General features: G+C 41.3%; 2 protein-coding genes across 3 annotated transcripts in view; one reads left to right on the top strand and one right to left on the bottom strand.

Moving 5' to 3' along the window:
• The first annotated feature begins 1,704 nt into the window (after positions 1 to 1,704).
• Positions 1,705 to 29,756, top strand: ALDH9A1 (aldehyde dehydrogenase 9 family member A1). Its single transcript, XM_007191079.3, has 11 exons — positions 1,705 to 1,947; positions 3,751 to 3,896; positions 11,818 to 11,947; positions 12,708 to 12,842; positions 14,139 to 14,335; positions 15,007 to 15,147; positions 20,103 to 20,291; positions 20,524 to 20,611; positions 24,164 to 24,305; positions 27,281 to 27,393; positions 29,007 to 29,756. The coding sequence occupies exons 1-11, from the start codon at positions 1,767 to 1,769 to the stop codon at positions 29,099 to 29,101; spliced, it is 1,557 nt and encodes a 518-aa protein (XP_007191141.1). The 5' UTR covers positions 1,705 to 1,766; the 3' UTR covers positions 29,102 to 29,756.
• A 17,109-nt stretch (positions 29,757 to 46,865) lies between these two features.
• The window catches only part of MGST3 (microsomal glutathione S-transferase 3), a 20,076-nt gene continuing 5,993 nt past the window's right edge, over positions 46,866 to 60,948 (bottom strand). Inside the window, exons 1-6 of one of the 2 annotated variants that reach the window (XM_007191078.3) lie at positions 54,144 to 54,229; positions 52,235 to 52,358; positions 51,040 to 51,113; positions 50,128 to 50,185; positions 47,818 to 47,890; positions 46,866 to 47,106 (exon numbers count right to left, since the gene is read on the bottom strand). In XM_007191078.3, coding sequence (XP_007191140.1) covers positions 46,970 to 47,106; positions 47,818 to 47,890; positions 50,128 to 50,185; positions 51,040 to 51,113; positions 52,235 to 52,351 — 459 coding nt within the window. In that variant the 5' untranslated portion in view covers positions 52,352 to 52,358; positions 54,144 to 54,229 and the 3' untranslated portion in view covers positions 46,866 to 46,969. Of the gene's footprint in view, positions 47,107 to 47,817; positions 47,891 to 50,127; positions 50,186 to 51,039; positions 51,114 to 52,234; positions 52,359 to 54,143; positions 54,230 to 60,948 lie in introns of those variants that run through there. The other variant, XM_007191077.3, reaches the window with a different exon arrangement.

Here is a 60,948-nt window from a genome sequence, read left to right as displayed (position 1 = left end):
CCTCCCTAATATTGTGCTAGTAGGTAAAGGAAAGAACATTGAGCAAGCCTGCAGCCCCTAGAAGAGTAACAAGCCTGCAGGAAATAATGGAATGTGCATATTGGTAATTAATTTCTGTTCATGAAAGTCTCTGCTGCAGATGCATGGGAGTTCAGTATGAAGAATGAACAAGACTGCTTTTGTGTAAGATCCCTTAGCTGCTGGGACCTTGGGAGTGCCTTTCTTCCACAGGCCTTTTCATGAGGATTTTGCTCTTTATAACCTGTTATTAGGTTTCCGTTTGTGCTGCTGTCATTAATAGAATTTACACAGACCTTTCGGAATTTAAAAAGAAGTTTCAGATCAGCTCGGTGCTTTGTGACCACCTAGAGGTGTGGGATAGGGAGGGTGGGAGGGAGACGCAAGAGGGAGGGGATATGGGGATGTATGTATATGTATAGCTGATTCACTTTGTTATACAGCAGAAACTAACAACATTGTAAAGCAATTATACTCCAATAAAGATGTTTAAAAAAAAAGCAGTTTCACATCAAAATATGTTTGTTTTTTTTTTAATGTTTTATTTATTTATTTATTTATTTATTTATTTATTTATTTATTTATTTATTTTTGGCTGTGTTGGGTCTTCGGTTCGTGCGAGGGCTTTCTCCAGTTGCGGCAAGCGGGGGCCACTCTTCATCGCGGTGCGGGGACCGCTCTTCATCGCGGTGCGCGGGCCTTTCTCTATCGCGGCCCCTCCCGTTGCGGGGCACAGGCTCCAGACGCGCAGGCTCAGCAATTGTGGCTCACGGGCCCAGCTGCTCCGTGGCATGTGGGATCTTCCCAGACCAGGGCTCGAACCCGTGTTCCCTGCACTAGCAGGCAGATTCTCAACCACTGCGCCACCAGGGAAGCCCCAAAATATGGTTTTTTTACTTGTCTTAATTTATTCAGAATTATTTACTGCATTTGTTTTTGAATTTTTGAATTTTATTTATTTTTTATACAGCAGGTTCTTATTAGTTATCTATTTTATACATGTTAGTGTATATATGTCAATCCCAGTCTCCCAATTCATCCCACCACCACCCCCGCTCCCAGCACTTTCCAAAATATCATATGTTTTCTTGACAGCCCTCCCGTTGGTCTTTACAATAACATTTAAAATTTTTTTAAATTTAATTTTTATTTTATATTGGAGTATAGTTGATTTACAATGTTGTGTTAGTGTCAGGTGTACAACAAAGGCAATCACTTTTTTAAAGTATTATTATACAAATAAAGAAATGGTGGCTTAAGAGTGAAGTAATCCCCAAAGTAAAATTACTAGCACTCCAATCCTCCGCTTTCTTCAGACGGAAAAATCGAGAGTAAGATCCTGGGATGATTACATGCAGTGATGTACCTGATAACTCGTTTCAAATATTGATCTGGAAGAAGAAAGCGAAAATGAGAGAGACGGAGGGAGGGAGGGAGAGAGAGAGAGAGAGAGAGCGTGCATGCGTATGCGTGTGCGTGTGTGTAAGTCTCTGGTGTGTCGCCCAACCTTTCAGCTAAGCGAGGGCCAGACCTGGACCGCGGACGAGCCTAGCGTGGGCCCCCAAATGTCTCGCAAACTCCGCCCCGGAAGGCCCGGCTCCTTGCCTGGAGGCCCCTTAACTCTAGTCCAGCGGCGCCACGCCCCTCGGCCCGCAGCTAGCTCTGCCTCCCCGCGGCCCCGCCCCTCCGCGGCCCCCGCCCCTCGCCCCCTCCCCTTAACCTAGGGCAAGACACCGCGCCAGTCCTCCATGTTCCTGCGAGTGGGTCTGGCCGGGCTGTCTCCGCTTCGCCACACTCTCCGGCCTGCTCTGGTCGCCGCCATGAGCACTGGCACCTTCGTAGTGTCTCAGCCGCTCAATTACCGCGGCGGGGCCCGCGTGGATCCGGTAGACGCCTCCGGCACCGAGAAGGCGTTCGAGCCAGCAACCGGTAACGGGACGGAGACCGGGGGGCAGGGCCGGGGCGGCGGGGCGGGGAACGCGGCGGGGACCGGGGTAGGGGCGAGGGTCGGGCGCGGATTGCCTCTCCCCCGCCCCAGGGGTGAACCTAGTCTACCTCCCTGAACCTTCATGTAGTGCATTCAGCAGACGTTTACTGAGCACAGGTAAGTGACAGTGTAGAGTATAAAGTTGTATGTGTAGGCAGCTAACGGTGCTGTGCAAACTCGAAAGCATGTGGACCGGACACGAAGGGGGTCGTAGGAAACTGGACAGGCTGGTGAGTTGCTCCATGGGGTCATGGGTAGTTTTACAACGGCCTGAACAGAGTCCACAAAGCCCCGGTGGGTGAGGTGGGGTCTTCGTTAATTATTAACTTTTAAGGTTAGGACTGCAGTAATGTCTTCAACCGTGCACGTAGTAGAGGAATTCTAGAAGGACGGGGTGAAAAGAAACACTTGTGCCAAAATGGAGGAGCGCGCACAGAGGTTTCTAATTAGCGTGAATGAGGACTTTGTTGCCATCCCCTAGTGTTAAAATATTTCCGAACATGAACCAGAACTGGGAAAGGGAAAAAAAAAAAATCCTGCTTTTATCCTATGTTTAATGTGTGCCCAGCACTGTGCCAGGCCCTCAGTTTGCCCTGGGAGCTCCATAGATCACAAAGCAAACGAGGAAGAGGTTTTTTGTTTTGGTTTTGCTTTGTGTTTGTTTTGCTGGGTGTTATGGAATATTTGTGAGGAGAAAAATGTAAATGTTTGTGCAAACCAAGTGGTATGTAGCCAGAGGGATAAAACTGGATTTCAAGAGACCGGAGAATTTGTATTTGACCAATTAAACCAAACCACAGAGCAGAGACTTGTCAGAGCAGGAAGGGGCCCACAGACACCATCAGGCTCTTCTTTAGGTAGGAGGAAACATCCTCTTGACCCCCACCCCCATATTGATACAAAAGAAAGAAAAATTGCTCTTTATTTTAATTGCCTACAGTGTGTGCGATCCTTAAGCACTGCCTTTACCAGTTGGCTATTCGAATTTGTAACAAATAGCAGGTTTGTGAAATCTCTGGAAAAAGCAGAGTCCCAGGTGTTCTTGTGGGAGGGGAAAAGCAACTGCTGACTTGACATCTTAGAGAATTCTTTTTAGTAGAGTCAGTCACAACCCTTGGGATTTGGGTCTCGAAAAACTGATCATTTCATATTTTGCCCAGGATAGGGACTAAGACTGAAATAAGAAAATGAGGGACTGTTTGTCTTTTCCCCATATTTGAGAAAAAAATTTTCTTGCTTTTAGGAATATCTTTTCTTGATATTCTGTTTATTAACCATATTCATCAAGTATCAGTATTATATGACTTGTATAGAACATAAACCAGTGATTTAAAATCAGAGTTCATAATCCAGGAGACGGAGTACTTTGATTTTGTAAGACCTCTGGGATTCTCAAACATTGTTAAGGAGCATTGTGAAATAATTGATTGGAGGTTAATGTTAGTAAACCCAAATGTAAAATAGAGGAGGGCAGGGGTTCTTACCCTGAAGTTCATGGTGTGCTAGGCAAGGGACATGTTCTCTCTATAATTCTGTGATATGGTTCAGTACATTTTTCTGGACAGAAGTCTGCAATTTTTATTAGATTCTTAAAAAGTTCAGCTGCTGGTATAAGGGTGGTCACTAAATCAAAACATACTTAAAAACAAGAAGAGGATCAATAAAAGGAAAATTGGATACACAATACTTTATTTAAAATATGTGGCAACCAATTGAGATAACACTGACTTTCCCTGTATTTATAGGGCGAGTGATAGCTACTTTCACTTGTTCAGGAGAAAAGGAAGTAAATTTAGCTGTTCAAGATGCAAAGGCTGCCTTTAAAATATGGAGTCAAAAATCTGGCATGGAACGTTGCCGAATCCTTTTGGAGGCTGCCAGGATAATAAGGGTATGTTTTAATTTAATGTCTTCCAGAAAAGTCCTCTTGCACTGTTCTGTGAGTTCTTTATGATGATTTGCAGTTAGACCTTGATGCGCTATTAGGTGAGACCTTTTTGATGAAGTAGGAAGACATTTCCATATGCTCACCTTGGTATGTACAACAAGCTTTCCATCAGTGATTTCCTTCTGGCTCCTGGCTCCTTGTGACATCTCCCTCGGCAGTTTTCTTTTCCTTCTTTGTTGGAGTGATAATGTATCCTTTGTAGCTTGTCTCCTTTTCATTTTACTATGTATACTTGTTTTCTTTTTACTTTTTCCTCTGATGACTCTTAAGTTCACTTTTCTTTTTCAGGTTTATTTTCTACCTTAGTTGCCTGGAAGATTTCATAGATTCATCGATGCTCCCCTCTTAAGACATAAAGTTTAGCTTTTTACAGTCTTAAAGAGCAAAAGTACTAGATTGTCATTACAGAATATTAGAAAATTCAGAGGATATACACCAAAATATAAGTCAAGGATATCTCTCAGTGTAGGCTGTGATGATTTTTTTTCCTCATCAGTGTGTTATGTCAGAAACGGAGGGTCTGAGAGTTACCCTACTTGCAAGGTTATATGTGTATTCTGACAAGAGACATGAAGCTTTCTGGATTAGGGAGAGGGTTTATTACAGCACCCAGATGCTGTACCCAGAGCAATACTTCAGCACTAGTTTTCTGAGTCCCAGTCCCCATGGGGTGATGCAGTGAGAGGCAGATGTTAACCCTGTTGCATGCAGTGGTTGCACTGCAGGAGAGGATCCCTAAAATTATGAGACTCAGCTTATATGGGGGCTGCACATCTGCCCATTCTCTTCTCTGGAGAGAGGTTACTCATTAAGCACATCTCCAGGATTAAGGGGGAAGGTGTCATTAGGTTTATTACCCTGGAATATAAGCAGATGTCTCCAGGAACAGGAAGTAGAGAGCTTTATATCTCTACATCGCTCCAGTGACCTCTATCTTTTGGGAGACCCTGCCTCTGCCTTCTAAGGCCTTTGTTTTTCAATCAGCTTGCCAGTGTCCTTTGCTCAGAAAGCCTGGACCATGCAGTAGTGTCAAAATATTCCTGGAGAATTTTCTCCCAACAAGGTATTTTCTGCTATTAAAATTTATTTTTTATTTGATAGATTAAAAGTGGTAACTCAAAGCTGATAATTTATTATTCTGATTTGTCTCTCACGTTTTCTTGCACGTAAGCATTTGGGTTGTTATATCTTCTTAAGAACTGGCTCCTTTATCATTATAAAATTACTTTTTAAATCCTGAATAATACCTAATTTTGTTTTTGCTCTGAAATGGACTATCTGATACTAATTTTCTTTTCCTTTAAACTCCCCATTCCATTTTCTTTAATATCTTATGTAATATTTTTACATATTACAGTCAAAAATATATTACTATATTTCTCTAAAGCTCTTCTCTGATGATCATACCCTGGATCTGCCTTTACCCAAAATTATTCCATAACTAAACAAATCCCACCCTCTGACCACAGCCTACAGTTATAGCTCTCAGTTGTTCCTCTTAGTGATTTTTCTAGTTAATCATGATCTGCAGTTCTTTGCCCCTTCCATTTTTAAACTATGCACAATTATCTTTTATAAGATAAAAATATTTGATATTTTCCCACATTTTTATCATTTCTAGTGCTCTTCATTCCTTTGGGTAGGCCCAAATTTCCATCTGTTATCATATTTTTTTTCTGCTTGAAGAAATTTCTTTAGCATTTTTTATAGTGTAGGTTTGCTGGAGATGTTCTTTCAGGTTTTGTATGTCTGAAAGTCTTTATTTTGCTTTCATTTTTAAAGGAATTCTAGGTAGATAATTCTAGGTTGACAGTTTTTTCTTTCAGTACTTTAAAGATGTTGCACCATTGTCATCTGGCTTGTGTTGTTTCAGAAGAGAAGTCTGCTGTCATTCTTATTTTTGTCCCTCTGCTTTAATGTTTTTTCCCCCTTTGGCTGCTTTTAAGATTTTTCTTCTTATCACTAGTTTTAAGCAATTTCATTATATCTTCCTTTTTTTTTAAACTTTATTTTATTTTTTTATGCAGCAGGTTCTTATTAGTTATCTATTTTATACATATTAGTGTATATATGTCAATCCCAGTCTCCCAGTTCATTCCACCCACCCCGCTTTCCCCCCTTGGTGTCTGTATGTTTGTTCTCTACATCTGTGTCTCTATTTCTGCCTTGCAAACTGGTTCATCTGTACCATTTTTCTAGATTCCACATATATGTGTTAATATATGATATTTATTTTTCTCTTTCTGACTTACTTCATTCTGTATGACAGTCTACGTCCATCCACACCTCTACAGTGACCCAATTTCATTCCTTTTTATGGCTGAGTAATATCCCACTGTATATATGTACTACATCTTCTTTATCCATTCATCTGTCGATGGGCATTTAGGTTGCTTCCATGACCTGGCTATTGTAAACAGTGCTGCGACGAACATTGGGGTGCATCATTATGGCTTTTGATGCAGTTTTCTTTATATTTCTTTTGTTTGGAGTTTATTGATCTTGAATCTGTGCACTTACAGTTTAGTTAAATTTGAAAAAATATTGGCTATTATTTCTTCAGATTTTTTTTTCTGCCCCCTTTTATATCTCCTCTTCTTCAGAGCCTCCAATTACACATATGTCGGGCTGCATGAAACTATTCTACAGCTCACTGATGCTCTGTTCATTTTTTCCCCAGTTTTTTTCCTCTGTGTGTTTTATTTTGGGTAACTTCCATTGTTATGCCTAAAGTTCATCTATCTTTTCTTCTGTAGTGTCTAATCTGCTATTAATCCCATCCAGTGTATTTTTCATCTCTAGAAGTTCAACATGAGTCTTTTTTGTTGTTGTTCCACGTTGCTCCCTAACATGCTCATGTTTTCCTCTGCCTTCTTGAGCACATGGAATATAGTTATAATAACATTTAATATCCCTGTCTACTAATTCTGTCATCTCTCAATTCTGGTTCTGTTTCTGTTGATTGGTTTATTTCCTCCTGGTTAGGTGTTATATAACATTCCTACATTTTGCATGTCTGGTAATTTATTACCAGTAGACATTGTGAATTGTATGTTGTTGGATGCCGAATATTCTTGTACTTTAAAAAATATTAATGAACTTTGTTCTGGGACACAGTGAAGTTACTTGGAATCAATTTGATCCTTGCAAGGCTTGCTTCTATGCTTTGTTAGGTATGACCAGAGCAGCTAATTTTACCCCACTACTGAATACCCTCTTGAATACCTAGCTTGATGCTCTGTGTATTAGTGAGGTTTTTCTCACTGTGGCTTTTGGGAACATGAACTATTCCTGGCCCTGTGTGAGTTTTGGGGATTTTTTTCACCTTCTTGGTTAGTTTTTTTCCTGGCCTTGGGTAGTGTCCTCACAACTGACCAGTTCTCAGATGAAGACTTAAGGGGGATCTCTGGGGTTCTCCTGTGCAGCTCTCTTCTGTCCCATACTCAGCCTGCAGACTGTAGCCATCACATACTCCCTGAACTCCCAACCTGTTTCCTCAACTCAGAGTATCTGTTGGGCCCCACCTAAGTTCCTCCTCCCTGCTCTGTGATGAACTGTTTCCAGGCAGTAGGCAAGAATACGTGTAGGGCTCACCTCATTTGTTTCTCTCTCAGGGATCACTGTCTTGAGCTGTCTGTCCAGTGTCTGAAAATTGTTGTTTCACGTATTTTACCTGGTCTTTTTAGTTGCTTAAGGTGGAGGCTAAATCTGGTCCCTGTAACTCCACCTTAGCTGGAAGCCCATTGCCTCCTAGTGAAGTGAATGGTTTTTGGTATATTTATTGGTCTTATGTTTCCTTTTTCACTTTGAATCTTTTGATGCTTTTTATCAGATTATAAAGATCTTAATGGTAGGCCCCAATCATTTCTTAGTTGGAGTGTTCTTATGAAAGTAGCTATTGTTTGGCTTTAAAAGGAGAGAGAAAATGTATTTTAGAACTATGATAACACATTTACATATAAAAAGATTATGTATGTAGATTATGCACTTGCCTTCAGCGACTGCTTTGCTCAGCTCTGCCTCTTAAAGCAAGCAGGGGCTCAGGCTTGTCAGGGTTTAGTGGGCATGTCTTTGCTCAGGTGGTTCTCTTATAAAAGCTAAACACTGAGCTTGCTGTGGGGTTTGAAGTGAAGGAGAGAGGCGAATCTCCTGCCCTTTGCTTCTTCTCTTTCATCCCAGAGGAGCCCTGGTCAGGTCACATGTGAAGCAGGGTGGTGGAGAGCATGACAGGGGTATATAGGAAGTACATATTTCCCAAGAAATACTTACAGCAGTACATTGTCATGGTGGATAGTTTTGTTTTGTGATGGCTCTTGTACTAGTAGGGGCAGGAAACTTATATTGTTTTCCCCTTCTTCCTCTGCTCTCCTTATTCTGGGAGGGAAAGCGAATACCGTTTCCCTGAAAGCAATATTAAGTTTCAGTAGAGATCCACTTGGACTCTTTGATAGTTTTCGTCAGGGACTTTTTTTGATGATCCTTGAAGGTATGTTAAAAGATCTCATAATGGCTTTTTATTTTACTTTTTTTATTTTTGGCTGTGTTGAGTCTTCATTGCTGTGCGCGGGCTTTCTCTAGTTGTGGCGAGTGGGGGCTACTCTTTGTTGCAGTGCATGGGCTTCTCATTGAGGTGGCTTCTCTTGTTTTGGAGCATGGACTCTAGGTGCACGGGCTTCAGTAGCTGTGGCACGTGGGCTCGGTAGTTGTCACTCATGGGCTTAGTTGCTCTGCGGCATGTGGGATCTTCCCGGACCAGGGCTCGGACCCGTGTCCCCTGCATTGGCAGGCAGATTCTTAACCACTGAACCACCAGGGAAGTCCCTCATAATGGCTTTTTAGAAATAACCTTTTTTGTGAGGGTAGAGAATGCTGGAATAAGACAAGAAAAATCTCAAAAGGCCAGCCAATAAATTGAATTTTCTCTTTGAGTTCAAACCTTGAAACAGTCCTCAAAGCTAATTGCCTGTCCATTGTTTACCAAAAAAAATATAATAATAATAATAAAACTTCCTTTCTTAGTAAATATTCCAAGGCTTTTCAGTGATTAGCACACATTACTTCCTGTCTGTCCACTCTTGTATTAATTTGGAAGACAACAGCATTTCACTTTTGCCAGTTTAATATTTCTTCATGTGTTTGAAGTGTAATATACTGATTCATCAGTGTATTCATGCTGATTAGTGAACCAGTACCTACTTCCTCTTTAGGGACTAGTTGCCCTCTTGCATTCTAGAAATGTAGTTTAAGTCACTTATGGTTGATGGTGCCTTTTGAAAATGTGTTTCACGTTGATCATACTCAACAGATCCAAGAAGGGGAATAACTTACACCTAGTTAAAGAACTGTTACATCAGAACTGATGCTTGTTGTCCTCCTAGGTACCCTCTTTCTAGTATCAGTAACTGGGAAGCAAGTTAATTGTTAAAAAGTCGTTTTGGTGAGTATAGAATCAGAGAAAGAGAAGGTAAATTGCTGGTTTAAAAGGCAATTTCATTTAGACTGTGTTGAATGTAAACAAATTATCCTTTCTGAAGCAACATGTCTATTCAGTAATTGCAGAATTTATTTAGAAGTTACTAACTTCCTTTTTTATGTTTTTTGTTTTTTGATTTTGTTTTTTTTTTTGTTTTTTGGCCGTGAGGCATGTGGGATCTTAGCTCCCTGACCAGGGATCAAACCCACACCCCCTGCATTGGAAGGCAAAAGCTTAACCACTGGACCACCAGGGAAGTCCCACTAAGTGAGATTCCTTGAAGTGAGCTCCCTGAAGGCAGAGACTGGATCTATCCTTTTTTTCTTAGGCAGTCATTCCATTTGTTACTGTCTCCACTTCACTTAGTTGTTGTTCTGGGGTTTTATCCTGTTCCTTCATCTGGAACATATTTCTCTGCCATCTCATTTTGTCTAACTTTCTGTGTTTGTGGTCTCTGTTCTGCGGGCTTCAGGGTTGTAGTTACTCTTGCTTCTGGTGTTGTCCCCTCGTGTAGGAGGCTGGTCTAGAGGCTTGTGCAGGCTTCCTGGTGGGAGGGACTGGAGCCTGCCCACTGGTGGGTGGATCTGGGCTTTGTCCCTCTAGTGGGCAGGGCCATGTCAAGGGGTGTGTTTTGAGGTCGTTGTGGGCTCAGAAAGACTTTAGGTAGCCTGTCTGCTGATGTGTGGGGCTGTGTGCCCACCCTGTTGGTTGTTTTGCCTGAGGCATCCCAGCACTGGAGTCTATAGGCTGTTGGGTGGGGCCAGGTCTTGGTGTCAAAATGGCGGCCTCCAGGAGAGTTCATGCCAATGAGCACTCCCCAGTACCTCTGCCACTAGTGTCCTTGTCCCCACAGTGAGCCACAGCCACCCTCCGCCTCCCCAGGAGACCCTCCAAGACCGGCAGGTAGGTCTGGCCCAGGCTCCTGTGAAGTGTCGGCTTTTTCCCTGGGTCCTGGTGTGCATGAGACCTTGCGTGTGCCCTCCAAGAATGGAGTTTCTATTTCTCCCAGTCCTGTGGAGTTCCTGCAATCAAGCTCTGCTGGTATTCAAAGCCAAGTGCTCTGGGAGCTCCTCCTCCCGATGCCAGACCTCCAGGCTGAGGAGCCTGACATGGGGCTCAGAACTCTCCTCTGGGAGAACCTCTGCAATATAATTATCTTCCAGTTTGTGGGTCTCCCACCTGGCGGGTGTGGGATTTGATTAGATTGCGAATGCCCCCCTCCTACCATCTTATTGTGGCTTCTTCTTTGTCTTTGGATGTAGGATATCTTTTTTGGTAGGTTCCAGTCTTTTTTGTCCATGGTTATTTAGTAGTTAGTTGTGATTTTGGTGTTTTCATGAGAGGAGGTAAGCTCAAGTCCTTCTACTCTGCCATCTTGTCTGGAATTCGACAAATATGGAATGAATGAATCAAAGCACTTTATACCTCTGGTCTTTGTAGAAACAGAACATGTCCAAATATCATTATCATACTGTCCTTTCATGTATTTCATACTGATTTTCATATTCCTCCTTCCATCTTTTCTGAGATTTGTACTCAATCTTGATAGAGTTTGTGTTAATTAGATGCTTGTGTTAATTTCTGTTGCCATTTCATTTTGCTTCTGGTAAGCCTTACTGATTATCAGTTTTAGTAAGAGAATGCATCTTCTTGTCAATTATTTGATTCATCTTTTATGTATGTTTAGATTTTGACCACAATGTTTATTTTAAATTGGATCCATAATAGCAAATGTCTATTTCTTACATATTCAATTTTTTGATCTCCTTTAGGGGCATTATTTAGCTTTTCTTTTTAGGTCTAATTTCCCAAACTTTTTCCTTCATCCCTGGACTGTCTTACCTCTAAGTTGTATAAACTACATCTGGAAACAGTATTAGAAAAGAGAATTGATGAGTACTAAGCATTAGAAAATAATTGTCTTGTGATTATCTTATGATTGTATGTAACATGCTGCATTTCTTTGGGTGAATTAAAGCCATGTGTATATAACCTTTTAAATGTCGATTGTGTGTTTGGCTATTTTGTACAGTTTTCCTAAGGACTGTTTGCTCTTACTCTATACATGCAAACACATGTACACATATCTATACATATTTATAGAGATGTACATATATAATATTTATTTCTCAAAACATTCCTTTTCTAATTGATCTTGAAATGAGGTGTTGGTCTTGTATCTGTGACAGTTACTTGATGGGAGAACAGGGTACTGTTTAGCAATAAGTTTTATTTCTCTTCCAAATGTCACACTGCCATTCCTTCTGTTTTCATTGAAAGTGAAAGCTGTTTCTATTTTTAAAAGTTGGGCAATGTATTCTGGTTTGATTGTTGAATGTGTTGAGGTGTATGGTAATTTGTCTTAAATCTGGTCTTCTATTTCACCCAAAGGATCGGAAGGATGAAATCGCCACTGTGGAGACCATCAACAACGGCAAGTCCATCTTTGAGGCCCGCTGGGACATTGACACTTCCTGGCAGTGCCTGGAGTACTATGCAGGCTTAGCGGGATCCATGGCCGGTAAGCCCTCACCTGGCCTTCTGTGACCAGCTGACAAGGAGGCAGGAGAGCAGAGCCTGGGGGCGTAGGGTACAGATTTTGGAATTAAGACAGGCCTGGGTTAAAATCCTGGGCTTATCACTCTCTACTTTGGTGACATTGAGAACTACTTTATCTTTCTTTATTTAAACTGGAGATGGTAATCTCTATCTTCTTGGTTATTATAAGGATTAAATGAGATGATGTATGTAAAGCACCTAGCCTCATACCTGAGCTGTAGAACAGGTTGTGGAAAAACCAGTTCTTGCAAGAGTCAGTAAGTACATCATATTTATTAGTTTTACCTACTTAGCAAAAAAATTTTCTTTGTCTAGGAAGTGTACATCAGTTTACATGTCGGCTGGTTTAGCAGGGCCCAGGAGGGCTGTGGGGAGCCAGAAGTCTGAGGTTTCAGGGTCCTCAGACTCTTCAGCTGCTGAGTCTTTCCCCATTTCTGTTTCATTTCATCTAAGTTATGTAGTGGATGCTTGGTTAATTTTTAGAGGGTTATATTGAGTTGAACGAACATGGTTTTGAAGGATAGAAAAGACTATTTATGTGAAGAGAACATGCAGAAGCAGTGTAAGAATGACTAGAATGAACAAAAGAACAGAGGTGGGGTGAGCCCAGTGGCTGGGGCCTGGGAGGGGGCTGGTCTGACAAGTCCAGAGTGAGTCCAGGTGCTGGTGGAGTCTTGGGACAAGTGGTACTGCACTCTCCTTTACCCTCTTTTTCCCCTTAGGCGAACACATCCAGCTCCCCGGCGGATCCTTTGGTTACACCAGAAGGGAACCACTAGGGGTGTGTGTCGGAATAGGAGCGTGGAACTACCCCTTTCAGATAGCCTGCTGGAAGTCGGCTCCAGCTCTGGCTTGTGGTAAGAATGAATTATTCCTCTACCTGTGAGCCTCCCTTTCTCCCAGGACACGGTTTCACCCCTGCCCTGCCCCTTACGGAGCTTTGAGGTTATACACACAGATCATGTCTACATTATTCCCATTTTTTGTTTAATTTATTTTTGTTTATGGGAAGGAAGAAAGTTAATTTTGGTCTTGGAGGTCTTTTTTTTTTTAAACTGTCAAATGAATTAGATTTGTGCTACTTGTAAGTTCTCTTCCTTTATGGACAAGAATTCTGGGCATGAATTTCTGTGTAGGGGATAGCACTTAGGAGTTTTGACTTCATTTAGGAAGCAGAAGATAAACTTCCTCCTTCATTTGTGTCTTAAGAGAAGTGATAAACAAGGCTTCCATCGGAGAAGCTTTGGCTGATTAACAAAAAGTTTTCTCACGCTATTTAAAGAGAAGAATCTGTCGGAAAAGAAGACATTGTACCTTAGAAAAACTGTCAGGTTAAAAAAGCTTTACTGTTAGGACACTGTATTGAAATGCAGCTTTTTTCTTTTTGCTGCTTCACGTTCTTTTTGCACATTTCTCTGTGACAGAGGAGAAATAGAATTAAGTTACTAGCTTTGGGTACTTGTATCAAATTAATTAACCTTTCTGGTCTTCAGTTTCAACTCTTATAAAATGGGTCTGATCATACCTACTTCTTACCACTGTTGCAAATGTTAAATGAGATTAATATATGCAAAAAGGCCTAGATATGCAAGTATAAGGTATTATTGGCTGAGACACTGCAAGTGTGTGGCTTGGGGTCTGTTTAATGAGAGAAACCAAAGGGGGAAGAGCAAGATATATTTACTTATTAATAACATTTTTGACCTAGAATTTTATGGGGAACAGGAAACAATTGGAGGGGCTTCCCTGGTGGTGCAGTGGTTAAGAATCCAGCTGCCAATGCAGGGGGAACACGGGTTTGAGCTCTGGTCCGGGAAGATCCCACAGGCCACAGAGCAACGAAGACCGTGTGCCACAGCTACTGAACCTGTGGGCCTAGAGCCCGTGCTCCGCGACAAGAGAAGCCACCGCAGTGAGAAGCCCGCGCACCGCAACGAAGAGTAGCCCCCACTCACCGCAACTAGAGAAAGCCCGCATGCAGCAATGAAGACCCAACACAGCCAAAAATAAATTAATTAATTAATTAATTAACTAATTAATTAACTTTTTAAAAAAGGAAACAATTGGAGTTGTTCTTGATGTGTCTTCTTGTCCTGTCTTCAAGGGATCCTCAGTCTTAAAAGTCTTCCTGTGTTTGTGTCTCGGTAATGCAGGTAATGCCATGGTCTTTAAACCTTCTCCCTTCACACCTGTGTCCACACTGCTGCTGGCTGAAGTCTATACTGAGGCCGGCGTGCCTCCTGGGCTCTTCAACGTGGTGCAAGGAGGGGCTGCCACAGGCCAGTTTCTGTGTCAGCATCGCGATGTGGCCAAAGTCTCCTTCACTGGAAGTGTGCCCACTGGCTCAAAGGTGAAGACAAGACCAGTATAGGAGGACATAAATGGCATGTAGATCCGGCTGTGTCAAGCCTCCCCAGAATATATGTTGGAGGCTTATCCTCTGATTTTACCCAGCTTGTATTGGCAGGGAGGCTGTAGGTATTATTGGGCAGAGGTCTGAAGTGTGCTTTAAAAGTGTGAAGGATAATTAGAACAGCCCACTGGTGTTAGGCTCATTGGGGATGGGAGTCATCTTCTCCTGCCTGTGTCTGAGAGGGCAGGCCCTGAGCTGCCACTTGTATTGTTTGGTGACTTACCTCATCTATAGCAGCCACCTCGGAAGAAAGGGTATTTTCTCAGTTTATTTCAGATTCATTGTGTTGACCTTAGTTTGTGCTCTGAACTCTGTCCGCCTTGAACATAGTAACAGTAATACAAAAGAGTTTCTGCCCATGACAGTCAGGGGAATTGACAGTATTTTTTAAATGAACTCCCTATTCAGACTATCAAGTGCAATTCTGTGGATTCTCTTCAGTGTTCTGGAAAATAATATTTCAAGTAGACAGAGGGCAAAGTATACTGAGAACAAGGCTGCAGGTCATGCATAGTTCAAGATGACTTTGGAGGGTCAGGATCTTGTTAACGTAGCATGTAATCTCATTGGTGGTAGACTTCTGAATGCTTTTGTTCTTGTTCTGTAAGATCATGGAGATGTCAGCTAAAGGAATTAAACCTGTTACCTTGGAACTTGGAGGCAAGTCTCCACTGATCATCTTCTCAGATTGTGATATGAAGAATGCTGTGAAGGGGGCACTGATGGCCAACTTCCTCACGCAAGGCGAGGTGTGTACCTGACCCAGGAAGAGGTTTAACGGGAATCTCCACCCCTTCATCTCACAGCGTGTTTTAAAGCTTGTTATTTTGAAATAGTTTCAGACTTACAGAAAAGTTGCACAAATAGTACAAAGAATTCCAGTCTATCTTTGAACCAGGTCCCTCAGTGTTAACATTTTATCACATTTACCATTCTGTTGGTATGTCTATACCTAAATATGCATATTATTACTGTTTTTTTTTCTGATCTGTTTGAAAGTTGCAGACAGAAGATCCCTAACCTCTACAGTCCTATGTGTATTTCCTAAAAACAAGTGCATTCTCTTAAATAAGCACAAAATACTTAGTAAAATATATAACTTGTTATTAATGTAGCACTATTACTCAATCTATAGCCCTTATTCAGATTTCTCCATTTGTTTGACTAATGTCCTTTTAGAAACAATTTTTTTTTTGCTGGTCCAAGATCTAATCCAGGAAGGTGTATTGCATTTACTTGTTGTGTCTCTTTAATCTTACTTAATCTGGAACAGTTGTAAAGTCATTCTTATCTTTCAGGACCTTGCCATTTTTGAAGAATACAGGCCATTTATTTTGTGGAATGTCCCTCATTTTGGGTCTGTCTAGATTTTGTTTGTTTTTTTTTTTTAATTGGATTCAGGTTATGCATTTTTGGCAAAACACCACAAAAATGATGTTTTATATTTCACAGTGGTGTTGCTGACTTTGATCACTTGCTTAAGGTGGGTCTTTACAGTAAAGTTACTGTTTTTTCCTTTGTGGTTAATAAGTATATTGTAGGAGATAAAGTGAGACTATCTTGTTCCTTATCAAACTTGAACCTACTAGTGTTAGCACCCTTTGTTGATGTTTGCTGGAAACATTTTTTTCTGGTGGTCACCAAGTGGTGTATTTCCAATTCTGTTACTCCTTCTACCTTTATATAGTTCACTGTCTATTACAAGAAAGAACTTTTTCCCTTTTCCTTAGTTTGTTTTTCATTCATTATATCAGCATGGACCCATGGCTTCTTATCTCATTCTACAAGTTATAACCCATTGCTAGTATTATTTACTTTGATGCTCAAATAATTGCAGATTCATGTAGTGGGAGCCTCTTTCTGTGACTTTTTGATATGTTCTCATTATTCTTTGAGCACTTCTTTACTTCCTGGCACAGCAAGGTGTTCTAGACACATCTTGTGCTTTCTCTGGTGGAGCTCTGTAATGAGCCATTTCTCTAAGGAGGCTTGGTTCCATTTAGTGGTAAATGGTATTTAGAAACCAAGATCTGGGTGCCAGGTGTACTCGTTACTACTGGAGTATCATTGCTCCTATGTCTTCTCAGAGGCCAGAGCCAGGAAATGTATATTTGGCATATGTGTATGTATGCACACACACATGTATTTATGTATCCATCTATATTAATAACTACAAGTTTATACAGATATTTCCAATCATTCCAACGCTGCAAGGTTTATTTTAGCCTCCTCCCTTTCATATTTATAATTTCCTTCTCTGACAGTGATGAGACATTTAGCTTCCATTACTCACAATGTATGTAGTTACTCCATCCTAGAATATGTTTATAATAGTTTCAGATTTGTGAAAGTACACTACTGTGAAAAATAAACCTTCTAACTAGAGTGCAACATTTTTTTTTTTTTACAGCCCTTTTTGTCTTTAGCCTGGGGTACAGTTAAAATTCTGTGTTCAGAAGTTAATGAGTCAGTTCTTCCTTCACCACCCCCTTCAGTATGGTTATGATATTCATTTTAAATAATGAGTTTGTTCGTTTCTGTTTGTATTTCATTTGGGGTTTATTTTCACCCATCCTTGCTTCAGGCGAAATACTAACATGGTTCTAAATGTCAGAATTTTACCAAAAAAGCAAACAGAAATGGCATTCCTCCTATCCCTTCCACCCACTCCCGTTCCCTCCTTCTTCCAACCCATCCCTATCCAGCCAAATCTGTTTCTCATTTTTCCTTCCTATTTCTTTTTACACAAATGACCAGGTACTTGTATATTTCTTATTTTCTCTTCTTTCCTCAACACAAAAGATAGCTAGTAGTAACTAGTAACTAATAGTAACTAATTAGTAGTAACTAGTAACTAGTAACTAATAATAGTTAATAGTAACTCTAAGATATTAGAGTTACTGTTTTGCTTTTTGCTTTTTTCACCTGGAAATCACTTCATTTCATAGAAATCTTCTTTCTTCTTTATAGCTGTGTAGTATAATTCCTTATATAGCTGTTAGTTTATTCAACTACTCTCTTTTGGATGAGCATTTAGTTTCCAGTATTTTGTGATTACAAACAGTTCTGCAGTGAATAACCTCGTGCACGTGTGTGTTCATATTGTTGGAGATACATTTTCAGAGTAAATTCCTAGAAGTGGTAAATGTATATGTAATTTTTTGTGCCTATTTTTTTGTGGTAAAATATATATAATATAAAATTGACCATGTTAATCATTTCTGAGTGTACAGTCCAGTGGCATTAAGTACATTCACATTGTTGTGCAGCCATCACCACCATCCACCTCTAGAACTCTTTTCATCTTACAAGACTGAAACTCTACACATTAAACAATAACTTCATAAATCCTTTTCTTCCCAGTCCCTGGTAACCACTATTCTACTTTCTATCTATATGGATTTGACTATTCTAGGTATCTCATATAAGTGGAATCAAACAGTATTAGTCCTTTTGTGTCTGGCTTATTTCACTTAACTTAAGGTCTTTAAGGTTCATCTATGTTGTAGCATGTGTCAGATTTTTCTTCCTTATCAAGATTGCGTAGTATCCCGTTGTATATGTATGCCACATTTTCTTTATCCATTCATCTACTGGTGGACATTTAGGTTATTGCTACCTTTGGCTATTGTGACTAGTACTGCTATGAACATTGATGTACAAATATCTATTCAAGTCCCCGCTTTCACTTCTTTTGGGTACGTACCCAGAAGTGGAATTTCTAGATCATATAGTAATTCTGTGTTTAATTTTTCAAGAAATTGCCGTACTGTTTTCTACAGCAGCTGCACCATTTTATGTTCTCACCAACAATGCACAAAGGCTCTAATTTCTCCACATCCTTGCCAGTACTTGTTATTTTCTGGTTTTTTTGGTCGCAGCCATCAGAGTAGATGTGAAGTAGTATCTCACTGTAGGTTTTTATTTGTATTTCCCTTATCATTAGTGATGTTGAGTGCATATATAATTTTATAAGATAATGCCATATTCCCCTCCAAATGGGTTGGACCAACTTGCATTCCTACCAACAATATATGTGTGCCTATTTCCTCACGAGGTAAGAGGTGATATTTCATTGTAGTTTTAATTTCAATTCTCTAATTATGAATGAGATTGAACATCTTTTTAGGCTTAAGGACCATTTATATGTGTGTGTGTGAATTGTGCATAACTTTTATCCAATTTTATATTGAACATCTAGTCATTTCCTTCAATTCTTTTTGTAGAGATTTTTTTTTCTTATTCACACATAGTAAAGTTCACTTTTTTTCTTTTTGGCCATGCTACAACGCTTGCAGAATCTTAGTTCCCCAACCAGGGATCAAACCTGGGCCCTTGGCAGTGAAAGTGCCAAGTCCTAACCACTGGGCTGCCAGGGAATTCCCAAGTTCACTTTTTTTGATGTGTTATACTATTTTGATTTTCCCTCAGTTTTTATAAGTTATTTAAATATTGGTGATAGTACCCTTTATCTGTGATGTACGTTGTAAATGCTTTCTTCCAGTTTGTTGTCTTGACTTTGTTTAGGATGTTTTTGCCATGCAAAAGATTATTAATTTTATGTAGTCAAATTTATCATTCTTTTCTTTCATTGCATCTAGATTTTGAGTACTAGTTAGAAAACCTTTTCCTGCACCTAAGTTATAGAAGAATTCACCTATACTTTCTCTCAGTAATTGTTTTTTTATTCTATATTTAGATTCCTTATACATTTGGGGGTTACTGCTGTGTACAGTATGAGATTGTATCTTATTTTCCACATGGCTAACCAGTGGAACCATTTGTTACTAATTCATCTTTACTCTAGTGGTTTTAGATTCCACCTTTATCATAAACTAAATTTCCTTGAGTACTTGGATCTATTTTTGGACTTTCTTTTCTATTCTACTGTTCTGATAGCATTTGAGTAGTATTTATGTTCATGTCTGTGGGAGGGTCTAAATAGTCATTACTTGTGTATGTGTTTTTTTTTTAAATTTTGGTTGCTACATGCGGGCTTTCTCTAGTTGCAGCGAGCAGGGACTATTCATAGCGCTGTGTGGGCTTCTCATTGTGGTGGCTTCTCTTGTTGCGGAGCACGGGCTCTAGGCGCACACGGCCTTCAGTAGTTGTGGCTCGCAGGCTCTAGAGTGCAGGCTCACTAGTTGTGGCGCACGGGCTTAGTTGCTCTGTGGCACGTGGGATCTTCCCGGACCAGGGATCGAACCCATGTCCCCTGCATTGGCAGGAGGATTCTTAACCACTGCACCACCAGGGAAGTCCCATTGTGTTTTTAGAGACAAACATTGACTCTGCACCGCCCTAGGTTTTTATTAGACTCAAGACCTCAGTTCTTGTTCTATTTTTACTCTTCAGTCCCTTCCACTCTTACCTCCTGCTCTCAAAATATACAGCCAAATTGAGCATCTGAGATGAGGAAATAGGAGAAGTCCTATGGGTCATATGGATCTATTAATTGTTTTAAGGAAATTTAAACAAAAACAAAGGCATAACTTTTATCTCAAAGGGCAGAGAGTTTGTGTGTGGGGTAGTATGTCCACAATTACATGTGTGATACAATTCAGTATGGTGATAATTTTTAGGAATGGAACTAACCTTTAAAGAAAGTATACTGTCTCTTTTAAATTTAAAGCTGTTGGACTTTTTTTCCTTTTCCTTTTTTCCCCCTCATCTACATATAAATTTTTATGTGTCTGTCCTTTAGGTTTGTTGTAATGGTACAAGGGTATTTGTGCAAAAGGAAATTCTTGATCAATTTACAGAGGAAGTGGTGAAACAGACCCAAAGGATAAAAATTGGAGATCCCCTCCTGGAAGATACAAGGATGGGTCCCCTGATCAACCGACCACATCTGGAGCGAGTTCTTGGGTTTGTTAAAGTGGCAAAGGAGCAGGTGAGAAACAAGTGGAGGTGAGATGAGAGGAGGGGGAGGGGTAGTTACTCCTAGGTTACTTGCTCTATGCTTCTTTCCTATGGTCATATCCATTTGGGAGCTGTATTCTGCATTGTACTTGCCGTGGAGTGACTAAGTATGCATTTGTTCAGGACACAAGTGGCATTTCAGGAATGCATACTGGGGTTTTATGTTTAACATAAAATATGCATTCTTTTTTCTTTTTTGGCAGGGTGCTAAAGTATTATGTGGTGGAGACCTCTACGTACCTGAAGATCCCAAATTAAAGGATGGGTATTACATGAGACCTTGTGTGTTAGGTATGTCCTCTTCTTGTTTGCTTTTAAACAGTTTGAATTAAATGTCAGATAGACGAGAATATTTATAAAGCTGTGTATATGGTGTAAAGCAAGGGTTGGCAACTGTGTGTCCCTGCTACTCAGATTTAAGGAGTAGTTCTCCCTTACCTTGGAAGCCTCATGTGTGCCCCTCCTCTTCTTGGACAATGATATCAGTTACCTGGGACTTAACTGGGTGTACAGCTGTTGTTCTAGAATCAAGGCACTCCAAAGAAATTAAAGGGCATGTTTGTTAAAAATTCAGTGATGAATTTCTTTTCTCAAGAAAGTTGGTAAAGAATGTGCTTTTCTTTGAACTTTAGATCATCAATATAATAAAACCAATTTGTTGGACAATATATTAATATTTTCAAAAATTATATGATATAATAATTTTAGCACTTCCTTTCAATCTGAAAAATCTCCTGGTTTGGACAGTCAAGTATGTGGTCATCCTACTGTCCCCACACCCATCTCCTTCCCTTCTACTGGGGGTGACACTGTTCTAGATGTTGTTGTTGTCATTTACTTTTCTCTGTCATTTTATATTGTATGTTAGTATCTCCTATAAAAATATTGCTAGTTTCCTTGACTTTAAAAAACTATATATAGATGGAATTATGTTGTATAATTCCTTTCACCTTATCCTGAAGATAGATTCAGCTGATTTTTGTCCCTGAGGTTGATAGTGGTGTCACTTTTCAACACTTGATATTTGGTGCAGTTTAACCTTTTAGCTCTTGCTAAAAAGCTAAAGATCCGCTGAGGCTTAAGGGCTGTGAATTTAGCATCCATGCTATGGATTAGCTTGTAGCTATTAAGGAAGAGGGAAAACTTACTATAGGTTTTTACGTAGAAAATACAGGTTAAGCAGTAGTGTATATGGTATTATCCCAAATCTATTAAAAATCAAATATGTGCATGGGAAAAAGAAGGAACAGAGAATATGCATCATAGTATTTTTTTTTAAAGGAATCAGGTTTCTGTTTTGTTTTTTTTTTAATAAATTTATTTTATTTATTTATTTTTGGCTGTGTTGTGTCTTCGTTGCTGCACATGGGCTTTCTCTAGTTGTGGTGAGCGGGGGCTACTCTTCGTTGTGGTGAGTGGGCTTCTCATTGCAGTGGCTTCTCTTGTGGAGCATGGGCTTTAGGTGCACAGGCTTCAGTAGTTGTGGCACGGAGGCTCAGTAGTTGTGGCTCACGGGCTCTAGAGCACAGGCTCAGTAGTTGTGGCGCATGGGCTTAGTTGCTCCGCGGCCTGTGGGATCTTCCCAGACCAGGGCTCGAACCCGTGTCCCCTGCATTGGCAGGCAGATTCTTAACCACTGTGCCACCAGGGAAGTCCGCATCATAATATTGATAGTGGATTTCTCTAGATGCTGGGATTAAAGGTGATTTTTTATTATACTTTGTGCATTTCTGAATATTACAGATTTTCTACAGAGAACATGTATTTTACAATTAGGAAAAAAAATATTTTTAAACAAACTGTGAACCTATGCAAAGGACAGGGAGCTAACTACCTTAACTTCATTCTAGTGATTCTGAAAGCCTTGTTTGTCATCTACAGCATCAATATCACTTGGAAAACTTGTTAAAAATGCAGATTTCTGGTCCCTGCCCTAGACCCCCAAATGTCACTTTCAGGGCCCAGGACCTTGAGATGTGCACATTAATAAGTCCTCAGTTCATTTTTACGCATGTTAAAGTTTGAGAATGACTCCAGAGCCTCAATCTTTAGATTCATTTACTTGAGATTTGGGGCTAGAGTATAATGAGTGTTATATGTGGGGCAGGAACCTTTTCTTTTCTCATAACATCAACTGCCGCTTTATCCCCTCATCTCTTTTGACTCTCCAGTATAGAATGTGTTGCACACAGAGCCATACTGTGTTATCAACCTGTGTAAGACAAACTGTATTCTGGGACTGTTGGGTAATGAATTGTCTTGAGTAATTTAATATTCTGGCTAACAATTTCCGTAAAAATTGTATGTGGCTTAGTAATTTTCAAAGATTTAGATTATAATAAACTATCCTTAAACACAACCTAAAATTATTTAATATACCTTTGAAGATAGTTTAGGTGTCCCCAGAGTACAATGTAACGTACAGACGACCAGAGTGCTGTTCTTACTTTGTATGCACAAGCTCTGATTCATCTCTTATGAGATTTTAGAGTCCTCCTCTTTGTAGATATGTGAGAAGTTGGTTTTTAGCTTTGGCTAGTGCAAAGCTGGTGTTTAAAGTAGGGTTCTCAAGCTGTATTTCTGCCTCCACATTGTTTACATGTATCACACAACCTTACAAACAACATATCTCACTCCATGCGTGGTTGCCAGCATTGAGGTGAGCTGTTCTTCAGCCAGAGTGCGGATAAAAGCACCACTGTCTTGAGGATCAGTGGGGTTCAGTATTTCACATCTAAATATATGAGCTTCTTTAGACATATATGCATATTTTAAAATGTCATGTGTGAATTTAATCTTTTTAGGGAATTAACCACTTAAAAACTTAAGTACATTTTCATATAAAATGAACACTCCTTCAGTTATTTCTAAGTTATTATTTTTTTTGCATTGTATTTTCTTTTTTAAAAATATTATTTCTCATTCTAATCATATCAGAGTCATTAAGAAAATGTGAAAAAATATAAAATGTGTTAGTCATGTGTACATTTTAACAGAAATTGAGAGGATATATACAGTTTGTATCTTTTTCAGTGAGTGTTAATCATGAGCATTTACTTATTAAATTTTCTTCAAAAACATAACTTTTTTTTTTTTTTAGTAATCATTTTAATTCATTTGGAGTGCATCCTATATACACACACACACACTCCGTTTTTTTTGTTTTTTTGTTTTTTTGTTTTTTTATTTTGGCTGCACTGAGTCTTTGTTGCCGTGCATGGGCTTCTTTAGTTGTGGCACATGGGCTTCTGTAGTTGTGGCATGCGGCTCCAGGGCACGCAGGCTCACTAGTTGGGGCGCGTGAGCTCTCTAGTTGTGGCGCGTGGGCTTAGTTGCCCTGCGGCATGTGGGATCTTAGTTCCCCAACTAGGGATCGAACCCACATCCTCTGCACTGGAAGGCAGATTCTTAACACTGGACCACCAGGGAAGTCTCCAAAACATTACTTTTTGAGGCTTCATAGAAATTCATCATTGGGTTGTGTACCATTCACATGATCATCCCATCTGTTTTGGATGTCTAGTTTGTTGCTTCTAGTTTTGACTGTCACAGGAATGTTGTGATGGAAGTCCTTGTATGTACATCCTTGTCCACCTCCTTAGCTATTTCCTTGTGATGAATTCAAAAAAGTAGATTTAGAATGAATACAGAGGCCATGGCTCCTTAATACGTAGTGTTAAATCGTCATGCAGAAAGGATGCTCGGATTTATATTCACACTGAAAATGTCACATTGAAATTTCTCTAAAGCTGTGTATTCACTGTTTACTGTGAACAGGAAATTTTAACGTGCCAGAAATAATCATTCCTTCGCTGATGTTTGGTTTTTTAATAATGTTTGCAGCTAATTGTAGAGATGACATGACCTGTGTGAAAGAAGAGATCTTTGGACCGGTTATGTCCATTTTATCATTTGACACTGAAGCTGAGGTTCTGGAAAGAGCCAATGATACCACTTTCGGACTAGCGGCTGGTGTCTTCACCAGGTAGGTGGGGAAGGACACCCCAAATGGCTTTGAAGAAATGGGGCTGCAGTGTCTTCTTAGATATGTAATTGATCTTATTCCCTCACTGGAGTTTGCCCTCACTGCATTTTCATCAGCACTTTCTATTTGCTTCAGCTAAAGTCAAAAGATGGCAAAGTAGCATTTCACAGTTAGCCCTGAATGGCCAGAGAACCCTAGTGTTGAGTTTAAATTAGCTATTAGCTTTATTGATGAAAATTCTATCCTTTTTTCATTCATACATTGAATAAATATTTAAGTTTCTGATCTACGTAAAGCATCATGTTAGGTGCCTATTAAAAACATGTATGTCAAGGAATTTAGAAATCCATAAGCATATAAATACTGGGCAGTATTCTTCAAAGCCATGATTTTTAGCTTTATAGTAGTCCCTAAATTAGAATGCATTGTAACACACGTGGGCCTTTTTTCCATTGTTGTGTATTTAGGGTGCTATTTCCAATTTTAACTATTGTAAGTTATGTTGGGATTAATATCTTTGTACATAAACTTTAACCACTATAAGAAAAACAAAAAGTGATTTCGGAGAAAAATTTCTTAGAAAATGCTTGCAGATTGCTTGTTTATATACAAACTCTGATTAGTCTTTGGCAGTAGTAGGCAGTTTTCTAAGACTGTTTACACTTGGGATTATGCTATTTCTTTAGTGATACACAAGGTTATTATTTTTTGTAGTTTTGTGGTCAGGAACGTGGGATGGAAGACCCAAGTCTCCCTTGAAGACCTGATGTAATAGCTTCTTTTTGAGTTCTGAAGAAAAAAGTGAGGAGCTACTTTTTTTTTTTTTTTAATTAACTTTATATTTTAGAGCACTTTTAGGTTCACTGCAAAACTGAGTGGAAGTACAGAGATTTCCCAACTACCCCAGCCCCACACATGCATAGTCTCCCCCATGATCCACATCCCCCACCAGAGTGGAACAGTTGTTAGAATTGATGAAGCTACATGAACACATCTTTATCACCCAAAGACTATAGTCCACGTTAGGGTTCACTCTTGGCGTGCATTCTGTGGGTTTGGACAAATGTATAATAACTTGTACTCACTGTTGTAGTATCATACAGAGTAGTTTCACAGCCCTAAAAGTCCTCTCTGAGGAGCTGCTTTTTTGTTTGCTTGTTTTGTTTTGTTTTTTTGGGCTGCGCCTCACAGCTTATGGGATCTTAGTTCCCCGACCAGGGATTGAACCCAGGCCCTTGACAGTGAAAGCACAGAGTCTTAACCACTGGACCGCCAGGGAATTCTCAGGAGCTGCTTTTTTTTTTTTTTTGATATATATATATGTATATTTTAAAATATTTACTTATTTATTTATTTATTTGGTTGTGCCGGGTCTTAGTTGTGCATGTGGGCTCCTTAGTTGTGGCAGGCGGGCTCTTTAGTTGTGGCATGTGAACTCTGAGTTGCAGTATGCGTGTGGGATCTAGTTTCCTGACCAGGGATCGAACCCGGGCCCCCTGCATTGGGAGCGTGGAGTCTTAACCACTGCACCACCAGGGAAGTCCCAGGAGCTGCTTTTTTTGATTTGAGGATTGAGTGGGATAAGTCTCTCCTCTTGCTTTGCTTCGCCACCAAAATACAGACAAAGGCCAGTTACAAAGGGGGGTAACTCCTTTTTTTTTTTTTTTTTTAAAAAGCTTTGTTGGGATAATTCATGTACCAAACAATTCACCTATTTAAATTGTACAATTCAGTAGTTTTTAGTATATTTACAGATTGTACAACTGTCATTATAATCTAATTTTAGAACATTTTCTTCATTTTAAGAACAATAACAGTTACTCTGCATTTTCCCCTCCCCACAGTTCCTGGCAACCACTGATCTACTTTGTCTTTATAGATTTACGTATTTTGAATATTTTACATAGATGAAATCATACAGTATGTGACCTTTCACGACTGGCTTCTTTCACTTAGTTCATCTACTGGCTTCTTCTCAAAGTTCATTTATTGTTATAGTATGTATCACTACTTTATTCCTTTCTACTACTGAGTAATATTCTGTTGTATGGATATATCACATTTTGTTTATTCATTGACCCATTGATAGACATTTGGGCTGTTTCTACTTTTTGGCTATTATGAATAATGCTCCTATGAGCATTAATATATGAGTCTTTGTGTGGATATTTGTATATTTCATTTCTGGTATATACCCAGGAGTGGAATTGCTGGATCCTATGGTGACTCTGTGTTTAACTATTTGGGGAACTGCTAAACTGTTTTCCAAAGTGGCAGTATCATTTTACATTCCCATCAGCAATGTATAAGGGTTCCAGTTTCTCCACATCCTAGCCAGCAATTGTTATTGTCGGTTCTCTTGATTTTAGCCATCCTAGCAGTTGTGCAGTGGTGTCTTGTATCAGTTTTGATTTGCATTTCTGTGAGTTGTCTTTTTACTTTCCTGATAGTCTCATTTGCAGCACAAAATTTTAAAATTTTGTCAGTGTAATTATTCTATTTTTTCTTTATCTGTTACTTTTGCTGTCATGTCTAAGAAGACTGTATCTAACCGAAGGTAATGAAGATTTATTCCTGTTTGCTTCAAAGAGTTCTGTGGTTTTCACTCTGACATTTTAGGTCAGTGACCCATTTGAGTTAATTTTTGTGTGTAGTGTAAGAAAGGGATCTTCCTTCATTCTTTTGCGTATGTATATCCAGTTGTTTTAGCACTATTTGTTGAAAAGACTATTTTCCCCCATTGAATTGTTTTGGCACCCTTGTTGCTGCTACTTATTTTGTACATGCATTTGGATGAGACTATAAAATTCAAATCCTTATCTATTTTGCATGGATGGTATAAGATTGTAAAACACATTTTGAAGAAACAAGAATTTGGCAATGTTTTGAGACCCTTAGAAGTGACAGTCTAACTTTTCCTGTTAAGGTTGTAGCAAAAGAAACTATGAATAACCAATGCATTTTTTCCTTCATAGGGATATCCAGCGTGCCCACAGAGTGGTGGCTGAGCTTCAGGCTGGAATGTGCTTCATTAACAACTATAATGTCAGCCCAGTGGAGTTGCCCTTTGGTGGATATAAGAAGTCAGGTGAGGATCTGGGAACTGTGAAAGCAAACCCCCGTCTCTAGAGACACTGGTCATAATTCAGTCCTTATGGAACAGGTTCCTAAACCTGTGTGTATATCAGAATCACCTGGAAAAGTATATGAATTCCTGGTCCTCCCCAGGCCCACTGTATGCGTCTCTGGGAATGGAAGCTGAGCATCTTTATTTTTTCCAAAAGCTCTCCAGAAGTCTTTGATGTGTAGACTGGATTGTGAACAGCTGACATACATCTTAGAAAGGTTTATCTCATGGGTAGGATTACTTTTTCCTCACAGTCTGTGATTGCCATTAAGTGTAAAACTACCCCTAAGCGTTCTAACCATGGCAAGTTTGTAAATCTAGTCTGTTAGGAGATTTGAGGCATCAGAAACATAGCCATTACTTTGAGGTTCTTTCTTTGGAGTTTGTTGCTAATTTCACCAACTCTGTATGAAAATTGGTTTGGACTTTGTAGGTGCACCATTCTAAGAGTCTGACCCCTAGTCTCCTGGCAGATATTTATGGCCATCACAGTGTTGGCAAACATATAAACATGGATGAATGATGATGAGATGGTGGGTGTTAATTTGACAGTTTTATGTGGTATTGCGTTTGGTATCATTCTGGCATTCTCTAGTCATACTTCACTAGTCATTCTTGTCCCTGTGGGTACCTGGAGGAGCTGTAACACAGACGTAAATGCAGGGTAGGAACCAAGGCTCTGTTTTATTAATTAATAACCCTCAGTTTGTTTAGAATCTGCAGCTTTGGCCTCAGTGGGGCCTCTGAGGCCAGCTTTCCCTTCCCTAAACCTGAATCTTTGGATCAGTGCCCATAGATATGCCTACATGAGATGAGAGGGACAGAAAGCTGGCCTAACATGCCCAATGGGCTCCGTGCTGAGAGGATTTGGAAAGGAACAAAAGGCAGAGTGAGGCCTTAGCAGGGCCATTGTGTATGTCCCATTTGGAATGATGCCCCCTGGAGATGTGCATTTTTGGAGACTGGGCCTTGCTCTTAGGATGCAGAGCCTGCCTCAGTCTGGGGTAAGGGACACAAGGAAGGCTGTCCTTTTAGCACGTAACCTCATCTACTAGTGATTGGCAGTGTCTTGGCTTTGAGTAACCTGAGAGCCAAAAGGGTCCACTCCCCACATGAGTGGACAGAGTGTAAATAGTAGGTGCTCTTACAGATTTAGTATAAGAGAAGGTTAATAAGCCTATTATGTAGAGTTAAGTTTTAAGTTAGCACTGACTTTCAAAGGCATCAGGTTGATTGATAATTGTAGAGAATGCTCTAATGCTTGATAAGAAAGTCTGAACATTTTTAGACCTTAGTCTAGAAGAGTAGATACTAGAAGTTAATAGAAGAGTAGATACTAGAAGTTAAGAGTCATACTGGTAAGAAATGAAACCTAAATATTTCCCCACCCCCAAAGGCTAGTGTGTCCCTTTTCCCGCGTCTAGCTCCACAGCTAATACATGCAGTTGAGGACTTGATCCCAGAATTTCTTGGCCCTGCGCTCTTCCCCAGCCCTGGGAGCAGTGCCTGTTTCTGCAGGTCGCTGTGGCTGGATTACCGCAATGGCTCACCCTCACCCTTTCTCTTCCTTTCAGGGTTTGGCAGAGAGAATGGCCGTGTGACAATTGAATATTATTCACAACTAAAGACTGTGTGCGTGGAGATGGGTGACGTGGAGTCTGCTTTTTGAAAAAGTGCAGTGAAGCCAGTGAACACGGCCAGGCCTGGGAATAACGAGAACCAGCTCTCTTGACCGCGGCCGTGCAGCCACCTACCAGTTTAGATCCAGAATGTTGGCCATTCAGGATAAGAGAATGGTTCAGTGTTACTCTCCATCGCTCAATCAATTTCCTAAGTGAAAATGTGCTTAAGTGCCTTTTAGATGCTAATCAAGAAAGCTGTGATTTTCCTTAAAGCAAATTTCTCTGAAATCTTTTGAGAGCCACTAGCACACTACTGGAGAACAGGGGGAGGGACCAGGATTGTTCTTCCACAGAGCCGACCCACTGACAGGTTCATTCTCTAGCTTGCTTTAAAGAACCCGTGCCTTTAGAGGTTCCTGGGGGAATCAGCAGAGATTTCTGCTCCTTGACATTTTTAAAGACATGGCCCCTTGTCATTCCATTCAGAAGGCTGGCAGTCGGGAGAGAGGGCTTGGCTAATAGACGGGTCAGTTTGATGTGAATGCTGACTGGCCAGAGCCAGCGCTGCGAGGATGGGGGAAACCGGCTCCAGTCCTTGAGTTACAGCTTGCTCTCTTATGACAGAAGAGTTTCCATTTAAACGTAGAGATTATTTGTAATCCACTGCAGTATACTGAAACTAAATAAATCACACCGTCAGTCCTTTCAGTGTCATGTTTTGAAGCTATACACATCTCAGGGTTATAGGAGGACACAGGATAGGGCTAAAGTTAAACATTTAAGGCAGAGGATTTGACCTTCTTTGCAGTGAGTACACATGGGCAGGCTTCTGTTGCTATAATGAACTTTCAGTGGCCCATTCAGACTTCTGGGCTCCATGTTCTTCCCAGCCCAGATAAACAGGGCCTGTCCTTAAAGGGCTGTCAGATCATGGTGACTTCTCAGACTGTTGCAGTGATCCTCATCTTGCCCTCTTATCTCCCTTTCAGGGGAATAATTTAGATTTAATAGTGGTATTAGGGTTCTCCAGAGAAACAGAACCAATAGAATAGAACAGATACGTATAAGAGAAGATTTCTTATAGGAATTGGCTTACGTGATTATGGCGGCTGCGAACGCCCACAATCTGCTCTTCACAAGCTGGAGATCCAGGAAAGCTGGTGGTATAATTCAGTCCACGTCCCGAGGCCTGAGAACCAGGAGTGCTGCTGTCTGAGGGCAGAAGATGGATGTCTCAGCTCAAGCAGAGAGAGTGAATTTGCCCTTCTTCTGCCTTTTTGTTCTATTTGGGCCCTGAATGGATTGGATGATTCCCACCACATGGGGAGGGCCATCTGCGTTACTCAGTTCACCAGTTCAAATGCTGATCTCTTCTGGAAACACCCTCATAGACATACCCAGGCATCCCATCGCCCAGTCAGGCTGACATGTAAAATTAATCATCACAGTAGCTAAGAGGTAAGGGATGATTCTTGTTACTGGGCCTGCATCTGATTATCTATTATGATGGGTAAAAACTGTAGTTAGAGGATGAGAACAATTGAATCAGCCTCTCTTGGTGGATATTCGCACAGCGGGCACATATATGATACCGAGCAAGGCCAACAATGATCTCACCCTGGGTCTTCAGGGGTCCTTGTGTGACTTCCACAGTAGGAGCCGCCTGGGAGAAGACAAGGTTCTGGCAGTTCCTCTGAAGAGAAAACAGCCAGGGAAAGGGAACCAACATTTGAATACTCCCTGCGATCCATCTGCTACTTCCCTTCTCATTGAATACTCACACTAAACATGAGGAAGTTGTTAGCCCCAATTTTCAGATGAAGAAGCTGAGAATTGGAGAAATCTGGACCACAGCCAAGTCAGTAAGTTGAAGAGTAGAGTTCCAATCCAGCTATGTGGGACTTTAACTCTTATGCTTTCTGCTCTCCTTCCCCGATTCCTAGACCTTAACTCATTGTATTCATTTCGTATGACTGCTGTAACAAATTACCACAAATGTGGGGACTTCAAAACAACACATTTATTATCTCGTAGTTCTGGAGGTCAGAAGTCCAAAATGGTTTCACTGGGCAAAAACCAGGGTGTTGGCAGGGCATGCTCCCTCTGTAGGCTCTAGGAGAGAATCTTTGCCCTCCTTTTCCAGTCTCTAGAGCTGCATTCTGTGGCTCATGGCTCCTCCTCTTTGTTTAGCAGCAACAGCTTAGCATCAAGTCTCTCTGCTTCCATTGCCTTCTTCCTCTGTGTAGTCAGATCTCCCTCTGCTTCCCTCTTATGTGGACACTTATGATAGCATTGAGGGCCCACCAGATGGTCCATAATAATCTCTTATCTCAAGATCCTTAACTTAATCATATCTGCAAAGTCTCCTTTTGCCATATAAATATTCACAGGTCCCGAAACTTAAGATGTGACATAGCTGGTGGGGAGCGTTATGCAGCCTACCGCACCCAGCATGGTCCAGAGTGTGTTCCAGGATGTCACCAGCTATCGTACTTCACAAATTTACCTGAACAAAGATTCTTGTTTGTTAATGAAGCATCTTAGGAGAGTAATAATATGTACAAAAGGCACTTAAGGAAACATGATTTAACCAAGAGGCCAGGCCTTCCTTTGATTTGGGAGAAGTTGTATCATCTAGTTAAATTCTCCTGGAGTCTCCTTTTTCTCTACTAGTATTTTTTTTTTTTTTTTTTTGGCTCCGCCAGGTCTTTAGTTGCAGCATGCAGGATCTTCGTTGGGGTGTGCAGGATCTTTAGTTGCGGCGTGCAAACTCTTAGTTGTGGCATGAAGGCTCTTAGTTGTGGCACGTGGAATCTAGATCCCTGACCAGGGATCGAACCCTGGCCCCCTGCATTGGGAGTGTGGAGTCTTACCCACTGGACCACCCAGGAAGTCCCTCTACTAGTATTTTGATTAACTTTTGAAAGTTAAGCAGAAGGTACCCTTCTTTTTCCTTCTCCCATCTAATATTATCTCCCAGAGGTAACTACTGTTAACATTTGGGTGCATATCTTTCCTAGGATTTTCTTAAAGGTAATAACTGCCAACTAACCCTGTATCCTGATGAGGCCACGTGTAAATTTATTCAACTCATGTCCTTTTATATGCATTTTAAGATTTATTTGGTTGACAGCTTCCTGTGCTACAGCGTCATTTAACTGCTTCTGATAGAAATGGTTTTGGAATTGTATTAATGAGAGAAAGAAGAAAACCAAGACCCATGTTGGCTTACTCCTTTGCAGTAGCTGAGTCCTGATCTCTGGCTTGGCTTTTCTGTGACTCCAAACAGAGGCAGTCTCTCACTTCGGCAGGTTTTTTTCAGACAAAAGGTGGCCACTGGGTCCCTTCTTTCCTCCTGCTGCTCTTTATTTGTTACACCTTCTATCCTCTTGCTGCCTAAGGCAAGAATCTGGCAGAAGGAAGGTGGGCTACAGTTTACTGACACCCTCCCCAGAAGTCATCCACGAGGAGCTTCCGGAGAAGGGGGGCAACCCTGAGTTCCTTGCCTGCTTCTTACAATGGCAGAGTCTCCACCCTAGCTTCTCTGAAGTGCCTAGTTCTGAGTTTGGCTTTCCTCAGAAGTAACAATGATTCCCTGGTTTTTCTTATACCTAAAGACCTATCTTTGTATTTCTTTTTACAGTGTGAGGGGGAATAAAATCAGCAAAGGGGAAAGAGGAGACCAAGCCTTAGCAGTTAAATGATGCTGTGAAAAACTATCAGAAAGTCAGATCAGCAGTGAGCAATCTCTTCAGAGTAAATCAGCATTCCTCATGCTCTTGCTTAAGGCCCTACTGCGGCTTTTAGTTCAGTTAGAACACAGTCCAGACTCCTCACCGTCACCACCACTGCCCTTCTCTGATCCCCCCTCTGTCACTCTCCCTGTTCACCTGAGCGTTATTCTGCCAGGCCTGTTCTTGCCTCAGCAGCCTCTTCCCCAGAGAGCATGTTTCTCCAGATCTTCGCCTGTAGGCTCCTGAAAGCCAAAAACTAAACATTCACCTCCTGAAGTCTGCAGTTGCTGCACACATCCTTATCCCACTACACTGTTTTATTTACTTCAAAGCATTTATCACTGTTTGAGATCACAAGCTTATTATTTCTCCGATTAGAATGGAAACTGTAAAAGCCAGAACTGTCATGCCACTGGGCTCAGAAAGTACCTAATGTTTGCGTAAGTGAACGGATTAGAAGGGCTGGGGTAGAGCCTTGGTACTCAAGTGTGGCCCAGGGGCAGCAGCCTGTGCTTGTTTGACCTGTGGAATCTCAGTTCTCACCTCAGGCCTCTGAATCAGAATCTGCATTTTAACAAGATCCCCAGGAGGTTCTTAGGCACAATAGTTTGCCAAACACTGGTTTTAGAGCAGCGGTTCTCAATTTTGGCCACATGTTTGAAATACCCAGAGAGAGCTTAAAAAATACTGGGATTGTAATTTAATTGATTCAGGGTGTGGGCTGCTCATCTGGATTCTTAAAAGGTCCCTGCTGGGGTGAATTTAGGGGACAGACAAGGTTGAGAACCACTGCTTTACTGCTGTGCTATCCAAGTACAGTAGCCACTAGCTACATTTAGCTATTTAAATACAATTAAAACTAAATTAAAAACTCAGGTTTTTAGTTGCTCTCGTCACATTTCAAGTACTCGATGCCACACATGGGTTTTGGTAACTATAGTGGACAGTGCAGTTGAATAATACTTCCATCATGTCAGAAAGTTCTATTGGACAGTGCTGCTTAAGAGAGGGAACTGAGAGAGCTGTTTTCGACTGAGTTAGGAGAGCATCTTTGGAGGCAAGTGATATAGGGATGAAAGGAAAGTGGGGCAAACTCTGGGGGTGTCCTTGGAACATAAGAAGATAACCTAGTTGCTGACTTTTGATGGATGAAGTTTCACCAGCAGGTGGCTCTCCTGCTTCCTACCACATCTCATGCTGGAACCTGAGCTGGCCCTTGGCCACTGGAGCACTGCGCTAGGTTTGATCCTCAAGAACCTTATACAATAAGGACAGGTGGAGGTCAAGATGGCGGAATAGAAGGACGTGGAACTCACCTCCTCCCACAAATACATCAAAAATATATCTACATGCGGAACAGTTCTCACAGAATACCTGCTGAACTCTAGCAGAAGATCTCATACAACCAAAGCTGTAAGAAAGATCACCGGGTAGGACAAAAGAAAAAAAAAAAAAGTAATTAGGACAGCACCTGTGCCCCTGGGAGGGAGCTGTGAAAGAGGAAAAGTTCCCTCACTCTGGGAAGCCCCTTCAGTGGCTGGGAGATCAGCCGGGACAGAAAGGGAGCTTCAGAGGCTTGGAGGGCAGTGCAGTAGCTGCATCGTGGTAGGCAGAAAAAAGAGAGACCTACACAGACAGTCCTGGCCACGGGCAAACTAAATAATGCAGAAGAATGAATAAGTGATCTGGAAGATAAAATAATTGAAATCACCCAGTCAGAACAGCAGACAGACAAATGAAAAAAAATGAAAGCAGTATATGAAACCTATGGGATAATATAAAGTGAGCCAATCTATACATAATACGGATCCCAGAAGGAGAAAAAGGGGATCAAAAATGTACTTGAAGAAATTTTGGTGGAAAACTTCCCAAACCTAAAGAAGAAAACAGATATCCAGGTATAGGAAGCACAGAAGGTCCCAAACAAGATGAACCCAAACTGACCTACACCAAGACATCTAATAATTAAAATGGCAAAAGTTAAAGCAGGCATCCTGAAGACAGCAAGAGAAAAACAGGGAATCTCCATAAGGCTATCAGCTGGTTTCTCTACAGAAACATTGCAGGCCAGAAGGGAGTGGCAAGATACATTCAAAGTCCTGAAAGGGAAATATCTGCAACCTAGGATACTCCACCCAGGGAGAGTATCATTTACAATAGAAGGAGTGTTGAGCTGCACCCCGCAGGCCTACAAGCCTTGTACTTGCCCATCCTTGAGACCAAAGAAAGATCCTGGAGTCAGTGATAGAGACCTCAGTGGTTTAATGGGTGGTGAATCTTTCATGTCTGAAGCGAGATCCTGGAACGACACCCCACCATGTGTGGCAGACAGTGGGTAGGACATGGCAGCAGTCTTTGTTCCTGGGGCGAGGGCGAGGCTACCAGTTATAGGGGGAATTGAGGTCAGGTTGGCTCATCAGTTACCAGGGAAACTAGCAGAGGGGCACGCCCCTCACTACCCCATGAATAAGTTATCATGGAGATATTCTGATCTGAAGATTAGAACAATCACTAGCTGGGTTGGGGGCAAGTATGTAGGAAGGTCAGTCATGTGAGTAGGGTGTAGGTGAAGCAGGCACTGGTTGAGCAGGGGATGTGCAGAGAGCAGCCATCTTGGTGGCCTGATTATACACTCCACCCCTACATACCTTGCACGACCCTCACCATCTTGGTCTGCCCCTCTTCTGTGATATCCCTGGGGTCAGGTATGTAGGGGGGGGGCACTGCAAAGAGATGCCACAAATACAGATGGCAGCAGCCAAAGAGCATCAAGAGTAAGATACCTAGTAGGCTAAGAACAGTCATTTGCCAGAATGTGGGCAAATTTTGGAGCCAAGCGCTTACTGGGGTAATGCAGAGGGAGTCAATAGCAGCAGTGCCCTGTCTGGTTATAAGGAAGGTAAGGCCAACCCTGTTTTTCACAAATCCCGAGCAACCCCTATGAGGAGGAGAAGGCCCCGGCTCTAAAAAATACATTCTGGTGGAGTTAGCAGTTACCCCATGTTTTGTTAGGGGTGGACGCATTAGGTCTTTCCAAACAAAAAACAGTTAATCACACTAGTTGGACTTGTGTGTCCAGAAGCCAGCCTATTCCACTCCACACAGCATAGCCTGGGGCGGGGGGGGGGCTCATGGGCAGTCAAAGTGTATGATGTGTTACATGGTAATGTTTACCGACAGGGTCCTTCTGACGTACTGGCATGTGGGACAGGAAGATGGGAAGGGTCTTCCCCCACCCCTCCCCCCACCCCGCCACTGTCAGTTGTCTCCACATGGTCACATTAGCCAGGTCGATTTTTCATGGAAATCCAGAGGAAGACAACAACGGCATCTTGCTGTTGCCATTAACCCAGCAATTAGACTCTTTTCTCAGTGAGGTTATTGTTGCTACTCAGTCCTCGAATAGATTTCCTCCACTCAGGCTAGGGACAAAATGTAAGACACCTAACAGGCACAACACAGGGAAGATCATGACCATTAAGCAAAATACAAGCCATATCCGTATTCTGAGATAATACCAACCACACCTGCCTGTCGTTTTTGTCCAGGTCTGTAATATAGTTCAGAAAACAAGTTTTCAGTAATACAGGAATGTGTCCAAAAATCACACCTACAGTGGCCACCTAGGCTCCTCCAAACTGGCTGTGGTGGAATTCCTCAGAAGTCTCAGACTGAATTCCCAAAAGGCCTCTCAAGGCCAGGAAAGCCATACCAAGGCCTGCCATCAACTCTGCCTCGGTGGAGTCCCCTCTTGTAGAAGTCCCCCAAATATTGAGATTCCTGCACATGCCAGAAGACAGTCTTTCCAATTCACCTGCCTGGAACCCAAGAGTCTCCAATTTCTGGAGGGACCAGGCAGAGAGAAAAGAAAAATGTTTCAATTTACCCATAGGTATAGTTTACCAAATTGCTGGAAGTCATAACTAACTTGAAGGCAAGGGCTTCCCTATATCTGGAAAACATAGATCAAAACCAGTAATACTCCAGACAAAAACCATAAAAATTATAACCGTATACACCAGTTCACTCAGTAACCAATCCTTTTAACTTTTTATGAAATCATCAGGTTTTCCATTAGCATTCCTTGATTTCTTACCCAGTTCAGCAGTATGAGCTGAAACTTATGAGACCTGTACTTGTCAAAAAGTCCTTCCTATGAATCTTCTTGAAGATGAAGCACTTTTTGCAAAAGCATCAGAGTACAACAATAATTGTCTATAAATGACAGAAGACTTAAAAAGGTACAGTTAAACACCTGATTACAATGTAATCAATAAAGAAACTTGGTTACAATAACTAGAATTATGACTGATTATAATCTTAACCCTTAAAAACCTTAATCTCTGGCAAAAACCAAGGAGTAAGTAATTGTGAACTTTTTTTATACCAGCATTTCTTGATTGGAAAACTTACGCTTTAGTCTTCCTCTCCTAAGAAGGCAAAGGTAGGTAAACTTAGACCCACCCAGCAATTAATGTTCCAATATTTTATCCTATTTGAAATGACCCAGATAGTCAATGAATTCTCTTCATTTAGTTTCAAGTTGCCAAAATCTGGAGAGACTATTTTAGATAGACATTCCCAAAACATAGTAATTCCTAGAGAGTTTGTCCCAAATCTCTTATCTCATTTACATTTCCTTAAAGTTTCATTATATCAAGTTCTTTTCTTTTTTTAAATTAATTAATTAATTAATTTTTGGCTGCGTTGGGTCTTCGCTGATGTGCGCAGGCTTTCTCTAGTGGTAAGCGAGGGCTACTCTTCGTTGTGGTGCATGGGCTTCTCATTGTGGTGTCTTCTCTTGTGGAGCATGGACTGTAGGCGCACGGGCTTCAGCAGCTGTGGCACGTGGGCTCAGTAGTTGTGGCTCGTGGGCTCCAGAGGGCAGGCTCAGTAGTTGTGGCACACTGGCTTAGTTGCTTCACGGCACGTGGGATCTTCCCGGACCAGGGATCGAACCTGTGTCCCCTGCATTGGCAGGTGAATTCTTAACCACTGCGCCACCAGGGAAGTCCCCAAGTTATTTTCCTTGCTGACAAATTTGCAACAGATATATTAAGGTTTTATTTGACCTCTCGTAAACCTAGGTACTACAGAAGTATTATACTTAACACTGATGACTCTAAAGACATATCTATATTAATCAAACCAACAAGCTTAAGTAGTTTCAATAGCAGATATCAATTCAGTACTGAATATTTCCCAGATCATGTGAACCTGAAATTCATTCTGGACAGTTTCTTTTATCTTTCTGAGAATTTATATAAGTGCTTAATTTCTTTTAAGCCAATTAAACAGAGCTCATCCACAAACCAATCTTCGCCATGCCATTTGGAGACAGCGATACATCATATTTATAAGGTACACATAGACATACGTATATCTATATAGACACAGAGACCTCACAGTTTTCCTGCTAGAGTTTAAGAGGGTCTCTTTTTCCCCCTTTACTCTCAGGTAGATTATTTATGTCTCAAAGGCACAAGAAGAGAAATACCATTTCCTTCTAGAAAGCTAATTTCCTCTAATGGCATATGCAAAAAACAGTTTTAGAATGTCAAGAGTCCCATCTTGGACATTTTCAGGGAATTTTTTCAGTTTCTGAATAGCCAATTCAGTTTAAACAAACAATAGTGATAGACAGTAGTACATATCATTCACTCACATTCATATCCATCACTTTCAGAGGAACATGAATCAGCATTCAAGTTACCAGGACCCCCTAACAAGGGTCAAAATCAGGGAGAGACAACAGGATTTGGACTCATATACTGGGGCACTCATGCACACACCCAAGAGTAAAGCCAAACCAATTACAAAAGGCTCATTTTGATACAATAGCAGAGCCATTAGGCCATTGTTCTCCATACTCTCTTGGCAGCCCTCATTCATCAAGGACAGCCACCATAGGGCCCCACATACTAGTGGATAGCCACCCCAGGATTTCCCCTGCAACTTATGGGCCCCATGTGTTAGTAGACGGCCACATTGGGATTTCTCCCACAACTTTTGTACCCCACATGTTAGTGGACAGTCCCTGCAACTTTCCATTCCCTGTCCTTATTTCCTGATATCTCTGTGCTCACAGGAGTTTCCTGGGTCTCCTTGCTGGCTTTGTCAATTTGGGGGCTGCACCCTGCAGGCCTACAAGCTCTGTACTAGTCCATCCTTGAGACCAAAGAAAGAGCCCTGAGTCAGTGACAGAGACATTAATGGTTTAATGGATGGGGGATCTAACATGACTGAAGCAGGGTCCTGGAGCAACACCCCACTGTGTGTGGCAGATGGGCAGGACATGGCGGCAATCTTTGTTCCCGGGGTGAGGGCAAGGTTACCAGTTATAGGGGGAATTGAGGTCAGGTTGGCTCATTGGTTACCAGGGAAACTAGCAGAGGGGCACACCCCCTCAGTGCCCCTTTGATAAGCTATCAATCATGGTGGATATATTCTGATCTAAAGATTAGAACAGTCACTAGCTAGGTTGGGGGCAAATATGTAGGAAGAACTAGCTGGGGTGGGGGCAAGTATGTGTAGGAAGGTCAGTCATGTGAGTAGGGTATAGGTGAAGCAGGCACTGGTTGAGCAGGGGATGTACAGAGAGCAGGAGAACAACCGTCTTGGGTGGCCTGATCATACAAGGAGAGAGAAAGAATTTCTCAGACATGCAAAAGTTTAAAAATACAGCAATACTAAATCTATCCTGAAAGAAATATTGAGAGTCTTCTCTAAATAGAAAAGAAGCAAGAATCTATAAAGGAAAGAGAAAATCACAATAGGAAAGTAAAACACTAAAATAAGCCAGTACATAGATTAAAAAACAATCAAAAATTTTTTGTGGAAGTGATTATAACTACAATGAACAGCAAAAGGATAAGCATGAAGATGTAAAAGAGGATATCAGAATCATAAAATGTGGGGGATGGGAGTAAGAAAAATGTAGATTTTTTCTTAGACTGTGTTTGAGCTTATATGACTACCAATTAAAGCAAATAGATATAGTAATGAGTTAATATACTTGAAAACCAGGGTAACCACAAACAGAAAGGAACAAAGAAGAAATACAAAATCAACTAGGAAACAAGGTTTAAAATGGCAAAAAATACATATCTATTAATTACCTTAAATGTTAATGGACTAAGTGCTCTGATTAAAAGACATAGAGTGGCAGATTGGATAATAAAACAAGAGCTTACAATATGTTGCTTATAAGAGATCCACTTTAGGACGAAGGACACACAGATTGAAAGTGAGGGGATGGAAAAAGATATTTCTTGAAAATGGGAATAGCAAGAGAGCGAGGGTAGCAATATTCATATCAGAAAAAAAATAGACTTTAAAACAAGACTATAAAGAAAGATAAAAAAGGACACTATATAATGATAAAAGGATCAATACAAGAAGAGGATATTATACTTCTTAACATATATGCTTCCAATATAGGAGCATCTAAATACATAAAACAAATACTAACAGACATAAAGGGAGAAATTGATGGGAATACAATAGTAGTAGGAGACGTTAACACCCCACTGACATCAAGGGACAGATCTTCCAGACAGAAAATCAATAAGGCAAAAGAGATCCTAAATGACACAATAGAACAGTTAGACTTAATTGATATTTTCAGGACATTACATCCAAAGAAACCAGAATACACATTCTTTTCAAGCACACATGGAACATTCTCTAGGATAGACCACATACTAAAACACAAAACAAACCTCAACAAATTTAAGAGGGTAGAAATGATTTCAATCATTTTTTCTGACCACAACAGCATGAAACTAAAAATCAACCACAGGGACTTCCCTGGTGGAGCAGTGGTTAAGAATCCACCTGCCAATGCAGGGGACCTGGGTTCGATCCCTAGTCCGGGAAGATCCCATATGCTACGGAGCAGCTAAGCCCATGGGCCACAACTACTGAGCCTGCACTCTAGAGCCCGCGAGCCACAACTACTGAGCCTGTGTGCTGCAACTACTGAAGCCCACACGCCTACAGCCCATGCTCCGCAACAACAGAAGCCACCGCAATGAAAGCCTGCACACCACAAGAAAGAGTAGCCCCCACTTGCCGCAACTAGAGAAAGCCTGTGCAGCAATGAAGACCCAATGCAGACAAAAAAAAAAAAAAATCAACCACAGAAAGAGAAACGAGGAAAAAAAAATGATTACACGGAGACGAAACAACATGCTACTAAAAAAAACCAATGGGTCAACAATGAAAGAAGAAATTTTAAAAATACCTTGAGACAACTGACAATGAAAACACAACTATACAAAATCTATGGGATGCAGCAAAAGCAGTCCTTAGAGGGAAGTTCATAGTGATACAGGCCTTAATCAAAAAACAAGAAAAATCTAAAACAACCTAACCTACCACCTAAAAGAATTAGAAAAAGAACAAACAAAACCTAAAGTCAGCAGAAGGAAGGAAATAGTAAAGATCAGAGAGTAAATAAAATAGTAAAAAACAATAGAAAAAAATCAATCAAATCAAGAGCATGTTTCTTTTTTTTTTGGCTGAGTTGGGTCTTCATTGCTGTGCACAGACTTTCTCTAGTTGTGGTGAGCAGGGGCTATTCTTCGTTGCGGTGCACAGGCTTCTTATTGCAGTGGTACCTCTTGTTGCGGAGCATGGGCTCAGTAGTTGGCGGCATGTGGGCCCTAGGGTGCGCAGGCTTCAGTAGTTGTGGTGTGGGGGCTCTAGAGTGCAGGCTCAGTAGTTGTGGCGCACGGGCTTAGTTGCTCCGTGGCATGTGGGATCTTCCTGGACCAGGGATTGAACCTGTGTCCCCTGTATTGGCAGGCAGATTCTTAACAACTGCATCACCAGGGAAGTCCCAAGAGCATGTTTTTTGAAAAAATAAAATCGACAAACCTCTGGCCAGGCTCACCAAGATGAAAAGAAAGAGGATCCAAATAAAATAAATGAAAGAAGAGAAATAACAACTGATACCACAGAAATATTAAAAACCATAAGAGAATACTATGAACAATTATATGTCAACAAATTGAACAACCTAGAAGAAATGGACAAGTTTCTAGAAACATACAGCCCACCAAAACTGAATCAAGGAGTAGATAATTTGCACAGACCAATCACTAATCTGCAATTTAAAAAACTCCCTGCAAAGAAAAGTCCAGGACCAGATGGCTTCACTGGGAAATTCTACCAAACATACAAAGAAGAACTTATACCAATCCTTCTCAAACTCTTCCAAAAGACTGAAGAGGAGGGAACACTCCCAAAGTCATTCTATGAAGCCATCATCACCCTGATACCAAAACCAAGGACACTAACAAAAAAGAAAACTACAGTATTCATCATCTCTGATGAATATAGATGCAAAAATTCTCAACAAAAATATTAGCAAACCAAATCCTACAAAACATAAAAATGATCATACACCATGATCTAGTTGGGTTCACCCCAGGGTCGCAAGGATGGCTCAACATATGCAAATCAAAACAAAACAAAACTGCTTAGTTTACTTGGAAAAAATATGCAGCTTATAGCAATTTAATCAAAAGTCAGAAGTCTTTACTATTGGCATAGAGAAATCAGATGAACTGTTAATTTATAGTCCAGTTATGAGCATAATTTATCCTTCAGTGTTGGTCACATGAAAATATTAACATCATAGTAATTCTTCTTTGTTTATTCAAAGTATATGTAATCTAATATGTACATATATTTCCCATTACTTGTGGGAGCTCATGCAATATAATCTATTGTAAAGTTTTCTTTGGTTCAACTTTTCCTTTGTTTCAATGGGATAAGCCTTAAAACTTTTCCATAAAATAAATTACTTCTCCCAATACGATTTGATTTTAAAAAATACACAAGTCAATCGATGTGACACACCACATCAACAAAAGAAAAGACAAAAACCACATGATCATTTCAATAGATGCAGAAAAAGCAATTGATAAAATTCAACATCCATTCATGATAAAAACTCTTACCAAAGTGGGTATAGAGGGAACATATCTCAACACAATTAACAGTCAACATAATACTCAGTGGTGAAAAGCTGAAAGCCTTCCTGCTAAAATCTGGAACAAGAGAAGGATGCCCACTTCTATTCAACATAGTATTGGAAATCCTTGCCACAGCAATCAGAAAAGAAAATGATATAAAAGGTATCCAAATTGGAAGGGGAGAGGTAAAATTGTCATTACATGCAGATAACATGATACTATATGTAGAAAATCCTAAAGATGCCACATAAAACCTACTAGAACTGATAAACGAATTCAGCAAGGTAGCAGGATACAAGGTTAACATACAGAAATTGGTTGCATTTCTTTACACTAACAGTGAAATATCAGAAAAGGAAAGTAAGAAAAAAGTCCCTTTTAAAATCACATTAAAAAACTACATAGGAATAAACCTGACCAAGGAGGTGAAAGATTTATATCTGAGAACTATAAAACCTTGATAAAGGAAACTGAAGATGATTCAAAGAAATGGAAAGTTATCCCATGCTCTTGGATTGGAAGAATTCGTATTGTTAAGGTGGCTACACTACCCAAAGCAATCTACAGATTTAATGTGATCCCTATCAAATTACCCATGATATTTTTCACAGAACTAGAACAAATTATCCTAAAATTTATATGGAACCATGAAAGACCCAGATTGCCAAAACAATCCTGAGGAAAAAGAACAAAGCTGGAGGCATGACCCTCTCAGACTTAAGACAATACTACAAAGCTACAGTAATCAGAACAGCATGGTATTGGCACAAAAACAAACATGGATCAATGGAACAGAACAGAGAGACCAGAAATAAACCCACACACCCACAGTTAATTAATCTTTGACAAAGGAGGCAAGAATATACAGTGGAGAAAAGACAGTCTCTTCAGCAAATGGTGTTGGGAAAGTTGGAAAGCCGCATGTAAATCAATGAAGTTAGAACACTCCCTCACACCTACACAAAAATAAACTCAAAAAGGCTTAAAGTCTTAAATATAAGACATTACACCATACAACTCCTAGAAGAGAACATAGGCAAAACATTCTCTGATATAAATCATAGCAATGTTTTCTTAGGTTAGTCTGCCAAGGCAATAGAAATAAAAGCAAAATAAACAAATGGGACCTAATCAAACTTACCAGCTTTTGCACAGCAAAGGAAACCATAAAGTGACAAGACAACCTATAGATGGGGAGAAAATATTTGCAAACGATGTGACCCACAAGGGCTTAATTTCCAAAATATACAAACAGCTCATACAGCTCAATAACAAGAAAAACAAAACCCAGTCAGAAAATCGGCAGAAGACATTAACAGACATTTCTCCAAAGAAGACATACAGATGGCTAACAGACACATAAAAAAAAGCTCAACACTGCTAATTAGCAATGGATTAGAAAAATGCAAATCAAAATTACAGTAAGGTATCACCTCACACTAGTCAGAATGGCCATCATCGAAAAGTCTACAAATTATAAATGCTGGAGAGGGTGTGAAGAAATGGGAGCCCTCCTACACTGTTGGTGGGAATGTAAATTGGTACAGCCACTACGGAGAACAGTATGGAGGCTCCTTAAACAACTAAAAATAGAGTTGCCATGTGATCCAGCAGTCCCACTCCTGGGCATATATTTGGAGAAAACCATACTTCAAAAAGATACATGCACCCCAATGTTCATAGAAGCACTATTTACAATAGCCAAGACATGGAAGCAATCTAAATGTCCATTGACAGATGAATGGATAAAGAAGATGTGGTGTGTGTGTGTGTATATATCTATATCTATATCTATATCTATATCTATATCTATATCTATATCTATATCTATATATATAATGGAATATTACTCAGGTATGAAAAAAATGAAATAATGCCATTTGCAGCAACATGGATGGATCTAGAGATTATCATACTAAGTGAAATAAGTCAGACAAAGACAAATATCAAATAATATCACTTATATGTGGAATCTAAAAAATGATACAAATGAACTTATTTACCAAACAAATATACTCACAGACATAGAAAACAAACTTATGGTTACCAAAGGGGAAAGGGGATAGGGGAGGGATGTTAGGAATTTGGGCTTAGCAGATACAAACTACTATATGTAAAATAGATAAGCAACAAGGACCTACTGTATAGCACAGGGAACTGTATTCAATATCGTGTAATAAACTATAATGGAAAAGAATCTGAAAAGAATATATATATATGAAACTGAATTACTTTGCTGTATACCAGAAACTAACACAACATTATAAATCAACTATACTTCAATTTTAAAAAAAGAACCTTATACAGTAAGTATTATCATTATCCCCAACCTACAGCTGAGCAAATGGAGGCTTAGGGAGGCTAATAAACTCAAGGGCATATAGCTACCTGCAGGGGGGGGATACTTGAGGTTCAGTATGCAGCAAAGGTAGACTGGTATGGTTCTCTAATTTCCACCTATAACAGAACTCAGAATGTGTTTTTCCATAGAAATAAACTGACTCTTTGGAATGTACACTGCGGAACAGCAGTGAGTGGAAGCAGTACTTATGCCCTTTTTTTTTTCTCCACGAGACCAGGGAATTTAATAGAAACTAGCTGGCCAGGCAGGGTTATTCTCTATGGCATTGATACAAACTGGATTCTGCCCAGCCCTTGGGTGCCCTGGAAGTGTGTTTGTGGAGGAAACAGGGAAATGAAAAGGCAGAGCTCTGGGTTCCCCACTTCAACCACAGCACCCTTTCATGTGTTGGGTTCCTTATAAAAATTCCTTTGAGCCCATTCTATAATAGCAAAATGACAAAGATGGATCATATTACTTTGAAAAGCATACCCTGTTAAGACTTCAAACAAAGGTGAAAACCCAACTTTGTCTCCATGTCTCCCCTGCCCTGCTTCGCTGATGCCTATACTCTGATGAGAAAAGAAACCTTAACAAGTTCTCCAGTCTCTTTAGGTGCATTTCTTATCAAACAAAAATCAAAAAGGCAAAAATCAAAATAGAAAACAACCCAAACCACAACCCTAGCTTATTACAAATTTTTAATTATATTATCTTTTTAAGTCAGGAACAAAAAAAACCATACTATTCATCACCACCATCATTTCATAAAGGGACATTTTAATGTAAAAAAGAATACAAGTTAAAGCTTTACAAAAACAGTCCTCATTTTTCTTATTTTGCTCTCCACTGGTGAAAATTTCTCATGAACCAACACTGATCTAGTCCAGCTTTCTCATCCAATGCCCTGAGGACTCCAGGCAGTCATCTAGCCAAAGCTGACCATCTTCAATTGCCGACCAGGGCATTCTATCCTTAAATGTTTTAGCTCCTCGAAGTGGTAGTGGGGTACAATGGAAAAAGCATGGATTTGAGAGTCAGGCCTGGGTTCAAATCCTATCTAATCCTCAAAGGCTACTGAACACTTGAAATGTGGTTAGAGCAACTAGAGAGCTGATTTTTTTGTTTGTTTTATTTATATAGTATAGCATAAATTTAAATGTAAATAGTCCTATGTGGCTAGTGGCTGTATTGGAAAGCACAGATCTAGACACTATTACTGTTAAGTAGTTTAGGGCCACATTCATTTCTGGAACAGCCATCTCATTCTGCCAACTCGCATTGTTCTCCAAGTCAGCTAAAACCTTTTAAGTCTTCCATATTTTGTTGCTAAGGTTGTCCTTCCCCATTTGTACCTATGCAATCAGATCTTTGCATCCAAATGCAGGAAATTAGATTCATCTCTATTAAGTTTCATAACCTTAAATTTAGTCTATCACTTCAGTTTTTAAGCGTTAGAAGCAATCTTCAATAGAGATTTTTTAAAAATCCTATGTATTAGCAAGTGATAAGATAATCTTATAACTAGCACTAAAAGACTTTCTTCGAGCCCCAGTTTTTCACTGCTGTGGCATGACTATGAACATATTTCCACAAATAGACCTTTTTCCAGCTCACACATTAAGTAAACACCCTCTGGCAGGGTAAGAAGGAGTGCTTAATACCTGTGGCCTCTTTCTCATCTACTAGGAACAGGCTACTTATATTTTAGATAAAGACTCAAAAAGAAATAAGTGAGAGTCAGGGTTAGGTATGAGGCTGACGCCAGGTAAGTTTTTATTTAGGGAAAAAAAAAAAAGTCACTGAAAATAAAAGTCAGTCAAAATGAATGAGAGTTTCCAAACACCCTATAACTCTTTAATGGCAGCTTTTGCACCCACCGCTCAAGCCAGTTCTAACCCAACCAAGATGCTGGAAAGCAGAGCACACCGTGGTGCCCATCAGGCCAATGAGGGCGATGAAGCTCAAGGCTCCCCGTTTCCGCTTTCTAGGTTCTAAAAAAGAGGAAAGAGCAGAAGTTACTGGGGGTGCTCCACAGTGACAGTGCTGTCAACATCCACCAGCCATTCTGTCAAGGCACTTGGGGTTGTACGTTAGACCATCTAGTCTTAGGAGGTCAACCAGCTCTTCAGCCTAAGCTGTCAGTATGTTACATACTGCATGCAAAGTCGTGTGCCACAACAGTATTGAACTTTAAAACACGTTGTGGGATAATAATTAGAGCACCTTTGCTCCAGGATCTTTTGGAGTTTTCCCTCTTCCAAGAGGTAAGTCCAGCCAGAAGAATCTCTTCCCCCTTCTCTCTCAGGCACACTATTTATAGTACTGATTAGGAGCAGGGGATCTGGGGTCAGACTGCCTGGGTTTGAATCCTGGCTTTCTAGTTTACACTTAGTAGCTCTGTGACCTAGAGTCTTAATCTTTCTAAGCCTCAGTTTCCTCATCTATAAAATAATATTATCTATGTCACAGAATTGTTGTAAGGTTAAATAGCATATGCAAAGTTCTTAGAACAGCAATTGACACACTGAAGATACAGAATGCGCTTTGTTACTATTCAAAGGTTAATAAAAAGAAAGAAGATAACAGATCTTTCACCTAAATATCAAGTTACTTTCCCTCTTCTTAAAGCCCCGCTAAACAGGAAAATATAGTAGTATAAGATTTTAAATTTGTTTCCTTGACAGATGTCAATATGTCCTTACCTCCTGTGTAATAGCCATAAGCATAAAGAACTCGTCCAACAATCCAGGCCAAGCCCAAGCCAGAAACTACACGCTAAAATAAAAGGGCTCTGTTAGTTATTTGCATGAAAGAAACAGGCAGAATTTTATTAACATCTAGGATTGATAACACAATGTTTTAACAAAAAGTTAACAGTTTTATGGATATAGTAAAATACTCCCTACCAAAGTTAGGGTAGAATGAAGTTGTTTCAGTCAGGAAAATCAAAGCGCTGTGATCCTTCTGTGAACTGCTCAGAGACCTGGGAGGTGATTGCTGGCCTTCTCCTAGGTAGGTGGGATGGGAGGAACCTCCCGGCCTGCCCCAGGGGACTCAGTGTGCTAGAGCACAGGGGAAGGAGAGGCAGGCCTGGGGGTCGCGGAGTAAGCCAGGAGAGGAAACCGACTGAAAGGCAGGACTAGGGGAGGAGCCCTGTGGACAGGAGATGGACTGCACACTCCATGGCTGTGTGCTGCTTCGTCTCAGCCAGGTCCCCCCTGGGAGGGCTCTAAGGGGCTGTGCAGTGGCCCACGCATAGGCATGGGGCTCCACTAGAAAAAGTCGGGGGAGTATGTCATGTTGTGAATCCCAGAACATGTGGTCTTGGAGGGGAAAGTCTCCCCATTCCCAACACCCTTGGGAAGAGAGAGTGAAAACTCATGCAAGATGGGAAATCCTTCCATTTGGACACCCTGCCGGGGTGACCAACCCATTTGGTCTAAAGGAGACAGGGGAGAGGAAGCGAGAGGGTGTGTGAGGACGTGAGTCACTGGGCGTCACTGTCCCCAGCTGTCTTTTCAATTTAGCAGTGGCATCAGTGGGGGCGAGGTTCCTACTTTAGGATTTTTATTTGTTTGTTTTGATGATTTTAGGGAAAGTTAAGTATCAGTAGGAGCATGAAACAACTATAAATAAAACCCCCAGGCGCACAAGTCACTATCTAGAAGCTCTGTAGTTTCTGCCAGGTCTCTCTTTAAAGTCGCATAATTACCGTCAACCCAGGAACAATATTAGGTGCTTGTCTTCAGAGTAGTCTTAGAGTATTTCCAAGAACTAAGCACAAGGAATGGGATCTAGGGAAGTGGGACAGGAACGGGGCCGGGGTGGACATCAGGTGACGCCTAGAGAGACCAGCTAGTCTGTTTAGACCAGCTAGCCTAGTTACTTGCTAGGATTGGGGCTCTTTAGAGGCACAAGAAAGAAACCTCTTCTCTAAGAGAGTAGCAGATTTTTCTTTGAAAAAAATACAAGACTTTGAGGTCATGAACTGTAGATGCGCCGTTCTGGCAGCTGACAAAAAAAGCACAAGGCCATTCAGGTACAGACCAGAGGCTTATGAAAGTCTCAGAACCAGAAACGTCAGGTGCCAGCACTCTGGTCTGAACTCAACGGAGGGGAAATCGGGGCCCTGAAAAGGAAACACTTTCTGTGTAAGGCAAGACCCCAGTGGCAACTAATCAGGCTCAGATAAACTTGCTTTATTTCGATAAGGTGTAGTGAGGACCAAACCTAAGGCTCACAAGGGCCATAGCGGCCTACACGGCCCCGAGGTCCACCCTCACCTCCAGCCCTCACCTCCTGCTCACCACTGAAGCCGCACCGCTCACTGTGCACCACACAGACCAGGCAGGCTCCTGCCCCAGGGCCTGGCCCTGGCTCGTCTCCTGCCTGCAGATGTCTGGAGACATCTGCAGCACCTGCTCCCTCACCTACTGCTTAAGTGTCACCTTCGCATCAAGGCGCTCCTCCTGACCACCCCACTCAACACTGTCCCCCCCGTCCCCAGGCACTCCCTTTCCACCATCCCTGTTTTTGCTTCCTCTGTGGGGTGCATCACCTTCTAACATGCTACACGATGTCCTTGAATTGCTTTTTGTCTGCGACCCCAACTAAGAGTCAGCTCCATGAAACCAGGAGCCTTTGCCTGTTTTGTTCAGGTGTCCAGGAAATGTCCGTTGCATGAATAATGTGGCAAAGGAAAACTCAATGGACATGAACCTCCTAGGATCAGAGAGACCTGGGTTCAAATTCTGATTCATCTACTCTGTAGCTATTTGATCTTGAGAAAGTTACATAGTATCCAAGAGGTTTCTCATCCGTAAAAAACGGGAAAAATTCTACCTACTTTAAGGAACTTTGTAAGAAGTAACTGAATGAAATTCTTTTAAATACATGGTGCCTAGACATTGAAGATGTTCATTAAAGTTTCATTTCCTCTTCCCTCCTGAATGGCTCAGTGAATTAAATCTATTAAATCTAATTAGATGAACCCCCTCCCCGGAAAAACTTACTGGGTGGTAAACACCTCCGACAGCTAGAAAAAATAAGAAGGGAGGGTACACTTCCAACCTGGAATAGATAGAAAAAAAAGGTTTTTTTTTCCTTTAAAGTGCTCTATATAAGTATGTCTATGTAAAACTAAGAACCCTTTACATTCTTACTTGCCAAGTTAGAAACTTGAGAATAAAAATAAACATTGACCAAAGGCAGAAGGCCTGACCGCTAAGATCCACCTTCTTTTGCTCTGCTTGGGATTAGATTAGAGGTAACTCAGAACACAGTGAGTCAAAGACCTCAAATCTGACAAACTGATGAGGCAAATTAGAGTAGATTTCCTTACAGAGCTCAAAGCCTCTCACCCCCTAGGCTGGGAGATTCAGTATCAGTTTAGAGTGAACTTGCTGCAAATACTGCAGAAGAGTAATGCAGCATTAAATTCATGTTTGAAAAGGGCATTGGGGGAGGGATGAAGTGGGAGGTTGGGATTAGCAGATGTAAGCTATTATATATAGAATGGATAAACAACAAGGTCCTACTGTATAGCACAGAGAACTATATTCAATATCCTGTAATAAACCATAATGGAAAAGAATATCAAAAAAGAATATATATATATTTATAACTGAATCATTTGGCTGTACAGCAGAAATTAACAACATTGTAAATCAATGTTACTTCAATTAAAAATAAAAGAAATGGAAGAAAAAAAGAAAAGGTCATCTAGAATCCCACCATCCTAACAACTCTTAATTTTGCTTAATATTTAATCTGTTCACTTATACATTTTTAATGATACTTTTAATGAGTATCCATGATCGTCATCGTTGCTATTACTCAGCAAACAGAGTACCAAGGGTTGAGGTGTTGGACAGAAAACACCCACTCTGCAGATGTCTTGGGGGCCGGGCAGGGCCAGCACTCACGTGTTCTGGTGGGCCCGCTGAATGCAGTTGAAGAGGTGTCCGTTTTCAGGGTCAGTGCTATACATTGTAGGATACTGTTAAAACAAAGTGTGTGTGATCAAATGGTCAAGTGTAGCATTCAGTGTTGAGAGTTAAAATCAACCTTAAAGATAATGTATCCCAAAGCATCTTCTGCCATAACCTTGGTCAGATGATCATTCAATTTCTGCTTACATGCATGTGGTGACAGGTCTCATTCTCAGAGGCAGATTCAATCTGTGTCTATTAATATCCAGTGACAAGAATATATGTCTGTGCCATTCAAGGGGTAGAGGCAGCTTGTGCCAAATTCGGGGTTTTTGTTGACGTTATGCCATCACTGGTGGCTTTGGGATGCATTACAAGGATGCCATTGGGAAATAGCTCCTTCCCAAGAGTCAGCAAATACCACATCCTTTTAAGGTTCCCCTTAATGGGGGAACAGAAACTGAGTGTGTGAGAGTTTTAATGTGTCCATCAAAATAATAAACTAGACATGAAAACTTTAAAAGGAGCTCTAATTATAAATTGCTCAAAAGAAGTAGACATTTAACATTGCTCACCAGGGACAGCTTCAGTAAGTATCCCTTCTAGATCAGCTAGAGCTAAAGGAAGCATTCAATAGATCTCCTCCCTATGTCTGATGTCCAAACACAGGCTAACTCAGCACCACGTGCTTCTCTTCTACTTGGGAAACAGGAAAATCACCAGAAGACATCATTTTAAAGTGGCACACCAGGAAACAACTGCTATTTAACCCCCTCCACCCCCCGTTTTATTTTTGGCCTCACTGTGAGGCTTGTGGGATCTTAGTTCCCTAAGCAGGGGTCGAACCTGGGCCCTTGGCAGTGAAAATGCAGAGTCCTAACCACTGGACAGCCCGGGAATTCCCTATTTAACCCCCTTTAGAAAATAACTGTCTTCCTAGCAAAGAGCTCCAGCCAAAAGCACACCTGGTCTTTTTACAGAAGAGACAAAAGTAAAACAAGATGGAAATGACTCTCCAGAAGGGCCCCATATTTCTTGCCTTCCTCCTGCCAGACAGGGGCAGAATTTCTAATAGGAACAGGCCTGAAACTGCCACCGCTGACCACTAGCACCTCACCTTTCCCTCCACAACTGAAAACAAGTTCTTGCCTCGACGAACCCACAGAGGCACCACTGTGTTCCCACTCACCTCCACTTTGTACTTCTTGCGGGCCTTGGAAACGTTGATGGCTAGATGAGTTACCATTATGAAGCTGGCAGCACCAGTTAGAATCACGAAACCATATTCCTTAGAGAGGACGGCCATCCTGACTCTGTGGGAGAAAGAACACATTCAGGCGCCACCTGGCACTGTGGGCTCCAAGCTGCAGGAGGCCTCAAGAGTGGGATGCTTTGTTACCAGCAAACGTATCGCTACAGCTCAAAAAGAGGCATGAGTGATCTGGTGGTTCTAAGAGGTAGAGATATTACTGTATACCACCCAGCAGAATTAAAAAACGATTCAAGTCTGCGATATACACACAGAAAAGTTCATGATCACATTGTATATTCTCTTTTGTGCCTGAGTTCTTTTGATCAACATTGCATGTATGAGATTTATCTAAACCATTGCAGTAGTCACTGCTATTGGATGGTCTGGCCACTAAAAACCACAATTTCAAAAATATTTAGCAAGGCAAAATGCTAAAAGATATACTAAGTTACAGAGAGAGAGACAGAGAGAGAGAGAAAGAGAAAGAAAGAGAAACAGAGAGAGAAACGGGATATAGTCAGTATGTACACAGTGATTCCAAGTTTCTCGCTTGTATGTCTATTGGCATCGGGGACACTCTGAGGGCAGGAACCCTAGGGCCTCCCTTGGATCCTGAGGCACGTGCTGGTACAGCAGCAGAAATATCACACTTGTAGGGAAGGGATCAGTTCTAGTTCTTTGAAAGCAGAGCAAGGCTCTGGGCAGCTCTTGGAGAACCCAGATTCTTCATCAAATTAACACTTCAAAACGAACCCCATGATGTGTTCTAGTGCCTGCAATGCAGCTTATTTTGAAATTCATCAAAAAATGATGATACAAGCTAATATAGCAAAATATTAATGCTATAACCTGGGTGGTAGCTATATGGATGTTCACTATACAATTCTTCCAACTTTTCTGCATGTTTGAAAAATTTCATATGAAATGTTTGGAGGAAAAGCTCATCTCCGCATTTTTCAGTGTTCAGCAATTTCAGCTCTTTTAGCTCTTGTCCTGCTCCAGGAGGAAAGAAGAAAGAAGGAAAGAAACATACCGGAGATCAAGGAGAGGAAAACCTGCTGGGTGGGAAGAAGCCCTAATAAATTCAGAGTAAGTTAGTGCTGCCCTCCAGTCTATCTGAGCATTGATCACCAGATGTCTGAAGGGTCAGAGCACGGCAGGACACAGAGAAATAGCTACAATGCTTCCAGAGATCCTTAGCTGCTGTCTCATCACGTGCATGGCTGCCACAGGCCAACAGCTCCTGTGTGTATTCTGTCTTCAGTTTAAAATTTCCATCCCTGGGAATTCCCTGGTGGTCCAGTAGTTAGGACTCCGCGATCCCACTGCAGGGGACACAGGTTCGATCCCTGGTCAGGGAACTAAGATCCCGCATGCCACATGGCGTGGCCAAAGAAAAAAAAAATTTCCACCCCTGAAAACTGTTTGGCTGCAACCTCTCCTGAAAGCCTGGGAAGGTTACCCTGCTCCAAAATGTTTTAGTCGTCCTCACAAACAACCCAACAAGATGCTAATACCCCTATTTTCCAAAGAGCACCCAGAGGTTAAGTAATATTCCCAAGGTCTGAAAGAGAAAGTATCCGAGCTGGGATTCAGATTTAGGTTCCAATTCAGTTCCAATGTCCCCTTTCAATCCCACGTGACGATTTAGAGCTGAACTGACATTGGGATCACAGAATCTTTCTCAGTGTGGAATTTGGGGCCAGCAAACAGGTCAGTTCTTTAAAAGTAAGTTTCCCTTAGGTCTGCAAAATAACATTTGGAACCAAAATCCTAAAATCTGCCCACCCCCAACCATGTTTCACAATAATTCCCGTTAGTTTCCCCTGCTATATTCTTTCTTTACCTAGAGCTGCTCGCGGAGGGGCACCCAGCATCCCCTCCTCCGGGACAGGGGACACACACTGGAAAGGGCCGTCCCCATGACTCAGCATGGGAATCACCTCCAGGTCAGCCTCTCCTGGGCCATCTCGTGTGGCTGCGGAGAGCAAGGAGTCTTTGGCTGCCTTCCAAGCTTCCCTGCCCTCATTCTCTTTTAGAATTAGTCCTTTCCAGAGTTTAGAAAATCAGCTTGGGGAGGAAGCTTTGGTAGTAGTTATTAAAACAAAAACATGGGGTGAATACTGAACACCTCTTTGAAAATAAATAAACATGACTACCTGATATCCCTGGGGTTCAACACATCTGGGCCAAACAGGCCACTGAAAACGAAGCTGTCTCTAACTTTGTCAAAAGCCGCCTGTTTAAGAACGATACAATTAAGCATATCTGGTTTAGGTCAAAGTGTGCAAGTTGAAAGTCTGTTCAGACCTCACCTTTAGACAGGAGGCTAGGCTCTCTCGCAGCCTGGGGTAACCTTGTGTTGGTGCAGACTTTTCAGCTCATTTTTCCTCTCCCCCCAAATCCCATAAGCTCCATTTTACAGAAAAGGAAATGGAGGCTCAGGTAGAGAGATGAGGGCAGAGCTAAGACCAGAGCAGGTTTTAGAATTCTTCCCCAAATACTCCAGCAAGCCCAGGCAAAACATTAGAATTCGGTGGCTCGGTCACTGGCCTCTGTTTTTCTGGCCTGTAAGGATTTGGGTAGGAGAAGCTAGGTGGCAGGACAGAGAAGTGTCCTTTGAGTAGATGTTTCTATTGCAGGCAATGAACACTCAGAAAGGCAACCGCTCAAAAACCTGCAATTAGAAATTAATGTTTACCACTGACCTCCTCTTCCAAAATATAAATGCAACCTGGGAGGTTACACTTTTAGGCAGTCACACCCTAGTGAAAGTGACTCTCCTCACACTTTGGTACGGTGATAGGTACTGAGGGGAAAAGAATCTAGGTGAGGGCAAGCAGAGCCAGGAACAAGACCTTTGAAGGACAGAGAATTTACAGTAAGGGAGACCCAGAGTCCGATGCTAAAGTGGGTGGTGTGCAAAGGACAGTGTAATCGGTCAGGAAACAGTGAGCGTACTAGGGGCAGGAGGAGAGAGGCGGCCATCTCCAAGGCTCTCCCTGCAGGAGCCCTGGACACACCTGCATAGGTGCCAGAGCCAAGCCTGTTGAGCCCGCCCTGACACCTCCTTGCACTTTCACCACATGAGGAGCCCTGCTTCACAGGCCATTGCAGCCAGCACTTCCCAGCTGGCGTGATCAGGGCTAGAACAGAAAGAGCAGCCAATTGCATCAGATACTAAGCTCCCGTGAGGGAGGGACCGTGTGTGTCCAGCATCCCCCGTGCCAAGCACAGAGCGTGTGCTTATAGAAAGCTGTGGAATAAATAAAGCAAGCTGTAAGTCCAGGTAGCTTTCAGAATGCGTCCTCCGCTCTGCACAGTGCCTGGCATAAAGTGTGTGCCTAACCCATGTCAGTTTCCTTTTTTCCCCTCAAAGCATCTACTGAAACAATGGAAGCAATTGGATGTATGAATTCCTGGAGAAAGAGGAGATCAGAACACAGAGAAAAGCTCTGTCGCTACAGCTGCTGAAAACATAAATCCAATAGGGACTGCAAAATGCTTAAGGCTTGTCCTTTAAGGACAGAATCAGTTTAATTCACTTAGGGTTCAAAAAAAAAACTTCGTCATTTGCTGAATCCTTATTTTCTGAGGAATCCAGGGCAAAGAGATGCACGCTCCCGCCCCGTCGCGTGGGTGCGGGTGCGCACACTGGTGAAAGGGGAGGCACCTCGGCTCACAGCAGCCACGTTCCAGGCAGCTCCAGCCACGCCCGAGGTTGGGCCGGCCCCGCAGCTAGCAGATAGCTCCCAGGGCACAGGCTTGAGAAGCTGATACGTGCAACACAACCTCTTTCTGACATGAGCACGCATTCGGACTGCACACTATAGTTTGTTGATTACATACCTGCTCTGTGTCACTGGCAACCCGTATATCCACCCAACAAGATAAGGTTCTTGGGGGTGGGAGCTCTGCCCTAGACTTTGCCTTCTACATGGTGATAGACACACAGCATGCAGTCCAATGGTCCTTTCGGAGCTGAACTTTCATGACTGGTATAGATTACTTTGTAACTCACTTGGTTGTATAATAGCACTTGTTAATTATCATGCAGTTTCCGAGGTTAGTCACACACCAGCTGTAAAGATTAAAATTTATGATTTGTACAAATAAAAATTTATCTAGTTACTTTGTAGTATTACACGCTGCTGGGAGAAGTGTAAAACAGAACCACCTGGAGGACAGCCTGGCGGCAGGCAATATGCTTTATTTACATTGTTCATAACCTTTTGCTCATTAATTCTACTGGGAATCCATCCTGGGGTAATAATCAGGAAGGCAAACAGATTTGGTTCAAAGACATTCACTTCAGCACTATTTATAACAGCAAAAACAAATGGTATAGATGTCCAAACAAAGAGAACTAATTAAATAAATAATATATCTGTAAAACAGAATAGTATATAACCATTAAAAATGGTGAAAGATTAAAGATGGTGAAACAGACTTAATATACAGCATGTTAAGTTTAAAAAAAAAGAAAACAAAAAGTGTATATCTAGTTTTCTCAATAATAGAAAAAATTAAAGAAGAAAATATCAAAATCATAAGCATAGCTATTTCCAGATGGCTGAATTATAGATTTTCCTTTGTACCTTTCTATAATGTGCAAAATGAGCAAATATATACCAAAAAAGTTATGTAAAAACATGGCCTGACAATAATTAGTAATCGAGGAGACAGGAGGAATAGAGAGTATGTTACAAAGGAACCAAGGAATCGGACCTGATTTTTAGCTTGAATCCTGTCACTTATCTACTATGTGCAGTATAGAGACAGCCTTGCAGGTAAGGGGGCAGTTTTGGAATCACATTGTCTGGGTTTGGAACCTGGATCTCATATTCCTAGCTGTGTGTCCTCGGGAAAATTACTCAACGTCTTTCAAGCATCCTTGGTTTCCTCACTAGTTAATTGGAGATAATCATGGCGCCTACCCCACACCATACAGTTGTTGTAAAGATTAAATGGGAACACTGTCTCTAAACACCCATCAGGATGCCTGTCACATAGTAAGTACCCAATAAATGTTATATATCAGGTTATACTATGTGTGCTAATGTTCTGTTAACTGTCTTTGCCCTGATTCAGTGATAAAAGCGGATGTTCGAATACATGATGATGAGATACATTTAAGAATTTATAATTTAGAATTATCATTTTAAAATAGCAAACAAAGCTTAGAACTACATATATTCCCCTCCTTTTTGAACTCTTAATAGCCAGCCATGTTATAATATATTATCTGAAGGGCAGGAGTATTCAGAAGGAAGCAGGCTTCTAGTACAGACTACGGAAATCAGCAAACTGCAGTCATGCAAACCCTCCCTGTAGCCAGACATGCTTATCCCTGCATGGGGCTGAGCATCCGTTCATTTACTCGTCCAAGTTTATTGAGTGCCTACTATGTGCTACTCAGTGGGCCCATGCTGGGGATGAGGTGAACAAGCCAGACTTTGGTCCCTGCCCTCAGGAAGCTCATGTTTTACTGGGGAAAGCAGGCAAATAAGTAAACAAATACCCAATTCCAGATTTTTCCTTCATACCAATGATCAGAAACTGTGTACAACCCCCCCCACCCCCCCAACAAAAATGAAACTAAAAGGGTTGGGGAAAGGCAGAGATAGGACAGAAGTGTTTCTGTTCTCTCTTCACTTATTAGTAACTACAGAGGTGTATGCTCCTAGTTAACTGTTTCCTGGCAGTCTTGAGTCAAAATAGTTCAGCTGAGAGAACAATTAAGTTGAAGGTTTAAAAGGAATTAGTTTTTCTTTTTATTTAGAAAATTCGTGTCACTTATTTAATAGTAGAGATCCTTTTGGGAATGTTTTTATTCCTAGCAGACTTGAATACTGTTTATGATTTGCCTTTTCCCATGGGAAAATCCACAGGAGTAGAGACGGTGGGAATTCTGGAATTAGACTTGTGTTCAGACCCCACCTCTGGGACCCTGGAAAGGTTACTTAATTTTTCTGCCAAATGGGAGAATACTATTTACTTCACAGGATGGTTTGAGGAGTTAAATGAGATAAACTAGACTAAGCATCTGGTATGAACCCTTAATAAATGTTGGTCCAAACACAAAGACATTGTACATCCTGGCAAGTGTACATGTCTGTCCACATATGTAATACTTCCTAAATAAGGAGATACTGATTTTTCTACAAATCTATAATGTGCTCTGACTTAGAAATTAGTTCTGATACTGTTTGGGATAGATTCAAATTTGGCAAAAGGCTGGTCTACTTAGATTCCTGACGTGGACAGCATAATGACAGATGGAGTTAGTTTCCTAGTGTGGACAGCATGAGTCCCAGAACACTTAAGTCACTTACTCAACCACAATATACAAAGTGCTTACTCTATGCCAGGCAGTGTTGAGTTGTGGGAGATACAGCAGTGGACAAGATGGGGGTCCCTGACCTCAAGGCACTGACACTCTAATGATGAGAGAAGACTGACAACAAATACGCAAACAAAGGCAACCTGAGAGAGTGATGACTATTATGGAGAACATACAGGGCAGTGATGCGGAGGGAACGGGGTGGAGGTGGGGCTACTCCAGCAGGATCATCTGGGGAAGATCTTTTCTCTGTGGCCAACATCTGCACTGACACATGAATGAGGAAGAAGCAACCACACAACGTTATGGGGAAAAGAACATTCCAATCAGAGGGAATAGCAAGTGCAAAGGCCCTGGGTGAGGAAAAGCCTGGACCCCAGCACATGGTGGGAACATCAGGAAATAAGGTTAGAGAGGACAGATCCAGATTATGAGAGTCTTTACAGGCCACGTAACAGTCAATACTTCTTGCTTCTCCCCCAACGGACTAAGATGAGATGTGTAGAGGAAGAAAGGGTATGCAATTAAGTGCCTTAGTTGCAGAGGAAGCATCACTTCCCAAAGGGAAAGGCGTTTGCCCAAGCAAACATGCACCATCATTAACTATGCAAGCCCTCGGGTGGATTCAACTCCTACACGTGGAAAGAGCTTTCCAGGTATGAAAAGGGACCAGGAACGGTACAGACCCTAAACATAAGGAAGAAAGAGTTCTGAAAAGGAAGAAGTGGACACTTCTGTCAAGAAGCATGAACAGGCTAAGAATATGCCTTTGGCTTTGGTGAGGGGGAACCCTGGTTTTAGGGAGGTGGTAGAAGGTGGAAGTCCATGGGTTGAGGGTTAAGAGACAAGTGGGCTGTGAGGTAATACACATCAGGCAGTTCTCCCTCCTAAATGTGCTCACACTGTCCAGGCCTGCCAGTATGGCCCCAGGCAAGTCCTACCACTTGCCCATGCAGCCTTTCCTCCTCATGGACCCTCACCAGCCACAGGCTCTACCTTTGGATGTTTGCACATTTTGAGAATACTTTAGAAACAGAATTATTTCTACAACAGATATTTTTAAACAGCAGCATTTCTGTGTGTAACTTTTTTATTTATCAAAATATGTATTACTGGCCAAACATGACTTTCTGAGGACATATCAGGTTGGAGGAAAAAAAACTAGGAACAGTATTTGAAGCAGGTGGGGCATGGGACAAGGGGCAGCAGAAAAACCCCAGGCCACAGTGGGTGTCTAGGGGTAGATCGGAGAACACTGGCGCCCTGGTGACCGGTGGGGCCTTGAGGTCTATGGGACAGCATAGTGGAAGGAAGAGTATTCGAGGCAACAACTCTTTGGTGCATCCAGTGAGTAGACACCCAGTGGATTTTTAAAAAGCTACAAGGCACCATTGTAAAGTCTTACTTTAGGAGTGATCAAGCTTGGACTTAAAATGAGGCAGTGTTGGTCTCACCCCTAGAAGATATGCTCTATTCCAGTGCCTGAGTTAGCAACATGGAGTTTCATTATGATATTTGGCTAAGGTACTCTCCTATAGGAATGTGACTGACAGACTCACCTGGAAACATCACTACTCCAGCGCTTATACTTCGCTCAACCTTTCCTCCAATTCCTGCTTCTGCCACAGCTTGCCTTATCTCACTGGGGCAGGGGTTCCTTCAGTTACAAAAGGGTTACTCAGAGAACTTCCTGAACTACATTCAACAGAATACTACTGGGGTAAAGCTCTCCTTCACTTATTTACCCCACTCCATCTTAGCTGCCAATAGAAATTCCCCAGGGCACAATCAACACTGCACAAATGGAGCAAAAGGCAGGCTTTATCATTTGGGCACTGGCCTCAAATAATTTATGACTTCTGAGCCATGAAGTTACAACAACTTGTCTTCTCCTAAATGAAAATCAAACGTCTTAAGGGAGAGAGGATTTCAACTTTCACCTCTCTCTTTGCCCTCAAACAAATAAAAGCCAGTGTGGACAATGGTAACCCTTACTTCCATTTGCAAGATTGCTCCCCTCCAACTCTACTGCAATTTCTCAGCAGTCTTTTTTTTTTTTTTTTTTTTTTTAATGCATCAGGAATGGGACAATGCTAAAGCACTTACAGACTGACTTGGAGCCATTCCCCAATGTTTCATTAAAATCCTTATTTGGCTGCCTGTACTATTAATCCAATCTTCCTTATATATGGTCCTTTATTTTATTTTATTTTTAAAATTTATTTATTTTATTTATTTAGTTTTGACTGCGTTGGGTCTTCATTGCTGCGTGAGGCTTTCTCTAGTTGCGGCGAGCGGGGGCTACTCT

The sequence above is a fragment of the Balaenoptera acutorostrata genome, chromosome 1 (genome assembly GCF_949987535.1).
Source record: "Balaenoptera acutorostrata chromosome 1, mBalAcu1.1, whole genome shotgun sequence".
Taxonomy (NCBI): domain Eukaryota; kingdom Metazoa; phylum Chordata; class Mammalia; order Artiodactyla; family Balaenopteridae; genus Balaenoptera; species Balaenoptera acutorostrata.
Note: the sequence above shows the minus strand (reverse complement) of the source record. Positions and strands in the feature narration are given on the sequence as shown.

Bases quoted from the DNA above. Each gene is read 5' to 3' on its own strand.
- ALDH9A1 (XM_007191079.3), top strand. From the start codon at position 1,767: ATGTTCCTGCGAGTGGGTCTGGCCGGGCTGTCTCCGCTTCGCCACACT. The intron at 3,897-11,817 runs GTATGTTTTAAT...TTTCACCCAAAG, and splicing joins AGGCTGCCAGGATAATAAGG to GATCGGAAGGATGAAATCGC. The intron at 14,336-15,006 runs GTGAAGACAAGA...TTGTTCTGTAAG, and splicing joins GTGTGCCCACTGGCTCAAAG to ATCATGGAGATGTCAGCTAA.